We start from the raw sequence: 65,510 nt of genomic DNA, 5'->3' as shown, positions 1-65,510 counted from the left end.
TCGCCCTTGCGCCCCCGTGCATGACGTAAGGGCAACACAAACCATGATAAATATGGGCCTACATATATACAGGCTCTAACACACTGAAATAACAATCCACCCTTAAAGACTAGGTGGTCTTAAGAAATGCTTTTCACAATAAGAAATCAAGCCTATTGCCCCTGTTATAACTTTTCATTACAAACAGATCAGGCCTATGTCCTCCATCACTGACTTGTCACCATAACCAACTCATCCTTCTTTATTGAGCATAAGCTCTCCCACAGGGCAGAAAGTGCAACACAAGCATTCTTTCAGCTGAATGGCACAACCTCCTTCCATTCATATGCGGTACTGTAGATAATAAACACGTGGGGGGAGCCAAGGCACCCCCCTTCAACACTGCTTCATAAATCTTTTTTTGTTGATCACTTAAAATCAGTCAACAGCTTTGAGTGGTGTATTTTTTATTCCTAAAATTCGGTCTTGGAGGTTGGTTGAAGACTCCTCTCAAAATGTCATCCTCAGGATGGTTCATGGATTCTCCCTTTGCCCTAGAATAGCATCTTTGGGATGTGGCCCGGTATAAAGTTGCCTATAATGCCATAACCAGTAACACATATGCTGGGCAGTATTAGTGTTACTGTACTGAGTGATTCCCCATTTCCACATCTGGAAAGGCGAATAATACGGAGAGTGGGTTTACTGCACTGTTTTCCACATGTATTTTTCCAGTATTCCACCCCTTCTGTATATGAGACCTGAAATGCCAGCATACGTGTAATAGAGTTTTGGACGAAATCCAGGGTTTGGGGCCAAAAACATGATTACAGGCAAACTGTGAATAGGACACATTGTGGTTGGGTTTGCTCCCATAAAAGAGGTAAAAATGTACTGCCACTTTCCACTTTGCTGTGGCACTCTTTGATTGCTAATTATTGGTCTTTTAGGATGGTGGGCGAATCGCAATATTACGATGGCAGTGGGGACCCCGGCGGACGGAAAGACCGTCTGCCGGTTTTCCGCCGGTCAGAGAGGCGACTGGGCGGAGAAGGGCGTCAATATGGTGGCGGTGTCACCGCCATCCATATTAGGATGGGCGGCGGTGCAGGGCTTTCCATGGCGTAGACCCGGCCATGGAAAGCCAGGCAGGGTTCCCTGTTGGGGGCCCGTTGCGGGACCCCAGGGGTTGGGGGTGCACATTATTATTATTATTATTATTGTACAGTCTTATATAGCGCTCGACATACCCTGGAGCATCTCGGCGCTTTCCTTGGGAACCCGTCCTGGCTTTTTCCCTGTGAGATAACCCGCACTGGGCTTCCCCAAGGTGAAAGTCAGGCCTCCCGCCGCGGGGGGCTGTTGTGGAGATTAAGCAAGTTAATGCCCAGAGTTGCAGAGTGTAAACCCATGATTCGAGTGGGCACCGAAGCGAGAATTATCAAGTCCGTGGACATTTGGGCTCAAGACCCTGCCGCGTCGGAATTGAACCCTGGTCCCGGGTCTGACCTCTGCTTCTGGGTCTGCCTCCTCTAACCAGTGAGCCACATTTCTCCACAACCCATGGTACCCCTCTCCATTTGCATACGGTGCCTGCTATGTTGTGCATGCAAATGCACAACTTGCATATATTGAATTGTGGTGGGTGCTGCTTACAGCACCGCCTTCGTAATAGGCCCCTTAGTTTCTACCAGTTTTCCATTTTGATTGTCAAATCTCAGTGGCAGATTCTTCATATGCCATAGGTTGGAAGTGACGCCTACCTTGTATACTTGCATATGACTCTCAATATGTGAAGTTGTGATGTACCATGCATAGGAGAAAACTGTTTACCTTTTTGATACCTGTGAAGACCTGCTTTGAGTTCTCCTGAGCTCAACTAGGCCCATTTGTATTCTTTGTCAGAAGTCTGCTGTGTGATTGATACTGGAAAGCAGTGTGTGTAAAGAGTATAAATTTGAGTCTCATCTCTAAAGCTGGTTTGTGGGAATTTCCTTGGTCTGTGGACTCTGTGATTCACAGATTCGTATATATCTATTTTTGTCACTAAAGGCTTTTGAGGCACAACCAAAATAGTAAGTGAAGTTTTCTTCGACAGAATTTGGGGAATTGGCCGGGGACCATCAAGACATGGCCAGAAGCAATGTTGGCCGTTGACCGTTGACCAGACATCCACTCGACAACCACCCATGGTTTCTCCCTGCCGATATATTTAAAAGCCTCTAAATCTCTTCCTCGTCCCTTCTCGGGCCATATTATTGATGTAGTTGGCATTTCTAACATGTGCTCCTCGCTTTGAAACTAAACCTGGGTTTATTTCTTTTGGTCCAATTACTGATAAACAGGCCCTCCTTTTGAGACCCACCTTTCCGGCAAACCTGGCGGAAAGGGGTTTATTATGTGGCCTGAACTGCACTGTGTACTGATCAAACCATGATGTCTTTTGGATTTTCCTTTCAAAATGAAAATGCTACTTTAACAGTTTTATTTGAAGACTAACCTTCTCCTACCAATGATGATGGAGCAAAGGCTACCCCTGACAGTGACAGCCTCAAAGATTTAAGCACCATTGAAACACTGTAACGTTGAGAGCTCCATTGAAGACAATGGAGTGGCTCCGGGCTTATAATGGCTGGTATCAGCCCGGAGGTCCAACGTTCCAATGTTTCTGCTTATTTTGAATTTAAAACATTCTACCCTTAGTAGGTGGAATGTTCTAATAGCCTTATACTCCTTATGCCTTGGGCTATACCGGTTGTTAAAGGTCCTCTCCCTCGTTATATAGGCCCTCGTCTGCGGCTCGGGTCTATAACTCAGGTTCTCAGCTTTTAACAACTGGTATAGCCCTCGGCAACGGGCTAGAAGGCTATATTGATCACGCTGAAAATACTTTTTTGAGGAAGGAGCACTCTCCGAGATTTATATATGCTGGTGTGATGACCGATGTTTGACTTATGCATCTACATGTTGACTCAACTTGATTGGTGCAACATTAGGATACAGGATACCTCATTAACGACATTTGAGCCCTAATGAAGTCAAAGACTTATTGACCATACATTGAAACATGTGTTGGCTGTGTAAAGCGCACTATTGGTGTATGCAGATTGATTTACAAACATAACTGTGAAATAAAAAATTGGTCAACCGAAATAAAGACTATGAAACCTTACGATTTCAGAAAGTTTAGGGGCATATTACCAAGGGCCATTATCGCCGCCTTAGCGGGACTTTTTCCCGCTAAAGCAGCGATAATTTTCTCGCCCTATTACCTAGCTGTCGCTAACACCAGTTAGCGACAGCTAGTAGGAGATAGCGAGCATCTGGGGGCCCACTTTGCATGTCAGCGATATATATCGCTAATGACATGCAAAGTGGGCGTGCCAAGATGTTAGCGACTGGAAACAGTCGCTAATATCGCTATCTCCAATTATCAACACAGCCTTACTTTTGGAAATATTCGCACTAAGCGGGAATATCTCCAAAATCGAACGCCTGCCCAGAGCAGTTCTTAGCCATGTTATCCAATGGAAGGTGGATAACATGGCTAAGGGCATTGTCACGATAATGCATGAATATCGCAGATTTTCCAGCGATATTCATGCATTTGGCAGGATTTTTACCACTTTTGAGATAAACCTTGATAATATCAAGGTATCTCAGCGGTAAAAATCGTCAGAGCGCGGCGATATTATTTTAGCCGCTAACCATGCATAGCGATAATTATCGCTATTGCTTGGTAATATGCCCCTTAGTTTCTTGTGGAACTCTGAGTGCTTTAGAAATGTGTTTTGTATGTTGATGACAGCTTTAACAAGAGGATACATCTGTGGACAGGGTGGAGTTATCCTCCTGCTGTGGAGGGGCCTTAGGTGAGAAGTGATATCCCAAGTGGATAGTGGTGGGTTTGGAGCTCAGTAGACTCTTCATAGTGTGTCTGGGGAGGTTCCAGATACAATTTGGTGGACTGTCCAGATTCTGCCACATCCATGATGAAATCTCCCAAGGAGCAGAGTAGCTTATATTTGGCCGTCATCTGCGAGGAGCATATTAGAAAGTTCATCTATTTGACCTTTTACCCGGGGTTGTCCCTCAGGAAACCTAGAGTTGTTGACATTTGCAGTGGGTAGACACCTGCTTCAGCCATATGTCCTTTGTTTATAAAATCAACCATTTTTACTCCAAATTACAAGAGCTGTCTCCCTGGTAAGTTGCCTATCTTTGCTCAGAGTTTCGAAGTAGTTGTACTGAGTGCACAATTGGAGAGCAGGATGGCACAAGTTACATTTGTCACTTGGAGCTTTGCCGGTAGTGTGATTTTAAAAGTGCATGTATGTACAGCAGAGAATAAGCCAGGACAATGCAAAGAGGAGTACATTCAACCCCACCCTGAGATGCTCTCACCACTGATCTGGACCACCAAACGCACTGCTCTGGCGGACAGCAATGATTCCAGCTCTAACAGAATCAAAGACATTTTCACCATTGTAAAGGATTTCACCTCATCACCAGCGGCCTCCAACTCGATCACCATCTCTCAGGATTCCCGGCCAAGGTCTTGGAGAAAATCATCAACAGAGACCATCCTACATATTTCAAGATTCACCAACTCCTCAACACCCCTCAGTCTGATTTCAGACCCATCTACAACACGGAAACAGCCGTCATTGATGCCATGGATGAAATCCGCATGACAATGGATGGAGGAGACATGGCAGCCTCATGGACCTCTCTGCAGCATTTGTTATGGCTCACACGCCATCCTCCTCCAACGCCTACACAACATCGGAATCCAAAGACATGCACTCCGATATATCTGTTCCTCCCTGACTGGAAGGACCCAGTCAGTTAGCATGGCACCATACACCTTGGACACCCACAACTTTATCTGCGGCGGTTTGCAAGGATCCTCCCTGAGACCGACCCTCTTCAACACATACATGATCCCTCTATCCAGCATCACACTCTCTCCCGACATAAAAGCTCTCTCCTATGCTGATGACTGGCAACTCATTCTTTTCTTCAAGGACAAGACACACCAAGTTCAGTGCCTGCATGAATGAAAAAACAACAGTTGATGGACAGAATGCAGAACAATGTCATACATTCACCCCAGTACAGAGATCTGGGCCTAAATCCATCGTTTTTTTGCTCACCACACCACCCCAGTTCAGACATGGCCATATGCAAATCAGCCTTGACCCTGTGCCTCATGGGAACGGTCTAGCCCGAACTGCCAAGCCATGTCTTCCCTGGACCGGAATCAAGCATCCTAGGACTGCTTTCTGGCTATCAGCCGTCTTCAGCCAGGATAGCTTGACTCCAGTGGCGTGGAGAGCACGGGACTCACGTCTGAGCATACCCATCCCACTCGGGGTGACAAATGCAAAAACAACAGTTGATGGACAGAATGCAGAACAATATCATACATTCACCCCAGTACAGAGATCTGGGCCTAAATCCATCATTTATTTGCTCACTTTGCCACTGGATTCAAGATAGCCTGGCTGATGAGGGTTATGAACCCGAAACCGGTCCCAGGATGCTTGTTTCCTGTCCAGAGAAGACATGGCTTGGCACTTCGGGCTGGACTGTTCCCATAAGGCACAGGGTCAGACTGATTTGCATATGGCCATGTCTGAACTGGGGTGGCGGAGCGAGCTAAAAAATGGTGATGGATTAAACCCAGATCAGTTGACTGTATCGCTTTGCATGAATGAAATCACCCAATGGGTGAGGGCCAACTGTCTGAAGCTGAACACTGACAAAACCGAATTTGTGATCTTCGGGAAGAACACTACACAGAGGGACCCCAGCTTGTGGGATTGAACCAACACCCACCCCCACAACCCATGCCAAGAATCTCAGGGTCATCATTGACAGCAAACGTGACATGACCACCCAAGTCAATGCCGTCACCACCTCATGCTTTCATACCCTGAAGATGGTGAGGAAGATTTTCAAACGGCTCCCAATCAACACCAAGAAAACAATCCCACGTCCCCTTGTCAAAAAAAAGCTGGATTACGGGAACAACCTCTATGTCAGGATCAACAAAAAACTCACCAGAATGCTGTAGACCATTCAGAATGTGGTGGTCAGAATCACTCTTAATCCTCCACACAGCACTCACACCACACCTGAAGGATTGCATACACAAATGTGCATAATTCAAGCTTCTCGCCCACACGTTGAAGGTGCTACATAACACTGCTTCATCATAACGGACTGACGACCGCAGCTCCCAGGATTTTCTACACTTAGCCCGCAGGATATACGGCATTCATTTATTGTGCCCTGTTGGCTCTGCAATCTCCGGTGCCCATCAGCCCCATCGAGGACGGTGATAATTGTCTTAACCCTCCTCTATACCCCCAGCGTTGTTTAGATTGATTCAGTCTCGCTGTATCAAGACCTGTGCGTGATCTTAGGACCGACGAAGTCTTGGCCCCTCTACCCCCACCCCAGTCTTGAGGAAGAACCCTATTTTAAGGTTACACTTTACCTAACTATGTCGTGGGGTCGAAACGTCGACAGCGTTACTCATCGCCAGCTCCTGCCCAAAGCGTGATTTTCACTCTTTCTTCTTGTGGAAGCATGGCATTTCGATGATTTTGTGACATAAACTGTACAAGTGGTTGGCGCTGTTTGCTAGCCATTTTGAAACAGTACTGTAATTGAGGTCAACTGAACTTCACTGTATCACTCAATCCAGCACTTACTCCCCTTCACGCACTTCCCTCCCTCCCTTCCTCCCTTTGGGGCACGCCATTGTATGATGCTAAATTATGTTTATAATCATACTTTTTACTGGAGCACATTGTGATTAAACAACAATGTTGCTTTGACTTGTTCTCATTTGTCTTTCTATATTTTCCTTTTATATCTTTTGATACTTGTTTGTCTCCAGTGTTCTGGGACCATCTCCATACGTAAATTGTAAATTGATACTTGTATAGCGCACTACTCAAGGGTCTCAAGGCGCTTGTACGAATACCGCTGTGGAACCCATCCTGGCTTTCCCTGTGAGGCGTCCACTCCTGGGCACCCCCAAGGTGGAGGCCAGGCATCCTTAGCGTTGTGGGGTCCGTTGTGGAGATTAAGCAAGCTATTGCCCAGAGTTGCAGAGTGGGACTCCATGATTGGAATAGGCACCGAGGCGAGAATTATCCGGTCCGTGGAATTTTGAGCCCGAGACCCGCCGAGGCAGGAATTGAACCCTGGTCCCAGGCTAGACCTCTGCATCAGGGTCTGCCGCTCTAACCATTGAGCCACACTTCTCCCCTCTTACACATAACACTGATCCAGCATACCTCAACCATCACAACAGTGTCTCACAGTCCTTCCAGACACCTTTTGCTTGTCTGGACTCCTGCTTGCACACTTCCCCATACTTATGAAAAATCAGATCGGTAAGTTGAGCCTTCTCGTACATCACGACTCAAGCATGGTGCGGGCTGATGCTCCAAGTAGGAGCCTTCTCCTCACTTGAGTTCTGCATGAAGTTGAAGACCTGGCTTTTCAAGTAGTCCCACTTTGCCCAAGGTTCAGCTAGACTCACACCAGTTCAGCACCTGGATAACATCCTGGGTGATAGTGCTCTCTACACGTTTGCATAACATATGACATAACATAACAGCTGCAGAGCATATGCTAAATGCTTAACATGGATTGAAAACTTAATTGTGCAACTTTTGAAACAAAACAAAGTTAGCAGTGTTTAGATAAACTGATAGGAAAAGACCAGTGTTAAATTTAGACAGGCTTTACAATTGCATCTTCAAGTTTGTGAATAATACCTACATTCTGCCAAGGCTCAGCTGGGTGTTTAACAACAGGCATCCAGATCCTTGGCTGGGATGCATGTCACTTTTTAACCTGCTTCACATATCTGCCCACCTTAGGCCAGCAACTACCAAAACAAAAGCTAAAGCTGCAGGGAGGACATGATTAGGAGAGAAGACGAGCTGCGCAGTCGAGGTTAGACTTGCCTCCGAATAGTTCTTGCAGCACCATCTCCTTTCAATCTGCAGGGCAGGGACTGGACACAGGTGCCAGGGTCACATGAGGCTTGGAACAGAAGAGCACTTAGAGGTCAAGATTCCCTTTGAGGATTGAGAGTAGCTGGGCAGACTGAGGGTGGAGTCATGGGGTAAGGAGATCTATCCGCAGTGAAAGAAAGGATCCATCGCATTCGGGTGTGTGGTGCCGGAGACTGAGAATACCTTTTTGTCAGCATGCATATCCCTGGAATGAAAACTGGGCCAAAAATTTGATGGGGAAGGCTGGGAATTTTGATCTTTATGCCGATGGGTCAACACCAATAGCTGAATGGTTTTGACCTTCATTATGCCTTGTTTGTCTCACTCCACGGAGAGGAAAACTGCCCCTGACACGTGGAAATAAGATTATGCCTCCACCTGCTGCTTGAAAAATTCCATCTGTGAGAGAAGTCTGGAGCTCTGACTTAAATTTCCAGAATCAGGACCTTTCTCAGTTGTTAGTGTTGCTAGCCTCTTGGGGACTTAGATGTTGAGGGCTAGCAACAAGCTCTATCAGTAAGTCCATAAAAAGAAAAAGTTCTCATCTGCTAGGGAACAAAACTACTTGAGTTACAGCTTTTTATTCTATATATAAACAGTTTAGCCACTTATTTGATCTCTAACCCCGTGGATATCCTAAGGATCGCAAGCATGCAGGTGCCCGTGCTGATGACGCGGCCCTTGTAGCCCGTACTACTAATACTCTGAGATTACTGGTAGACCGTTTTGTGCTTTTTAGGAGTAATCTTGATTTCGTGACTAACTATGGTAAGTCACACATTATGGCATGTGGGCCCGGTAAATCTAGCTTAACCAGATTCAATGTCAATGACCAGGTTCTTACCAGTGTTAGAGATTTTTGCTGTTTAGGTGTTATTTTAAGATGTTGCATGCATCAAGGTAGGTTTTTGGGATTCCTTACTTGCGATTATTAAGGAATTGCAATTAAGGAATCACAAAAGCCTATGCATCTAGGAATCGCAAAAAAATAGCGATTCCTTTCTTGCGACTCACAATTAAGGAATGGCTTCCCATTCATTCCTATGGGCCTCTAGGCCCATGGGAATGAACGGGAATTGCATGGCCAATTTGCGAGTACCAAATAGGTACTCACAAATAGCGCTTGCAATTTCAAGTGTGCACGGGTGCTAAAAGGACACCCTGTTGCACCCCTGAAATTCTACTGTGCACCCATGTTGCGCACACACATGCTCCAAAGGCATGTGTGTGTGTAACATGAAACTTTGAAAAATGCACTTTAGCGCATTTTTCAAAGTTTTTGCAAATTACCGACCAGTTTATTTACTCGGTAATTTGCGGCCCCAAAAAGCAAAATCGCTATTTTAAAGTGCTTCTAGCGATTACCGCAATTGCACATCCCAAAAACGTTCATGCATCGAAAAATGCCATTTTGCGATTGCAAACGGACGATTTTTGCAAATCGCACTGTTTGCGATTGCAAAATCCCTTGATGCATGTGCCCCTTGGCCCTCTCAGCTTAACAGCTCCTGTCTCAAACTTAGGACATCAGCAGGCCCTGTGTTCAATTTGACCAGACAGGGAAGCAGAGGGACTATTTCTCCTTTGCAAGTGTACAAGTGCCTCTGTGTTTCTACAGCCATACATGGTGCAGGGAAATGGGGCCCTCACAATAGTTCCTCCCTGCAGGTGGAGGAAAATGATATTCTTCGCAGAATTCTGCAATTACCACTGACTACCCCAAGTTCCATCATCCATTCAGAGCTCGTACAGGGTTATATTGTAGATAAGGTCCATGTACTCCCGCTATTGCTGTGGGTCGCTATATGGACGAACCCGTCAGCATCTTTGTGCAGGGACATCATCTATAATTGTCTCAGCTTGGAGAAGGGGGCACTATTCTGTAGCTGAGTTATATCTGAAAGTTACTAAACACCCTAGGGCTGTCCCCTCTGATCAACAACCCCAGCAACATCAATAGTTCAGCCAAACTAAAGGTTAAAACTGCCTTTTTGGAGCACGGTGAAGAAACTAGAATGAAAGCCGAACTATCTAAACGCGCTGTGCAGACTTAATTTGGATTTTTTGCTACAGTGGAACCTGTTTTATATTTAACCTTAGATCTCTGTTGATGGAAGAGATTGCTTGTATTCATTTCTAGAACAGGAACCATACATTGGCTTTTGTGTTTTAAAAAGGTATTTAATACAGAGGCGAATGATGTATCATTATGCCCCAGCGATATCAAATCCGAACAATCACTACTGCACTTTACCTTTTTCTGTTGTCTGTGCAGACTTTCTGGAAAGCACTTTTTGAAGCCTCTACTAATAAAGTTAGGGCACCACCAGTGTAGAGAAGTCCTGTTTCATCTGCAATTACTAAGTTCTTTTGATGTATGTTGTAGTCTGACTTCTTTTTTAAAAATCTGCCATTAGAACTAGAAAATCCAGGGAGGAGTGATGTTAATAAGGGTAAACAACGATATGAACAATGAACTGTCTTAACATATGTGTTTTTACTGTCAAATAATTTTTCACAATGTTTATTTATATTGATTGTTTTATGTATTTAACTTGTATTTTCTTTCATGACCTTATTTAGGATTCTCTGAGATGAATTTAGTGCATCAGCCAACACCTGGCCTGTTAAACATTCCTGATCCACCTTGTTAACCCAGGTAACATTGAATAGAAATATATGGGAAGAAGTGACATAATGAAAAACACCAAGGGGCTGATTCCGATCTCGGTCGGAAGGGCACCGAATTGGGTTCGGCATTAGCGGATCGGATTCAGAGGCTGAATTTCCGTCCGGTTCGTAAACGGGTCCGGATGTCGCAGTACGATGCGAACAAGCGCGAAATCTCCGTCCCAATCGTTTCCGGGTCCGAACCGCTCTGTACGTCTCGGCCGTAAGCTAACCGCGGCGCGCAATGGAGGCGAATTCCGACCGAGCCAGTACGATGCTCGATTCGGACATCCGGATCGAGTCGGAGCTTCCGGCTCGCAATAGGTCACGGAGTTGGGCTTTGGGGGTCCGCATCGGACCCCCAGTTACCCGCAGCCTTACGACTCGGACACAGAGGGAGACCCATGGGTCTCCCCAACACAGGCATGTACGTTGCGGAAGGCACCTACGCGTACCCACAGTAGGGGGAGCACTTGTCTGCAATGTACCCATTCAGTCAATAGGAGCCCATGTATGCGTCGTACGATCTGCTCCCATTGATTCTATGGGAGTCCAACCGAACCAAGTCCGACAGCATCGTACTCGCTCGGTCGGACTGCAGGATTCCGGATCAGTCGGAAAACACCCCGGATCCGGCTCGGTCGGAGTGCTTTCCAACCGAGATCGGAATCGGCCCCTAAGTTGTATGAGGAAAGGGATGAAACATCTGAAATGTACTTTACTTCCTTTGATAAATAAAAATAAGAAAAAGACAGCCAAGACAAGAATAAAATAGTTATGAAATATATTAAATATGCACATTGTATTTCAAATGAGCTTCATATGCAAAGCAGAGAACCCAGCTTCAGAGCCTAGCTGTGTTGGGTCTCCTTATAACATTAAAAAGTCCTCCATCCCCAGTGAGTTATTAGCCCCTCACATTATACTTTACAAGCTTCCCATTTATAGTCATAACTATGAAACAACTCTAGTAGATTCCAGCAGTACTTCGTATGCAGTCCAGAAAAGGCCAGAGAGGACGGCAGGGCCCCTTAATGTTTCTAGTGCTGGTACAGAACAGAGTCTCACAGGATGAAGGGTGGATTGGTTTGAGGCTCCACTAAGAGAGGAAGCAAACAATTGTGTGTGGTACTTCTAAGACTCATGGAAGCCGCCGAACATCCAGTGAACCCGCAGAGGATGCTGATGGAGTCCTTCCAAGGAGGCAGGCACTGCTAAGCTTCATCTTATGTGGAAGGATTCAAAAATGTCAGAGTAGAAGATACTCCATTTGTGGTGGACGTTAAGGTCGTCTTGAACACTAGTTCGGTAGGCTCAATGTTAGCAATCAGCAGTGGATGCTGCTTGCTGGTCCTTCCTCAAACTGTTTGCATGTATTCTTCACCATTAGGGCTCCTCTGGTTTAGAAGGGGTCAGGGAGCGATCTAGTTCCTTCTCCAAAGCAGCAAAGTGGGACAGCCGCCGCTGTAAAGAAAAGAAAACAAAAACACTGTGAATTGGAAGAGAGGAATGCATTAATGTATGTATGTATATATGCTGAAGAGTGTTCGGACTTCAGCAATGGGAAACAGAGAGACACAGGTTAGTGGGTCCAAGGCATGGAGATGAGTTAGGGAAAAGGCACAGACAGAGTATGGAAGGGAGACAGTGGCCTACCATGAGCAGATGGACACAATACCAAAGAACACCTGAGGGGACAGATACAGTCCTTTATGGGATACAGACACTCAGGCCTCCACAGGGGACAGACACTCAGTCCACTGCAGGAGGCAGATAATAATCAGTCCCTTTAGAATACAGACACTCAGTCTTCTGTAGGGAACAGACACTCGGACCTTAACAGGAGATAGACATGCAGCCTTCTATTGGAGACAGGCACTCAGGCATCCACAGGAGACAGACACCCTGCCCTTTTTAAGATACAGAAATACAGCCCTCTGTAGAAGCCAAACACTCCGGCCTCCCCAGAAGACAGACAGACACTCAGCATTCTGCAGGGGACAGACACGCAGGCATCTGGAGACAGAATCTGTATTCTGTTTAGGACCAACACTCAAGCCATGGTGCAAGGGTACCTGCGTTATAAGCAGGATTCTTTTTGTGCAGGAAGGTAGACCTTCCTGCACAAAAACTGTCCCATAAGGAATGTTCTTCTTTCTATGTGTAGTGCAGAAGGAAGCACACATAGAAAGAGGAAAAAACAAAGAGAAATAAAGACATTTCTCCTCCTTATGCCTCACCTGGGGAGGGGCAGCATTTGACACCTTCCTAGATTTACCACTAATGGTAAAACTGGGACATACCAAAATCCATGGGTGAATGAGTGGGAACACCCACGCTCCACCCATAGAACGCCTCCCCGGGGCGGAGAAACGCAACGCAGCGATTCGAGCTGCCTTGAGTCACTCCAGATTTATCAAGCCATGCAGGGCCACGCAAAGCCTGGTAAAGGTCTAAATCTGACTTTACTGTTAGTGCAAGGGGGATGCAACGCTGTGGTAAATGTGGCCCAAAGTCTCCCGTCCCCAGAAAGGCAGACACTCACCCACCTAGGGAGAGTCAACACTCACCTCTCAACAGCGAGATACACACTCTTCCAGAGTGAGAGAGAAAGAACAGGACACTCACCCTTCCAGGGTGAGAGAGAAAGAACAGGACACTCACCCTTCCAGAGTGAGTGAGAACAAGACACTCACCCTTCTAGAGTGAAAGAGAAAGAACAGGACATTCACCATTCCAGACTGAGGGAAAGGACAGGACACTCACCCTTCCAGAGTGAGAGAGAAAGAACAGGACACTCACCCTTTCAGACTGAGGGGAAGAACATGACACTCACCCTTCCAGAGTGAGAGAGAAAGAACAGGACACTCACCCTTCCAGAGTGAGAGAGAAAGAACAGGACACTCACCCTTCCAGAGTGAGTGAGAACAAGACACTCACCCTTCTAGAGTGAAAGAGAAAGAACAGGACACTCACCATTCCAGACTGAGGGAAAGGACAGGACACTCACCCTTCCAGGGTGAGAGAGAAAGAACAGGACACTCACCCTTCCAGAGTGAAAGAGAAAGAACAGGACACTCACCATTCCAGACTGAGGGAAAGGACAGGACACTCACCCTTCCAGGGTGAGAGAGAAAGAACAGGACACTCACCCTTCCAGAGTGAGTGAGAACAAGACACTCACCCTTCTAGAGTGAAAGAGAAAGAACAGGACACTCACCATTCCAGACTGAGGGAAAGGACAGGACACTCACCCTTCCAGAGTGAGAGAGAAAGAACAGGACACTCACCCTTTCAGACTGAGGGAAAGAACATGACACTCACCCTTCCAGAGTGAGAGAGAAAGAACAGGACACTCACCCTTCCAGAGTGAGAGAGAAAGAACAGGACACTCACCCTTCCAGAGTGAGTGAGAACAAGACACTCACCCTTCTAGAGTGAAAGAGAAAGAACAGGACACTCACCATTCCAGACTGAGGGAAAGGACAGGACACTCACCCTTCCAGAGTGAGAGAGAAAGAACAGGACACTCGCCCTTCCAGAGTGAGAGAGAAAGAACAGGACACTCGCCCTTCCAGAGTGAGAGAGAAAGAACAGGACACTCACCCTTCCAGAGTGACAGAGAAAGAACAGGACACTCGCCCTTCCAGAGTGAGAGAGAACAAGATCTGCACCCTTCCATAGGGAGAGAGAAGGAACAGGACACTCACCCTTCCAAACGGAGAGGGAAAGAACAGGACACTCACCCTTCCAGAGTGAGAGAGAAAGAACAGGACACTCACCCTTCCAGAGTGAGTGAGAACAAGACACTCACCCTTCTAGAGTGATAGAGAAAGAACAGGACACTCACCCTTCCAGACGGAGGGAAAGAACAGGACACTCGCCCTTCCAGACGGAGGGAAAGAACAGGACACTCTCTCTTCTAGAGTGAGAGAGAAAGAACAGGACACTCACCCTTCCAGACTGAATGAAAGAACAAGACACTCACCCTTCCAGAAGGAGGGAAAGAACAGGATGGTATACAACCTTTACAACAAAACTTTTACCACGCACTACCATTACAACGCAGTCATTACAACGCAAACCATTACAACGCATTGCGCTGGGGGGCGCTCTGGGATAGGGAATACGTTTAATTTACTATCCAACACCTTCCCTAGTGTCCACGGGGACTGGAGTTAGAATAGTAAATTAAACTATTCACTATCCAGCACCCCAAAGCGCTATGCGTTGTAAAGGCATGCGTTGTAAAAACCGCGTTGTAAAGGTATGCGTGGTAAAAGTATGCGTTGTAACGTCATACATCCGAACAGGACACTCACCCTTCCCGACTGAATGAAAGAACAGGACACTAGCCCTTCCAGAGTGAGAGAGAACAAGATTGGCACCCTTCCATAGTGAGAGAGAAGGAACAGGACACTCACCCTTCCCGACTGAGGGAAAGAACAGGACACTCACCCTTCCCGACTGAGGGAAAGAACAGGACACTCACATTTACAGAGTGAGAGAGAACAAGACACTCACCCTTCCAGAGTGAGAGAGAACACGATCTGCACCCTTCCATAGGGAGAGAGAAGGAACAGGACACTCACCCTTCCAGACGGAGAGGGAAAGAACAGGACACTCGCCCTTCCAGACGGAGAGGGAAAGAACAGGACACTCACCCTTCCAGACGGAGGAAAAGAACAGGACACTCACCTTTCCAGACGGAGGAAAAGAACAGGACACTCACCCTTACAGACAGAGAGGAAAAGAACAGGACACTCACCCTTCCAGACGGAGAGGGAAAGAACAGGACACTCACCCTTCCAGACGGAGGAAAAGAACAGGACACTCACCCTTCCAGACAGAGAGGAAAAGAACAGGACACTCACCCTTCCAGATGGAGAGGGAAAGAACAGGACACTCACCCTTCTAGACGGAGAGGGAAAGAACAGGACACTCGCCCTTCCAGAGTGAGAGAGAAAGAACAGGACACTCGCCCTTCCAGAGTGAGAGAGAACAAGACACTCACCCTTCCAGAGTGAGAGAGAACAAGACACTCACCCTTCTAGAGAGAGAGAGAAAGAACAGGACACTCACCCTTTCAGAGTGAGAGAGAACAAGACACTCTCCCTTCTAGAGAGAGAGAGAAAGAACAGGACACTCACCCTTTCAGAGTGAGAGAGAACAAGACACTCTCCCTTCTAGAGAGAGAGAGAAAGAACAGGACACTCACCCTTTCAGAGTGAGAGAGAACAAGACACTCACCCTTCGGTTGCGCAGTGCGAGGATGGTGAGGGCGATGAGCACAAGCAGGATCAGTATAAGAAGGGCAACTGCGAAGGAGATCTTCCCGCCGAGTGCAAAGACGGGTCCCGCGTACTGAGCACCTGAGAGTGGGAGAGGAGGGAGAAGAGGTGGAGAAAGGGCAAGATTGGGCAGGGTAGAAAGAATAGATGTGTGGAGGGAGAAGGAAAGGAGAATGCGAAAGACAGAGTGTGAGAGAGACAGTGAGATAGGGAAGGCGGGAAGGGAGAAAGAAAGAGACAGGGAGGAACAGAGAGAGAGAGAGAGATAGGGGAAGAGAGAGAGAGACTGTTATATATCTCAATGCTCCATAAATGTAAACAGTGAAAAATAAAAACAAACACAAGCTACAGTGGTTATTTGAGCTACGTCCTGTAACAAAGAGTTACATCTTCAAAGTGAGGAGAGCAACACACTGTGTGCAGTGGCAAATGGAAGGTGAGAGAGAAAGTACAGCCACAGGTGGCCCTTCTGCGCAGAGGCAGGGGCCAGATGTGCAAAAACACTGGTCAAAAACTGCGCACCGACTTTGCGCAAGCACTCGTTCATATTGCAATGAGACCTCTGCACCTATAGGCTGGTAGCTGAAGGTCACAGAATGACCTGCCTCATAAATATTAATTAGGCGGGTGGCTAGTTGCAACCCCTGTGATTGGCTACAAACAATGGAGTAGTTACCTCATAGAACTGCGGACCATCATGCCTGTGCTTTATTTCCAAATGGGAATGTGTTTTTTCTTTAAACATCCCGTGTACATAAAGGAACCGGCGCTGCTTTAAAAAACAACTTGGGGGCATATCATCAAGGGCAGTATCGCCGCTTTAACTGCACTTTTGCCGCTAAAGTGGCGATAATTTTAACGCCCTATCAGCATGGACACGTTAGCGCTTGTTTCAATGCCTTTTCTCAATTTCGCTGAATGCCCAGCTTTGCATTTCTTATGAGATGCAAAGTGGGCGTTGCTCCCCATAATAACGTGAGAAATGCCGCTAATTGACATTTCTCCAATCAACTAGCTGCCCACTAACCCACACAGCGATAAGAAAAGTAGCACTAACTGCACTTATCGCTACTTTTCTTACGCCTGCTTTCAGTCTGACTTAGCCATTTTATCCCATGAAAGGTGGATATTATGGCTAAGTCTGCCCTGCCCTATCATCAAGCTATCGCCTCCGCATGTGCGATTATTGCTGGATTTCCAGCGATAATTGCACATTTAGCAGCTATCGCTTGGATTTTTATCGCTTTGGAGGTAAGTGTCGCTGATAGCGCGCTATCTCAGCGATAAAATCCAGCGAGAGCCGGCGATAATTATCCTCGCGGTAAGCACGCTTAGCGATATTTATCGCTGGCTGTTGCTGATATGCCCCTTGTTTGGGACAATATCAGGGGGAGTAGGCAGTAGTCCAGCCGACCGCTGCCTGGTTCCTGACTTGCCATGTGGAACGATTACCAGAGGGGGAGCTGTCCCACAAGGGCAGCGTCCCCATTTGAATATTCGACCCCGTCATTTGAGCAGCTGGTAACATTTGAGTGGTATGTGGCCACAATTTCATATCCATCTTATTTCGATTCGCAAATAGGAGGGTATGCCCCAATCACAGCCTCTCCTGTTTGCAATTAGGAATGGGTTGTTAGAACCATTATGTGATTCAGAAAGGCTTTACCAGATTGCAAAATGGGTCTAGTGCATGGCAGACTCCACTATGAGGTTGCAAAACCTGTGATTTTGGGAATCCTAGATTTGTTTTCTCTTTAAAATGGTTTCATACATCTCTCCCAGGGTCCAGTAGGTCCAAAGCATAGGGCCAAATGTTTTGAGAGATGTGCATTTTCAATACAAAATTAGATAACTGTAACATTAAATGAAATACAAAAAACATATTTTACCGGCACTCCATTTTTTGGGGTAGTAACTTATGAGCAGCCTTTGAGCCACAGCGCCAGAGAGAGAGGCAAAAAAAGAAGATAAAGGATGTAAAAATAAGAAAACAGTAATAGATGTAGAAAGCAGGGATGTAAAATAAACTACTAGGGTGATGTAAAGTAAAGGAAGTATAGGTTGGTGGAGGAGAGAGTTTTTAGATGGAATCAAGCTTAGTCAGACTTGGTAGTTGGCAGTGCTCTTAAGAAAAACTTTGGCCAGATGCACCTAATTATTATTAATTTGTTTTTGCTCTATTTTTAATGTCTAAACTTTGACGTTAGAGAACACCCAACTTTTCCTTTGGGTTTTGGGCCTCATCTGGATAGCCGCAAGATGCCCACGGGCTTATTTTATCAACACACAACAAGCCTGGCCACTATTGTCTAAAGTCATGACGCATCTGAGAGGTTTGCTGCCATGGATTAGGGCCTCCATAATTTTATCCAAGAAGTTTGTGTCTTTCTGTCTGTCTTTTTTGCCACATCCCACCAACAAAGAATCCACAATTTTAATCATATGTCAATAAGATAGCAGACCTGAGATAGGCATATGGGTTGAGATTGTGTGTGTCTACTCTCCGATCAAGTCTCATGTTATGCAAGATTCATAGGTCCCTAGACATCAACCCCAATATACTAAAATCTCTAAGACCTAGGGCCTGTATATGAGTGGCAAATAGGCTCTCTGTCGTAAACGTCTCTGATATCCTGTCTGCCGGATTACAATCCCATTATATCCTATGAAACTTGTAATTCGGTGGATGGAATATCCTTTATGTTTGTGAAGGAGTATCCCATCTGCCAAACTCATAATCAGGGCCTTAATTAGGCGACAGGGTTTCAGTAGAAGATAGGATCTTATACAAATCATTTTCCTAGGCCAGAGTACAGATAACTGGATTGAAAGACAAGGTCCCTGGCAGCACAGAAGAAGATGCTAAACCTGTATGGATGAACACTAGTTACCTGTGACCTGTAGCTCATATGCGGCCTCTTCAACTGATGTGTTTACGCCATAAATGGTGCAGATCCAGGTGCCAGCATCCTCTGTTGACACAGGTGAGAGCTCCAGTAGGTGGCCAGTCTGCAGTTTCCTTTGTGTAGACCTCTCAATGTGGCCAGTTTTGGATTCCTCACCATTGTCAATGGGAGTCAGGTGAGTCCAGCTGTACTGTTCGTTCCCAAATACCTCACTAAGGACACAGTTCAACCGCACTATGGTGCCTTCCCGGGCCAATCCTGGTGTCTCTGAGGTGACTTTAGAGAGAGTAGAAAAACACATATTAGAAAATATTCCACCTGTCATTTCACTTGCAATCTGTTTTTCCCATTATTTTCCATTTTGTTTTATCCACCAAATTCAAACCCTTATTTTATCATGGTATGTCCCTCTTTCTAGTCACCCTTCTAAGTATCTCTGTATTTCTTCATCTAGACGCCCCACCCCTAAGTCTTTTCTGTCTTACACTTGGGTTTCGCATTATTCCTGACACCAACAACCAATCATTTCAAAAATTCCACCAATACCATCTCATTGGTTGTATGTCATGACAACGAATGGTATTACCACGCGTGCCATTACAACGCGGGGATTACAACGAAAGTCGTTACAACAACTTTTGCTGGAGGGCGCTGGATATTGGAATAGTTTAATTTTCTATTCCAACTCCAGCCCACGTTGACAGTAGGGAAGGTGTTGGATAGAAAATTAAACTATGCCCTATCCAAGAGCGCCCTCCAGCGAAAGTTGTTGTAACGACTTTCGTTGTAATCCCTGCGTTGTAATGGCAGTGCGGGGTAATCCCCGCGTTGTCATGACTGTTCCCCATCTCATTGCCTGTCTTCCCCTTATCCCATTACTGGTGCAATCATTCTATATGCTGTCAACTGTTGCCCCAAATAACTCCAAATCCCGTCTCCCATCGCACTAACACTGCTACAACTTTCTGTCTTCTTTCCCACTCCTAGCACAACTTCAACATCCTGGCAGATGTGCCACTCCTAACACTGCTGCAACATCCTGGCCTATCCCACGTCTGACACCACTTCAGCACCCTGGATTCTCAACCACTACTTGCACGACTTCAACATCTGGCCTTGTATTACACTTCTGAAGCAACTTCAACACCTTTGCTCCTCTCCCACTCCTAAACTACTTCCACATACTGGCACGGTAAACATCGGTTACATCGCAGTGTTTACATCGCAATACCTTTACAACGCGGGTATTACAACGAAAGTCATTTAAAATGACTTGCAGTAGATGGCGCTCTAACCTAAGGAATAGTATGATTTACTATTCCAACACCTTCCCCACTGTACGTAGACTGGAGTTGGAATAGTAAATCATACTATTCCTAAATCCAGCGCCCTCCAACGCAAGTTGTTGTAACGACTTGCATTGTAATACCTGCGTTGTAAAGGTATCGCGGTGTAAACACTGCGATGTAACGTCATATATTCTACTGGCACACATGCCACTCAACATCTTGGCCGCTAACCCACTTCTATTACCACTTATACATCCTGGCTCCTAACCCACTTCTAATACCACTTATACATCCTGGCTCCTTACCCACTTCTAATACCACTTATACATCCTGGCTCCTTACCCACTTCTAATACCACTTATACATCCTGGCTCCTTACCCACTTCTAATACCACTTATACATCCTGGCTCCTAACCCACTTCTAATACCACTTATACATCCTGGCTCCTAACACACTTCTAATACCACTTATACATCCTGGCTCCTAACCCACTTCTAATACCACTTATACATCCTGGCTCCTAACCCCCTTCTAATACCACTTAACCCACTTCTAATGCCACTTATACATCCTGGCTCCTAACCCACTTCTAATACCACTTATACATCCTGGTACATCCTGGCTCCTAACCCACTTCTAATACCACTTATACATCCTGGCTCCTAACCCACTTCTAATACCACTTATACATCCTGGCTCCTAACCCACTTCTAATACCACTTATACATCCTTACCCACTTCTAATACCACTTATACATCCTGGCTCTTAACCCACTTCTAATACCACTTAACCCACTTCTAATACCACTTATACATCCTGGCTCCTAACCCACTTCTAATACCACTTATACATCCTGGCTCCTAACCCACTTCTAATACCACTTATACTTCCTGGCTCCTTACCCACTTCTAATACCACTTATACATCCTGGCTCCTAACACACTTCTAATACCACTTATACATCCTGGCTCCTAACCCACTTCTAATACCACTTATACATCCTGGCTCCTAACCCCCTTCTAATACCACTTAACCCACTTCTAATACCACTTATACATCCTGCCTCCTAACCCACTTCTAATACCACTTATACATCCTGGCTCCTAACCCACTTCTAATACCACTTATACATCCTGGTACATCCTGGCTCCTAACCCACTTCTAATACCACTTATACATCCTGGCTCCTAACCCACTTCTAATACCACTTATACATCCTGGCTCCTAACCCACTTCTAATACCACTTATACATCCTTACCCACTTCTAATACCACTTATACATCCTGGCTCTTAACCCACTTCTAATACCACTTAACCCACTTCTAATACCACTTATACATCCTGGCTCCTAACCCACTTCTAATACCACTTATACATCCTGGCTCCTAACCCACTTCTAATACCACGTATACATCCTGGCTCCTTACCCACTTCTAATACCACTTATACATCCTGGCTCCTTACCCACTTCTAATACCACTTATACATCCTGGCTCCTTACCCACTTCTAATACCACTTATACATCCTGGCTCCTTACCCACTTCTAATACCACTTATACATCCTGGCTCCTAACCCACTTCTAATACCACTTATACATCCTGCCTCCTTACCCACTTCTAATACCACTTATACATCCTGGCTCCTAACCTCCTTCTAATACCACTTAACCCACTTCTAATACCACTTATACATCCTGCCTCCTAACCCACTTCTAATACCACTTAACCCACTTCTAATACCACTTATACATCCTGGCTCCTAACCCACTTCTAATACCACTTATACATCCTGCCTCCTTACCCACTTCTAATACCACTTATACATCCTGGCTCCTAACCCCCTTCTAATACCACTTAACCCACTTCTAATACCACTTATACATCCTGCCTCCTAACCCACTTCTAATACCACTTATGGGTGTATGACGTTACAACGCAGTCTTTTACCCTGCATGCCGTTGCATTACAATTTTTTACCCTGACATGCTGTTGGGGTGAGCTGGATGTTGGAATAGTATAATTTACTATTCCAACTCCAGTCTGTGCAACAGTAGGGAAGGTGTTGGGAGTTAAACTCCACACCTTATACCCCCTCCAGCAAGTAACTTGTGTTGCAATGGCATGTGGGGTAAAAGCATGTGTTGTAATGCATGCAGTGTGATGGTTGTTTCCCACCACTTATACATCCTGGCTTGTATCCCACTTCTCACCCCAGTTGGTCATCTTAACTCCAATCTACCCCTGGCTCCAACCTACCCCTGCCACCCATCCTTTCATTCTAACTCACCTTTTACCAGCACCAGCCTAATGTTTCTAGTGAGCTGCCACCTGTGGAAGGTGAGTCCGCATTGGTAAAGCCCGGCATCGGACTCCCACGCGGGAGAGATGAACAGCGAGTAGTTCCGCCGCTGATGCGCCTCAAGGACGATACGACTGGAGGAGATTTCCTGCCTCTGTCTGGCCTTATCCAACGTAACAATGGTCCTGCTGCTTCCCTGGGGTGTTATGTGAGTCCAGTGCACCCTTACATCTCCACTGGGGTCATGCTTGAGGATACAGGGGAGCTCAACGTAGGAGCCCACAGAGGAGTAGATGGTCAGAGGGTCGGAGGTGGGCGCGGCGAAGCCTGAGGGAATCAACAGGTGAGAGACTGGGTCACTAGTGGTCTGGTATATGAGGTAAGAAGAGCAGGATTTAGTGGAGAGATAAATAGGGAGACAATAGAAACATATTTAAGGAAAAATATTGGACTATTACAGACAGCAGAAATGATGGACTGCAGAAGTGCAAGACAAGGGTCTCGATTTTGAGTTTGCAGACAGGGTGCTCTGTCACAAATGTACAGGAATTTATATAGCGCAAATCACCAAGCTGTTTCTAAGCACTTGCTTAGGGAACCCATCCTGGTATTCCCCTGTGAGATAACCCCGGCAGGGTATCCGCAAGGTGAAAGCCAGGCATCCTGCCGCAAGGGGCCGTTGTGGAGATTAAGCAAGCTATTGCGCAGAGTGTGAACCGTGAATTGAGTAGGCACCGGAGCGAGAATTGTCGAGTCCATGGACATTTTAGGACTCAAGACCCCGCCGAGCCAGGAATTGAACCCTGGTCCCGGGCTGACCTCTGCTTCCAGGTCTGCCTCCTCTAACCAGTGAGCCACACTTCTCCACAAACACAACAGCACACCCTGTCCATCTAACCAGGTACACGTAACACCTGTCTCATTTATACATCGGCACGCACCCTGTCCACCAAGCTACAGGTCCACCTGTCTCATTTATAAATCATCGTACCTTATGTCTTCGATTGACGGTGCCTCCTTTGGCTCTGTCGACAGAAAACTTTCTCTGACAGCCCAAAAGAGTATGGGCCTTCAGAGGAGGGGTGGTACACCGCCTGCTCTATTTAGGGTGCACAGTATAATGTCTTTTCTTCTGTATGTCGCTGCCAGGAAAAACATGGCTGTAAGGACCAAAAAAAAATAATGACCTCCACGCCCTGGGAGGAAACGTCCAGGTTGTGAGCATCTTTAGTTTTTAGTTGTTCAGAAATAAACTCTTACTTCGGGTTGTTTTTTAAATATTAAAAGTTTGGCACTTCCTTTTAATGTGCAGGCCCAAAGTGAGAAAGAGTAATGGTAAAGTGAGCAGGCAGACACCACAGAGACATAAAAGAAAGAGAAGAGGGCGTCGGTCGCAGGAGGGAAGAGGCTGAATCGATAGAGAGAAAGAAATAAACATGAATTAAAAGAGAGGGAAAGAGGAAGATAGCACTAGAGAGAAATGTACAAAAAGAGCAGATGTATACAATCTGCCCAAACACATGAACTGGGGCTATGGGGAATTTTAGAAAAACAAAGCCAAAATGTTTCCTACAAGTTACTGCCATCTAGTGAAATATGTGAAAATTACAGTTTTCAATCTTCATTTCTTTTCCAGTGATATTTTTAAAGCGTGAAAAAATGGTTTATTTGCAACAAATAAATGAGGGAAGATTTTGCATTAGATATTACTTCATCAGGAGCTTGTGCTGTGCAGAGCTATGGGGCACCTCTATCCTAGAATGCCATGCACTAGCACTAAGGCATCCTCAGGGCTGTCACGATGGACCTTCATCTTGACCTGCATCATGCCGCACACCCCCAAGTACTGAGATGTCTATCAATCAACCAGGAGTTTGTGAAGCGCGCTACACACCTGTGAGGGTCTCAAGGTGCTGAGGGAGGGAGGGCAGCTCCAGATCTATCGAACTCTCACAATGCCTCTCTCTTCTGCCTCCGTTCTGCACTCATCCTCCAGCTCAAGAACATTCAAGGAGCTCCCTGAATGCACGTCTGTCCGAAATTGCACCAGGTTGTGGTATCCCAGTAAAAAGAGATACACAATGTTCTGTCAAAGACACTTCTCAGTAGCCCAGGGCTACCTGTCTCTTGAGCTGCGGTATCCACTCGCGACTCTGGAAGAGGATATCAACAGGAGTCTCAAAACACCTCTCTGTACTTAGTACTCACAACTCCCCTCTACCCCGACCTGCTGTTGATGCCATGTTTGGAACAGCCACAGAACTCTCGCTCACCAACACCATCCAATCACAAGAGATCACTGTCATCTCCTACACTGATGACATCAAACTCCTCCTCCCCCTGGCAGATAAGCACCACCAGAACCAACTGCATGACCATGGTAGCAAACTAGATGTGAACCAACTGCATGAAGCTCAACTCCGACAAGTCCGACAAGTCGGAAGCACTGGCTTTCGGCACCAAGACCTCCCCATGGGATTCTACCTTGTGGCCATCGGAGCTAGGACCAACCCCCACACACCACGCAAGAAATCTTGGAATCATCCTAGACAACAAGCTCAAAATGATGGCTCAAGTCAACGTGGTGTGCATCTCCTGCCCCCGCATCCTATGCATGCTGTGAAAGATCCTCAAATGTTTGCCTCAGCACACCAGAACGGTCACAGAAGCACTCATCACCAGTAGGCTGGACTACAGCAACACTCTTTACGCTGCAATGTCCAACCAACTCCTCCATAGACTCCAGACCATCCAAAACGCAGCTGCAAGACTGATACTCAACCTTCTACGCCACACACACATCACACCGCACCTCAGGAAGCTTCACTGGCTCTCCATTCACAAGCGCAGTTAATTCACTTATCGTGCACACATACAAAGCCTTACACAACACAAGACCAGAATACCTGAACAGCCGCATACAGTTTCACCAACCCACTAGACAACTACGCTCTGCCTCACTCTCAATTGCACACCCTCCCTGCATCAGCAAAAGCAAAACTGGAGGTCGCTCATTCTCCTACATCACACCCAATATAGGGAACAACCTTCCTCAACACATCAGAGCCTCCTCCTCGCTTCTTGATTTTCACAAGAAACTGATGACACGGCTCTTCATATAAGCACCTTAGGACCACACACATACACACCTTGCCCAAGTGGGCACCCTCTTGGGTGATCAGTGCACTTTGCAAATCAAAATATCATAACAACACGACAATACACCTCTACCTTAAGTGCTAGTATTTACTTGTATCCCAGGATTGAGGTAAACAACGCAGCCCTCATGCACGCTACTGTTTTTATGATCGAGACATTCAAGGGGCTCTCCCACTCACCTCTATCCTGGAATGCATGTAACATGAGATAAAGGCAGAGCTCTCAAAAGGCAACTCTGCCCCTCCTCAGTGAACCACCTGTAAGTCAACTGCAGGAGACACTTCCCTGCGATTCCAATGCGAGGCTTGGCTTGAAAACCCAACGCTTAGAAATGTGATGCATTTCTCCTTCAAAAGTAAGGGCTTGTCCTCAAAAGGCAGGGTCATTGCCCTCAAGAATTGGAAAATGCCCTGCCCTCTTCTAGTCCTGGACCTATCAATGCATACCCACACCGTGCACCACTATCTCAATATGCTTATGTTCATGTATGCTCTACAGCTATAAACTTCATTTTTATTGCCGCTCAGCACCAGATTGCTCCATTCGGAGCGACAGTTGCACTTTACAAATGCAAGATTCATTCATTCATTCAAACTCCTTTAGTATACTTTTTATCTGTTACTACCCCTGTACACAGGATTTCACATAGATCTTACAAAGCACCTCTATCTATCTATCTATCTATCTATCTATCTATCTATCTATCTATCTATCTATCTATCTATCTATCTATCTATCTATCTATCTATCTATCTATCTATCTATCTATCTATCTATCTATATCTAACTATCTATCTATCTATCTATCTATCTATCTATCTATCTATCTATCTATCTATCTATCTATCTATCTATCTATCTATCTATCTCTCTCTGTATGTCACTATGTCTGTCTATTACATATGCAAAAACAACAGTTGGTGGACAGAATGCAGAACAATGTCATACATTCACCCCAGTACAGAGATCTGGGCCTAAATCCATCGTTTTTTTGCTCACCACAGCAACCCAGTTCGACATGGCCATATGCAAATCAGCCTTGACCCTGTGCCACATGGGAACAGTGAGCATGGGACCCACGTCTGGGCATACCCTTCCCACATTGGGTGAACAGCAAAACACACAAGATGATGGACGGAATGTTGCACAATGGCAAAACGTTCACCCCCAGTCACAGATCTGGGCTTAATCCATCGTTATTTTGCTCACCAAGCCACCCCAGTTCAGACATGGCCATATGCAAATCCGTCTTGACCCTGTGCCTCATGGGAACAGTCCTGACCGAACTGCTAAGCCATATCTTCCCTGGACCGGAATAATGCAACCTAGGACCGGTTTCTGTCTATCAGCCGTCTTCAGCCAGGATAGCTTGACTTTAGTGGCTTAGTGAGCACGGGACCCACCTCTGGGCATACCCTTCCCACATAGGGTGAACAGAAAAACACACAAGAGTCACAGATCTGGGTTTAATCCTTCATTATTTTGGTCACCAAGCCACCCCAGTTCAAACATGGCCATATGCAAATCATTCTTGACCCTGTGCCTCATGGGAACAGTCCAAACCGAACTGCCAAGCCATGTCTTACCTGGACCGGAATCAAGCATCCTAGGACCGGTTTCTGTCAACCCAGATGTCCGAACAAAGGCCTCCAGTGCTCTTTGGAACGCAGAGAGAGCCTGCTCCATCCAATCCTGGCACTGCTCTAATACTGGTTAACAGTTTGAGAGATGTGCCAGGATGGTTAGCAGAGTTGCTGGGCTCGAGAAGAGAACAACACTGGGACGTAGCAAGGATGTGCAGCAAGGTAAGTGTGTTTTGTTTCATTTTTAAAATATATTTAATGTTTATGATGTACTAAATCGCATGTCGGCATGAATTTAGTTAATATATTTTTACCCCATTTGCCTTCCTCACCCCTCTCCATAGCTGGCAGCCACCACTGTTCGCTCGAATCCCAGGAGATGTACTGATGGGTTGAGCACCTGCTGCTGAGATCTATGTATACCCTGTAGGTCACAGTAAGACTTTGACGTGAGCCACAGGTTTAAGCCCAGTTAGATAGATCATAGGGTTAGTGTGCCTTTGAGATATATGTGTGAACTACAGAAACTTCTTTAAATCCCAGCCGGGTGGAATCAACATTTCATCCTTCCAGTGTTGATGATGAAAGACAAGAAGGGAAATATTTATCACTGTGCTAACTGTTAAAAGAGGTTCAGAGGCAAGCACAGCTAAATAAACCGAGGCTTCCCTGCTAAAACAAGCAGCAAAACAGCATAAGTACCTTAAAATCCTGACCTATTTTTACATAAAGTACAGAAAACTACCCTGATTATTCTCTTACTCCATCAGATTTTGTTGTAGCAATTGTATAGTCTTCATATCCCTTCTGAGGTCCCAAAGCACTTTTTGGACGGTTAAGTAAGTACTTATTAGTATTTAATTTTCAGGGGTAGGTTTAAGAAATTGCCACGCAGTGCAGCGCTTGACAGGGAAAGCGCAGGAATGATCCATATTTAAGTCAATAAGGCGCATCCCTACCTTTTCCCCTGCGATGGCGCCTTTTTGGAATCCTAGTGCCAACGAAGGCACCCTTGGACCATGGTGCAAGGGGGCCTGCGTTGCATGCTGGATTGTTTTTGTGCGGGCGCCTTCCTGCACAAAATCAATCCCAAGAGGCATTTCCCTCTTTGTACGTGCGCTGCAGAATGCAGTAGACATAGAAAGAGGATGCAACGAGGAGAAATACAGATATTTCTTCTTTTTTACGCCTCTCCTGGGAGGGGTTATCTTTTTGGAGCATTCCCAGGGTTACCAATGCAGGTAAATACGGGACTGCATCAAAATCCATAGGAGTTGGGTGGAAACACCCACACACACCCTGGGACTGCTTCCCAGGGGAGTGTCACGCAATGCAGTGATTTGTGCTCCGTTGCTTCACTCCAGACTTATGGAGCCCCTCAGGGCTACGCAAAGTGGCCTTGCATGGCTACATAAATCTCACTTCAGATTTGCGTCATGCATGTCCTATGTTGCGTGGTGCAAAAGCGACACAAACTGGGTCATAAATATGCTACATATTATGATCAGGGGGGGAAGTATCACTTGTCCTGCATAACTTTGGGTATGCCGTAACTGTTCTGAGCAGTCCCAATAAAAACCCTCATGCACGTGCTGGTAAGTATTGCGGTGTTAAGCGGTATATCTTGTTTCTCCGCCGTCCCTCGCACGTGTGTGCATAATCATAGGGTTAGTTTTTTTATGCAACCTCCATCCAGGAGGCATTACCCATTGTTAAAAACAGTAATGATCAGTGATTGTGATTGTGACGTGAAATAGTGAAAAGATAAAATTGTCTCTCTTAATCAGAAAAATTATTTTTATTAGTTCTGTTTTGGAGGCAAAGAATTTAGAAATTAAATCGGTGAACTAGAGTGTTTATGACTCGTTCACACTCAATAAGTGGTATAGGTCGACATGTTTCAGCCCTTATTATGCCAGGTGGGTCATATGGGCTTTCTTCAAGACCACAGTGCAAAACAAAGACCTCTCACGTCTCTGTTAGTGAAAAAGAAAAGTACTAATGGAACATATCGTTATGTTGCTCCTTCAGGTTCCCATCAGTTGCTTGTGCTGACTCTGCCACCTCTCATCCCGGAAAGTGTTTTCCGGGATGAGAGGTGGCAGAGTCAACACAAGCAACTGATGGAGAGCCAGAGAGTGCCTCCCTGACCTACCCTGATCCCAAAGAGGCTTAATATAGCCAAAAACGGAGGTACTATTTGACCTCACAAGGAGCAACATAACGATAGAAACGGAGAAACAAGATATACCGCTTAACACCGCAATACTTACCAGCACGTGCATGAGGGTTTTTATTGGGACTACTCAGAACAGTTACGGCATACCCAAAGTTATGCAGGACAAGTGATCCTTCCCCCCCTGATCATAATATATAACCTTAGGAAATTGGTTGGATCACAAATTCCTCTTTCCCTCCATACTGATTCTCATAAATATGCGCCTTCATTTCCATGGCGTGTGAACTCCTCTGCCTAACCACCACCAGCGTTTATTACCTACTCATACAGTATAAATAAATGAATGAAATCTTACCTCATGACAGAAAGAATGAAAGAAAAACAGAACTGCTTCAACAATGCAAAGAATTCCAAAAACCAACCCATAACTGATAAGGAAGCTATTAGAGCCTGTAAACAAATCTCATTACAAGTTCAGGGTTCAATTCCAAACCCCGTGCCAACAAGAGTTTGCACAGGACCTAAATTTCTCATAAGCGGGAAACACCTCACCCTGGTCTAATGGCATTTACCATGTGTGGTAAATAGCCCGACATGTTTCGACCAACTCCCAATGAGGGCCTTTGTGTTTTACTGGCCTACCAAGTCAGAGGTCAAAAGGTTAAATGGAAGAGAACCAAATGGGACACTTCAAAGAGCAGATTTACAAGCCCCTTGCGCCACTTTTGCGGCTCTTTTAACATGGGAAAAGTGATGCAAAAGTGGCGCAAGGGGCTTGTGAATCTGCCCCAAATGTTTAAATGTACACCTTCCCCCCAACTTCCACTGAGCCTGCGCGAATGGAGGATGTGGGAGAATGTGGGGTTTTGGCCTTCAACCCATTGTGGGTTATGGTCAGCGGGTTTGTTTAGTCACGCGGAGGAAGGGCTGCGAGCTCATACAGAGATGGAGAAGTACAGAGAGAAGGTTGAGACAGATATTTCCTTACCCTGCACCTGCAGCGTGTACCGGGCCTCCGCATGGCTACCGTCGGTGTATCTGTACTCGCACCGCCACTCTCCGCTGTAGGCGTCAGTGACGGTGTGAAGTATGAGATCCCGCCAACCGGGCTGAAGCCTCCGGGAGCAGGACCGCCGAACTTGGCCTTGGTACCAGCACACTTCTGCGGGGGGCAAGGGGTCTGTGCTGGTGCAGATCAGGGTGACGGAGGCCCCTGGAGCTAGCAGGCTGGAGGGATTCGCCATCACTGTGGAGGAGAGACATAAACATCTTACCATCCATGGAGAACTCCAAGGAAAAACCCAGACTTATATAGGAAACACTCAAAAGGTGATGGGAGGAATGCTTGCAATATGTATAACCTATGGCAATCGATTTAGGGTTGGAATGCCAACATGCCACCCAGCCTTATGCAAATCAGTCTTGACTATGCTGAATTAGCAACAGTCCAGCATGAACCGCCAGGCCAGGATCTCCCTGAACCGGCACACAAGTAACCCGAGACAGGTATTGCCCTGATTGGGGCTCATCAGTCCGGTGTAGCTTGGTTCCAGTGGCACAGCGAGCCCGGGAGCCACATCTGGGCATACCCTTGCCACTTAGGACAGAACATCAAACATTTGAAAGGTGATGGGTGGATGTTTGCAGTAAATCTAACCACTGGCAATCGCTTGGGGTACCATAACACCCATCATTCTTTTGCCTACACCCCCCCGTCCCCCCCCCCCACCTCGGTTTGGACCCAGCCGTATGCAAATCAATCTTGACCCTGCTCCAATAGTAACAGTCCAAAGCATTTAGAGTTGCAAAATTGTTGTCGGTTACTAGGTGCTATGTAGATAAGGTTTAAAGGCCAGGTAGAAGTTCAAACTCAGGCAATATAATAAGCAAAATGCTCACAGCTGCGAGGACGGAAAGCACTTTTTTGTGGATGCACACAACTTTAGCCCAATCAAAACAGGTACTCCTGTCTCCCAACACGTGGGCAGAGCAGACTCAAAATTTCCACGTTGCAACATTTTCCTAATTGGTAAAACAAGACGAACGGAAAGAGTTCTGATTGAATTTTTCGATGTTTGCGACAATTATTACAATTGCAAACGGATGTATGACGTTACCACGCATACCATTACCACGCATACCATTACAACGCGGTATTTACAACGAATACCATTACAACGCATAGCGCTTTGAGGTGCTGGATAGTGGTAAGTATAATTTTATATTCCAACTCCAGTCCCCGTGGATACTAGGGAAGGTGTTGGATATAAAATTAAACTTATTCCCTATCCTAGAGCGCCCCCCAGCGCAATGCGTTGTAATGGTATGCGTGGTAATGCCTGCGTTGTAAGTGTAGTGCGTGGTAAAAAATGCGTGGTAACAGTTGTACACCATTGCAAACCATTGACATAATGCTAATACCGCAAAGGGGAAGGTGTCTATTCGCCAAGTCAATGACACCTCTGAGCTTGATAGGGACAGCCGCAAGCATCAGGCAGAGTAAGCAGCCGACCAGGGAACCGCTGCATGTGCAGCCTCCCATAGTCATTTGTTATTTAAACTGCAGCTCACTATTCTGTTTATTACACCCTGCCTCGTCTTTCTCTTAACAATGTTGATTTATGACTAGGTTGAATGTTTGTCCCAATGTATTTATTTAATTATCAGTCCATTTTTTTTTAGCTATTTTATTACCTGATAGCCTGGTTTTATTATTGTGGTTATCTCTGTTGATAGTTCCTATTTTGTACTAAGAATTACATTTCTGGTTCACGGAGCAGAAATTGTTTTATAGTAACCTGAAAACTGCATACTTGACCTGCTGGACACATCTTGATTTTTGAAGCAGGTGCATTAACCCACCAAGCTGTTGCATAAAGATTGGAATCTCTCACCTGCAGGTTGAATAAACACTTTGCCTCCTGAGCAGTCTTTCTAGAAATGCATGCCATCCAGGTTAGCTAAAGGTGTCTGCAGCAGATGCTTTAACCTACCAAGCTATGAGAAATGGTGTGGAATCTGCCGAATTCAGATTCCACGCTAGTTTCCAGCGGCGGCTCCTCCGCTAAGGCGGAGAAGTGTCGCACCACCGAGTGCAAAAGGAAAAATAAAATGATAATAACGCAACGTTAATAACGTTACTCTATGGAGCCAGAGCCAGATTAGGGCAGGGCGGGGCTGGGCTTTGTCACAGGGAGAGGGAGAAAGAGTGGTATAATGTGCACTTAAGTACGCATGACAGTTTGGCCGGCTGTCTTGGGCCGGACAAACCACCATGCGCACTTAGCAGGTTCGGCATCTGGCTGTGTTGCACAGCTGAGTGGAGGACATGCACAGGCTTCCACTCTCTGTCTGAGAGCCGAGCCAGCCCGCTCAGACCAATCACAACACTGTTGTCATGCTGGTGACAGCACCATCGTGATTGGCTTAGGGGAGTCCGGGAGCCTGTGTGCTTCCTGTTTCCTGCATCGGACAGAGGAGAGGCGGTACTCTTCAGGTAAGTGAACTTTTATTAAAAACATTTTTTATCAAGCCCCCTCCCTCTACCCGCCCTACCACTACTTTTCAAAAGCGGCCGCCACTGGTTTCGACAGGAGGGAGCTCCTTCTCAAAATGCTATCTTACTGAAATTCTTACCGTGACGCTATAAGGTACCTAATTCACAATGAGTCATTGATGGACTATGCCATTGTGAAGGACTGTGGAGTACGTTCATGACCCAGCCCCACCCCTAACTACCTTTTCTGTCTAGACATAGGCCAAGTCGCATGTTTGCGGTCATTTATTTGGTCTATGCTAGATGAAAGTATTATTTAGACATGTCTTGTGTATGACTGACTCTGCCCCAGGCATACTAGCTTTTAAGTAACAGTCACCGGTGATGAATTCAAAACCAAACTGCATTAAGGGGAGACTGAAAGATTTCTCCGCAGGTCTTTAGCTCCAAAAGGCTGGCAGAGCTGGGGCAGAGTCAGCTGTGTCAGAAAGTAAGCTCCCTCTGACTCATGTCCCCCTCTAATACTCCATCAGTTTATTTATGTAGTCAATCCTGTCATCAATGCGATTGTCAACACTTCACTACGCTCAGGAGTGGCCCCCCTAGAGTGGAAAAAGGCAATTGTTAAGCCTCTTATGAAAAAACACAACAAATCGACTACCGACCTGTCCAATCTCCGCCCAATATCACTTCTCCCAGTTTTGGGTAAAATAACCGAGCAGTTGGTACTTCAAGAGTTAAAAAACGTTGTTGACACTCACAATATCCTTCATTCCCAACAGTCAGGTTTTCGAAACTGCCTTTATTGAGCTTACTGACTCTATAAATTTTTTACAAGATGAGGGCAGAAATGCTGTCTTGATCCTGTTGGACCTCACAGCAGCATTTGACATCATCTCTCATGAAATCCTGATTGGCAGGTTGAGAGATATAGGTGTAACTGATGTTGCTCTGGCCTGGATAGTGTCCTTTCTGACCAATAGAAGTCAAAGGGTCTCCCTGGGTCCTTTTTTATCTAATGAAAAAAAGGTCTTATCTGGGCTCCCACAGGGCTCCATATTAAGCCCTTTGCTATTCAATGTTTATATGGTCCCCCTCATTACATTGTTAGAGTCACATGGGATACTGGTAACACCTTACGCTGACGACACGCAACTTGTCATCTCCATGGATAAAAATTCCACAGATGCGGAACAAAAGTTCAAGAGCTGCTTGACGGAAGTTTTCAGTTGGATGGACAATAACCACCTAAAATGTAACACTAACAAAACTGAAATTTTACCTCTGGGTAAAGATGTCCATTTCTGCCCTAAGGATTGGTGGCCCGAGGACTCACCTGCTCCTCCCCGCTCATTGGAAACAGCAAGAAATCTAGGTGTACTATTTGATTCTGCCCTTTCCTTCGACCAGCATGTAAGGAATACGGCAGGGAGCTGCTTCAGTATTATTAAATCACTAAAAAAGTTTTTTGACTTCCTGCCTACTGACTCTAGAAAGTCGGTAGCGGTCGCGGTGATATTATCGCGTTTAGACTACTGTAATGGCCTGATGGCTGGAGTAAAAAAAGCCACGCTAAAAAAACTGCAGAGTGTACAACACGCAGCGTCGAGATTGGTACTTAAATTACCAAGAAGATCTTCCGCCACGGCTGCACTCCAGACCTTACACTGGCTAACCTTACATAAGAGGATCTTGTACAAGATCTTGCTGACCTCTTTCAGAGCCCTTAAAAACATAGGCCCGAAGTACTTGGCGAGACGTTTTGTACGCTATGATCCTTCCCGTTGCCTGAGGTCATCTGGCGGTAATCTAATTAATACCCCTAGATTCAAGTATAAAACCAAGGGAGGTAGGACCCTCACGGTCTTGGCTTCCAAAGCATGGAATGCCATGCCTAAGGGCCTTAGACTCCTAGCCCAGGAGAGTGTCTTCAGAAAGCACCTAAAAACCTGGATATACAGTTTGTCAGACAGTTTGGTAATGGCTGCTATCTAAGTTTCCATCCTTGTAGTACACACTAGCTCAGCGCCAGGATGCTACTTCCGGAGCGACAGTCAGCGCTTTAGAAATGCCTTATACAATACAATACAATACAATACAATCTATTGAACAATCTTCCACTTTCCCTACCGGCCATTGGATGGCCTTCACTTTTTCAAGTACCCACTTTAAAGAGCCTCTTTTAATCCATTTTTGAATTATGAAAGTCACATTTGTCACAGTCTGATCTCAAATCTAAGGCTTGCAGGTTTTTGCACAGATCTCTGCAGGAGGAGCATCAACCCACTGAGCCCACCTTACTGCACAGCTGCATGTGCTAAAACTGTCTTATCTGACAATTGTGACGAAACCCAGGCCCACCCTCATCCTCCACCATGGTGTTTGGACAAAATATCAGAGAAAAATATTGTGTGGACAAAAATTATGGTGTCAAGAATAGCAAGGACAGAAAATATTGTGAAGGTAAGTTTCTATGGGTAAGCAAAGTTTTACTATACCTAACGTCACATATATGTACCATGACACTATATAATTTTTTTTTTACACCATTTGCCAATTGTTATATGACTTAGCCGAAGTTGCCTCTGAGGATACCTAGATAGCTAGATACTTGTTTCGATATTGAAAGATGGTTCTGAGTTAAACGCTTGCTGCTGCATCTGCATGATCTCATGGTTATGAATTTGAATCCCAGCAAGTGCAAGTCAACTTTTCGGGCATCTGAAGTTGACAAATCGATCGTCATTCAGTTGGATAGTACCTGCCGTGTGCAACGTTAAACAGAAAACACCTGGTAGCAAGGGATAAAAACAAGTCGTTATTTGAACCCATAGCGGTGTCATGTTTTCCCACTCACCCCTGATGACGTGCAGCAGCACGCAGCACTTCTGCCGCACTTCCCCGTATTGCACCTCCCCGGTGTAATGGCCGGCGTCTTCATACTGTATGGGACTGAGGCGGAGAGAAAAGTCCCCGCTTGGAAAGAGAGATCTCTGGATGCTGGCACGAGGCTGGATCCAACGCCCTTGGAGCAGGAGCCCACCGGAACCGACCGAGAGGACGCGCTTACCCTGCCTGAGGGGGAAGAAAGCAGAGAGAGCGGGTCACGGAACCGTGAAACTTAGAGGAGAGGAGACACAAAAGAAGGACAAATTAGCAGGAATGAGAAAAGATGCCGGTCACCGTCCGTAAATTTCACAGACCGTCCGTAATTTGGACCTCATGTCCGTTGTCCGTGAGGATCCCTTTTATGGACACCTTGTGTCCGTAATTTGGGGCCTTGCAGGGAGCAGAGCTGTTCCCCTGTGAGAGACCTCAGCTCCCTGATGGGGCTGCCTTGCACTCATCCTCGGAGCACAAGAGCTGCCCCACCCGCCCATTGCCATTCTATACCCCGGCTGATTGCCACATAGAGAATGACAATGGGCCAGTTTGAGCTGTTACAGCATGTGGTGGGCCTCCTCCTGCTGCGGTCTAGGGCAGGGCATTCTGTTAGGGTTAGATGGAAGAAATGTACAAAACAAATATACAAAGTTAAAAAGAAGAGGTTATAGTTCTTACACAGTCTCATCATTTCAGTGCTGAATCATTTTTATCTATACTAATATAATAAAGAGAGAGCCCAAACCTTTGAGGCGGGTAATCTCAGGAACCACAGCACCAATCACAACACCCAATACAGCGTTGGAAAGGGCAGTTGCAGCAGAGGGACATAGGTTATGCAGACGCCCACCATATACATTCAAAAGGGAAAAAAACTGTGCCAGCAAAGTAGTCCCTTGTGGGCGTGTCTGCGTTGTGCTGGGGGCGTGACAAACGCTGGGGCCGTGTGGTACGTTCCGCCCTTCATGCCATGTCTCATATTGTATGCTAATCCCACCCTGCTCCCTTTAAATATCCCTGCACCCCATAATCATAACCCACCCTTATTCCTTAAAATACCCCAACACCCTTAAACACTAACCCATCTTAACCCTATAAATATACCCTATACCTCAAAACTATCCCTAAACCCTAAAAATACCCCTGTACCTCAAAACCCAAACCTAGCCCTGAACCCTAAAAATACCACTGTACCCCAAAACCCAAACCAACCCCTGAACCCTAAAATACCTCTATACCCCAAAGCCCAAACCTACCCCTGAACCCTAAAATACCCCTGTACACCAAAACCCAAACCTAGCATTGAACCCTAAAAATACCCCTGTACCCCAAAACCCAAACCTAGCCCTGAACCCTTAAAATACCTCTGTACGCCAAAACCCACACCTACCCCTGAACCCTAAAAATACCCCTATACCCCAAAACCCAAACCTAGCCCTGAACCCTAAAAATACCCCTGTACCCCAAAACCCATACCTATCCCTAACCCCTAAAACTACCCCTGTACCCCATAACCCAAAACTATATCTGAACCCTTAAAATACCCAAACACCCCAAAACATATATATCAGTACCCCAAAACATATACCCCTATACCCATACTTACCTTATCCAAACATTTAAAAAAAAACATGCTTTTACCATTCATGCATTTACAACGAATTTCGTTGTAAATGTATACGTGGTAAAAGCATATAAAATGTAATGCTATGCGTTACAATGGCATTGCGGAGTCATGGTACTTTCGTAATGAAAGTATGCGAAGTGATGGTATGCGGAAAGAAAGTTGCGGAATAATGGGTGTTTACCCTCCCCCGGTAAGTACATTGGTGGCACGGCGGCCCAAATCTCCAGCAACATACTCATATTTTTTCACCACCCATTTGAAAAATGCACAGGTCTCTCTCATTGATGGCCAGCACAGACATACACTTTTAGACACACCTCCCACCACAAGTTCTAGAATTGCAAACTTTAGAGCTGGGGAGCTACGCTCGAATCTCTGCATCAGCTCAACATCCTGTGATTCCAGGCAAATCGCTTTGTCTCCCCATGCCCACCACAAATTAAATTGTGCTCATGCCATGTTGTCGAGTTCGCGCTATATAATATTGCAAGGGAAATAAAGTAGGGAAACTCGAGTTCACACACTACTGAACGCGCACTCTTAAGTGCATCAACAGTGCACTGTGAATCGGAGCGTTTCACAGGCCTGTCACAGATAAGAAATGCTATCAAAACGAAATCCTACAAAACAATATACTACTGGCCGGCAGCAATTCATACCCGGACAACGCCGGGACGGGCTGCTAGTTATTATATAAAACGAAGCTATAGTTGATGTTTTTTTTAATTTATTTTATGCAACTAACATCCATTGACAAAGCCAATAGTCATGGCTTGCTGTAGGTCTAATGTTACTGGATGAAATGATAGAAACAGAAAAATACCAGTCGTGCAGCACATTATGCTCAGCACATATTTTTAGCTAAGGTGTTTTAAGCCACACCCTTAATTACATCTGACACGCCCCTTGGAGAGACCCCCAGTTTTTTCAGCCCACTTAAAGCCCTGGAAACAACACCATGTCACAGTCACCTCAGATCATGGCACTCTGCATCATGCATGACTCATGACCTCCAAGTTTCCAGATTGCCTTCGTGCAGGGGCATAGTGAACCCTCCACCCACCACCCCTTGCCTTAGGAACTACAGAGAGGGTGAAGTTCTTGAAGGGCCTCTTCTGTCTGCAACTGGATTGGTGGGTGGATGGGCAAAGGTGGATGGAAGGATGGGTGGCTAAGGTAAAGGGAAATTTAGAGAGCAAGGGAGGATGGATGGATAAGTGAAAGCATGGATGAATGATTAACAGAATGGATGGGCGAATGGTGCATGGATGAGTGAAAAGAAGAATGTAAAGATTGATGAGTGAAAGAATGCATACATGAGTGAAAGGGAGGGTGGCGAGATGGAAAAAAGGATAGAAGGGTGAATGGGTGTATGGATGAGTGACTGGGTGGATGGATGAGTAGGTGAAAGCATGGCTGGATGAGTGAAAGGGTGAATGTTTGGATGGATGAGTGAATGGATGGATGGGTGGAAGAGAGGATGGATGAGTGAAAGGATAGCTTGGGTGAAAGGGTAAATTGTTGGATGGATGAGTGGCTGGATGGAGGGGTGGAGGAGTGGGTGGATGAGTGAAATGATGGATTGGGTGAAAGGGTTGATGGATGGATGTAGGGATGGATGAGTGAAATGATGGATGGAAGGATAGATAATGGATAGGTTTGTAAATGGTTGAAATGGTTTGGATATGGATGAGCACATAGATGGAAGCGCAGAATGAATGGTGAAAGACAGAATGATGGATGAAAGAATTAGTAGATGACAGAATGTAAATTTTAATTGGGGGATATCAGGGGTTTGATGGAAGGAGGAATGGCTAGATCCTTGGACTAGAGAGTTCTTCTTGGGAGGGTTACCTTTCTTGGTGCCATAAGAGCTTTAGTTCAAAGTGGGAGGTATTTATGTTTTCTTGCTACTCCCTTACCTATGTGTTACTATTCTGTATTTGCTGTGTGCTTATGTGTGGGATCTATACATCATGCATATGACATCTTGAGAGACACCCAACTGCTACCTGAAAGTTACACTAGTAATCGTAAATGTTTGCATGTTTTGTTTTAGGTGTAAGGTTTTAGGGAGAGCCTCAGAGTGCCATGAGCCGTGCTTGAGATGCATATTCTGTGTATAGCAATAGGCAAGGCGTCAAAAATAAACTATGTAATAGTGTATCAACAATGTATTCTTTAAGAAAGCAGCAGGGAAAAGCACCTTTGTGACTTCCGTCAGCTTGTGCAACTCTTTGCGAAGCCCCCATAAGCAAAGACAGATTCCATATGCTAAGTACCACTTGCTGACACACCCATAATGCGTTCTCTACAGTGGGTTCATCACAGCAAACCTCCCTTTAGTTCACCCATGCGTGCCGCTTTACATCTCAAAATGGCACTCAGATATGAGATGCTAGTAACAAAGTGTATCCGAGCAGATCTTTCTGACCACTTCTCTCACCAAACATGCCTGCTCAGGACCATGAGTTGTAAACAAAATATCAGACTGGACAACCCAGTGCAGTAACCATATAAATAGATTATTATCATATGAAGTACCACAAAAAGCCCTGCACAGTTGCTCAAAGCTGCACGCATATCGAAAAACTGTGAAGTGCACGATTGCCTCAACCAAATATAAACTTATTTTGACTTTTACTTAAGTGGTTGTCTATCCACTTACTTTTATACTATCACATAACTTCCTCTGGTGTGTCTGTAAAACTTACCTTTTGTCCCAAAGTTTTGTCCTGAACTTTGATCTTCTGTCCTGAATTTTTGTCCTAAATTTTGACCCTCTGAATTTTTACACTTACCGAACTGAATTTGCACCCCTGCCAGTTGGACACCCTAGTTATTCCTCCTGTTGCGATTTACTCATGTTTACACATTCAGCCTCAAGCGATTATATCATGTATTAAATGCTCATTAAATATGCGTGCTTCAAGAAAGCAAGAAATTTGGCCCCAGGTCGTGCTGCGAGTCCTGGGAATTTGATCGTGTCCCACCGAAATAATGTGTCTGTCATATAGAACAATCCCCATTTACTACACAAGATACAACTACACACCACCACATGGAATCCATTACAGCTAAAAACCACTGCTGGGAATAGCAAAACCACTGCTGAGAATAGCAATACAGAAAATACTACTACAATTTAGTCCAAACATAAGTGTACTAGCCCTAATCCTAACTACTATTGTTACCCAAACCATAACTGTAGCACTAGTCCTAGATCTAACTAGAGGCTTAAGTCTTAAAAATATCCACTTATGTAACTAGTGGAAAATGATTGTTTTTGGTTTCACTTTGTGAAGTGGAAAGAGAAGAAAGACATATTTCTCATGAAGTTATGACAGGCGAGCTTGTAAATGGCTAAAGAGTTCCTCTTTCAGCTAGATAATGAATGCTGAAAAACATTTTTCCTTCCACATATTTTCCATGTTGTGTTTTACACCAGGGTGAAAATTGAATACTGTGCAATGAGGAAAAACAGGAGTAAATCTTTCTGTGTGATTCTTTGATCCTGCCATGGAATGTACTTTTGTGGGCGTAGACCTTCATCTGCGTCACATGCCACTCATGACACTCACCTGAGGATGCTCACTTTTTATCTATTTAAGAGTAAATAAATTAAACATGAGTAGTCCATGATTACTCATTGAATTTGCACTTCATTCTTGTTATTTGTGAATCAATTACATTTTAGGGACCATTATTTATTTTTCAGAGTCAGGCTCATAATTAAAAAAGAGCATGACTTCTGTAATCCCCCCCTCCCCCACACACCCATAGCAAATAAGTAAATAAATCCATAAATAAATGGAAAAGGCCTTAGAGGGGGAACAATGCTGGAAATGTATCATGAGACCATGATTGAAAAGAGAAAAAAACAAAAGGAAAAGGAAGTGTAAACAGAATACAAGCTAAATGAAGAGAAATGCAGCACAGAGAAAGAAAAAGTTGAAGAGTTGAGAGAAGGAAATGAGGGGAAATAATAGCATGAGAAACAACAAAAGGAGATTAAAAATCTAAAGGGAAAGTTGAAAGTTAAAGAGTTGAGCAAAGAGAGAAACTTTAATGGGAGACAACCATAAGGAAAATAATGAGAGACTGAAAAATCAGAAAAAGTGAAAAAAGAGAAAACGGTAAAATAGAGAAATAAACAAAGGCGAGGAATAAGAGCGAAAGTAGAAATCAAATGTAAGGAAAGTAAATACCATAGAAACATTCAGAAAGATAACAGGGAAAGGAACACATTTAGCCAAGTAGAGAAGTGATAGAAGAAAGGAGAGGACAATGCGCAGCTAGAAGAGACTAAGGACAAGAATGTAGTGCATCCTCACATTGACCAAATGTCCCAGCACCACATGCCCTGTATCCCTCCGCTCATCCATGTAGCATCCCCAGCTCCCTGTGCCCTCTTACCCTTCCTCCTTGGACCAGCCTGCAGAGACCCTGGCATACTTCCCACTCCTCCCGACTTCAAGCTGCCGGGCAGTCAGGGTGCAGGGGAGGAGGGCAGTCGTTCCTTCTTCAGCAAACACCTTTATCCATGGAGATGTCCCAGTGTCCACTAGGAGAGAGAGTCACACATCACTCACTGCCTTCATCAGGAGCCAGATCGTAAGCCAAACATCAAAACATGAACAAGGACTCAGGACATCTTAAGGATTTTAGGGGCCCTGGGCCAAACGTATTTTGGGGGCCCCTGTGCGGATAAGCTTTGAATTTATGATCCCGTTTCTGCTTTCTCGTGCCCTTTTTGGCCAGATCACAAACAGTGCACAGACACACTGGTTCAGATTCTAAATGTGTTAATAGTTATTATTCAGGAATAGTGATGCATGTTTTCAATATCGTGACTCAGCTCCAGCTCACTAATATTACTGCAAATAATCACTATGACATCCTCCCATCTCTCATATCTGAGATCCTGTTTAGATCTAAGAGAAACATTTTTTATGGATGTTGCAAGAAACAAAAAACACATTTGTCTGCAAAATGTCTGTAATAGACTCTCACACATTACTAAAATTAAATAAAAGGAAAATGCTATTTGCAACAATCTGTTTAAGAATTACTCAAGGTCATCAGTGCAAGACTCTCTGCAGAACAGAGTTGGCTCTATCTAGGGGCCCACTGAAAGATAGGGGCCCAGAGCCCAGTTTGCCCATGCCTTAAAACTTCTCAGGACAGGCTGGAGACGTCATGGATGCATCCTTGAAAAGCATCATACTGGTATGTACTTGAATTATTTTTAATGTAGGAATCAAAGTGCTGAACATAATGCGGCAATAGGAGCCTGGCACAAGATCACATACGTCTTTGACATACAAACCTACAATACAATTTATAATTGCATATCACATATGTACATTTTAGGCACGATGAGATGAAGCAATTTGCTCAGAATCACACAATTTGTTTGTGAAAAATAGAGGTTAAGATTCAAACTAGATGCCCAGGTTTCAAACTTGGTAGCTTAGGCCCACATGCATCAAAGCAAAAACCGGTCGCAAACGGGCAGATTCTCAGAATCTGCCCCTTTGCGACAGGTATTTTTGCATTTGGGATGCATCATCCCAAATGCAAAAATCGCAATTTAAGTAATCTCTAAATTGCGATTACTTAAATTGCAATTGCGTTTAAGGAATATCAAATTGAGATTCCTTAAATGCAATGCATTAAAGTAAACAAATTAGCGGTTTCGCTAATAGGGGGAGCAAATTACCATGAAGTTGAACTTCATGGTAATTTGCAAAAACTTTCAAAAAATGCACTAAAATGCATTTTTCAAAGTTCCATTTTACACACACACATGCCCTTGGGGCATGTGTGTGTGCAAGATGTACTCATATGCAGATTTAAGGGGGGCAACAACAGGGTGTCCTTTTGACACCCTGGCACCCTTGAAATTGCATTCTCAATTTGCGATTCTTTAATTGAGAATGGCAAATTGAGAATGTCTTTCCATTCATTCCTATGGGCCTCTAGGCCCATAGGAATGAATGGCGAGGTATTCCTTAATTGCGCCTCACAATTTTTGAGTAGCAAATAAGGAATGTTTAGAAATCGCTATTTTTTAAGCGTTTTTTAAATGCATAGCCTTTTGCTATTCATTATTAGCGAATCCTTATGTTTCGCTAATAAGGAATCGCAAAAGGCATTGTTGATGCATGTGCCAGTTGGTTATTAAACTAGATTAAATCCTTAAAAGACGTGATGGTTGAGATATAAAAACTAAAAAATACAACAAATTGCCTTTTGTGTTATTGTTACAGTTGACATCACTAGCTCAACAAGCACTAGCAAAGCCAAAACATTGCACCTGTATGCAGTGGGTGGGAGGGTTACAAGGAACGCAGACAAAAGGTGGTGGGAGGGTTACATACCACAAGGGGGTGTGGGAGGAAAGAAGCAATATGGACAACAGGGGGTGGGAGTTTGGGAAGAGACAAGAGGAAGAAGAGAAAGAAAAAAAGAAAAACAGTACCTCAATCACAGGGTGAGCAACTGAAGGACACTAATCAAAAGGAAAGCCAACAGTAATTGGTCCATGCTCCCCACGAAAAAAAGAGGAAGTGAAACTGCCACATGCTGGTCAATTAAGAGGCAGAAAATAAGAGTGACAGTCAAGCCAATGAATGGTAACTAGGGTGCGAACTCCAAGCCCCTTGTAATATACAATATCTCTCGAAGTGACCACGCATGTGTGCTGTTTTAGGCGAGATCTTAAAAACTACTGAAAAGGTTTGCTTTAACATGCAAAAAAATATATCTTCTGTCATGGCTCCTTCTTCATATGCCAGTGTTTTTATTGTTGCAGAGAACAAAAATGAACATGGGAATTTCGTGATACCAACCCTATAAACAGATTTCACATAATACATATTTATATCAACTGGACACTGGGTTAGAATCCTCGCCCGAACGAAGTCCTGCCCAGGAGCCTTTGGATGAACGTTTGGGTAAGAGGGATAGAACATTGACTGGGAAAGAATGAGCTGATGGATGGCGAAGTGGGTGGACTGAGGATGATTTACCGGTGGATGAAGAGAGTGGTTATCAATGGCTGGGGCAGGTGGTGCATGGGTGGGGGAGTAGGCAGAGGGTGGATGCAGGGATGGATGGATGCTTGGAGCAATAGTGGAGTAAGTAGAGGGTGGGTGTGTCAGTGGTTGGAGGAGCTGGATGGGTGGAGGAGTAAGCAAAGGGTGGATGTGTTGATGGATTGAGCAGTTAGTGGATGGGTGGATGAGTAAATAAAGGATGGAGGATTGTATTGATGGGGCAGTTGGTGGTGGAGTGGAATACTAGGTGGGGAATGGATGGATGGAGGCGCGAATGATGATCCTTACCTGCACCGGAGGGGCCCAGGGTTATTGCAGAGAGAAGGAGCATCACATCTGGAAGCCTGAGATGTCTCCCCAAGGGCAGCATGTCTCCCCTCTGCATCCTTCTTCTGTTCTCCATCCGCTTTCTTCTCTTCCTAACACCCCTCCAGACTTCCCCACACCTCTCTTCTGCTCTCTCTCTCTTTTTTTAGTGCTCACTCTCTGTTCCTTCCCTCACCTTCTAACACCTCCCCTCTCTCCTTCTCCCTCTTTCCACTTATCGGATCTCCTTTGCGCTCCTCTTTCCCAAATAGTCTGTATCGTTTTCACACCCTCTCTTTAAATGTTCTGATCTCCGGCTTTTCCTTGTTAGTGTCTTATATTCCCTCTTCTGCTCTTTTTGCACAGTGTCTCGAAGTGCTCTCTTTATCCCCTGCGTTCCTTCTTGTCTTCCTTTCACACCTTCTTTTGCACTCTTTTGTCTTCCTTTCTTTTTTCTTCCTCTTCCTTCCTTCCTTCCTTCCTTTCTTTCTTTCTTTCTTTCTTTCTTTCTTTCTTTCTTTCTTTCTTTCTTTCTTTCTTTCTTTCTTTCTTTCTTTCTTTCTTTCTTTCTTTCTTTCTTTCTTTCTTCCTCTTTTTTCTTTCTTTCTTTTTCTTTCTTTTTCTCTCCCTCTATCCTCTATCTCTAAGTGCTGCTGTCTGTCTTTCTCTTCTAAATCTGACCCTTGCTTCCGTACGCTCTGGGTTCTTAAGCCTGTTTTTTGCTGCTCTCTGTTTCGGTAAGTGGGCAGCCCTCCCTCCTCGTGCTGAAGGGTGACGTCAGAGCCAGGCTGGTTCCCGCCAATGGGGCGGCAGCGAGGAGCGTGTCGGGTCCCTGTCACAGGCGCACGTGCGCGCACCCAATAACCCACTCCTGGAAAAGTCTCTGAGCTGGCGAGGCATCCCTCTGCGGCTGTGGAAAGAGTGAGGCCGCGCCTGCGCATGCGCCCTCTTACTGGACTGCCGCTTCCCACACGCCTGCCCACACTTCTCAGCGCTAGAAGCACAAGCACAAGTCTCACCAAGTGAAATGCAGCTTGTGGGGGTCATGCCTGGAAAGCTTAGGTGCAGGCATGGTAAAGGGTCTGTTTCGAATGTGTAGACAGAGGACAAATCATAACATTGATAAAATGATTTACAGTGCCTTACCTTTTAATTCAATATGTAAATAAAAACATGCACATTAGAAACGTTGATATAAACAGGCACATTTACAGTAGATCAGAAATAAAAAAAAAAAGAACAGTGAATTAGCTGCTGCCTGCCTCAGGTAGCATCAAAGGGGCAGATTTACAAGAAACTGACGCATCTCTAGAGATGCGTCACTTTCCCAGCGCCACCCTGAGAAACCCTTGCAACACCATGGATGTGCCGTATTTTCAATATGGCGCACCATGGAGCAAGGAATAACATAAGCGTCAGAAATTCTGAGGCAACTGCCGCATCTGTTGGCGCAAAAGTCACGCATTGCTGGAGTTGTGGTGCAAGCACGACGTGACTCCAGCGATGCATGGGGAGGCCACCCTCATTGTGCTGCGTCACTCCTTACGCCTGCTGCAAGCAGGCATAAGCTTTTGACGCAGTGGCGTCCTAGAAGTGGCGCAGTGAAATCTTGTAGATTTCCCTGCGTGACTTCTGAAAGGCTTTTTTGCGTGGGAACGCACATCCTGCATACATTATACCTGACGCATAATGTGACGCAACAGAGGTGCAAAATGACTCAAGGGGCTTGTAAATCTGCCCCAAAGTGTTTGCTCTCTGAATATTCATATGAAATTAGATGCATCGCGGATTGCTGGCAGAATAAATGCCTGACACATTCTTGAGTTCTGTACAGACACCCAGGGTGTGTGGGAAACGCTCATTGCTGTTTAGTCCTTAGTGGTAGACCAGGAAATGCGTAAAAATACTGCCCCTCCCCAGAGGAGGTGTAACAACGAGAAATATCTTAATTTCTCTTCGTTTTTTCCTCTTTCTGTGTGCACTGCATCCTCAGCACACATAGAAAGAGGAAAATGCCCCTCGGATTTTTTGTGTGCAAGAATGTGCCCCTTCCTGCACAAAAACAATCCTGCAAGAACCGCAGGCCCCCTTGCACCATGACTCAAGGGTGCCTGCGTCGACGCTAGGCAGCCAAAAGTCTGCCAGCTCAAGGACAGGACAGGAATGCGCTGTACAACACAATCCTGCCCTTTCCCTTTACCTTTCACAGAGCGCAGGTGGATTGCTGTGTTGCATTGTTGAATTTTTGGTAAATATGGATGATTGTGTGTTTAATCTATAAATTCACAAGACATTTTTACTGTTCAGTAATCTTGAAATTCTCAGTAAAAATCTGATCCTCTCCTAAAGAAAAGTATTTTTTATTGGAAGCTCAATTAAGGTTTTTAAAATGAGAACAAAGTGCTTTCCATTTTTAGTTAATGTTGTCCTTTACTGCCAGAACATTAACACTTATTTTATTTTTATTTTATTTGCAGATTTTTATATAGCGCTGGCTAGACCCAGAGGTATCAGAGCGCTTTACATGAGGATCAGCATGTTCCAAGTTACAAAATTACATCAGTGACAGGAGCTTATTAACAAAAAGCATAGCAGAACAAGGACAACATAATAAACAGTGTGACACAGTAACATGAGTAACTAGAGCATAGGATAACAAAGACACATGTCCTATGGGGCAAAGAAGGTAGAGGGGGAAAAGTAGAAAGGTGAAAGGAACGCAGAATCGGGTCATGCAGTAACCACACCGTGCATCGGCCGCGCTAAAATTGGCTCCGCCGTCAGCAGATCTTCAGAGATTCGTCAGGAAGGCGGGGTTGGAAGGAGACACAACGGAGAGACGAGGAAAACTGTGCCCAATGTCCGGCTGGGTAGGTGATGGCCGAGGGGCTAAACCAGAGCCAATCTCGTCTATAGCTATCTGGTAGCTCCACCAGGCATCGGCCATGTTGCTCGGGCTCCGCGGTCAGCACACTATTAACGGTGCATCAGAAGATTTCAAAACTCAAACATGGAGTTAGAGAGTCGAAAGACCGCAATCCTAGTAATTCCAGGTGAGTAAAAAGGTCTGAGGAGGGGGTAGATTCTAGGGGATAAGAGCCAAAAGGCAATCCCTAGCCATCTTTGGATCCACTGATGCCTCACTTCAGGCATACTCATTTCATAGTGAATTGAAAACCTTTTTCTAATTTATTTCTACAGTATGTGTTCACTAAATTTACGTTTCACCAAAACAACTTCGAAAAGGTATTTTGGGTAATAACCACTTCTGCTTGAATCTTTTTGGCTGTAGTTTTATAATGTGCTGCAATTTTTTTATATAACTTTTTATCAAAGTTGTTTGAAATTAGTATGTAAGTAGTGCTCCTGTAGAGTCTTTTACGTACTCGTACATGTAGAGTCTTTCATGTACTCTTACACGCCGTTGTGAACTGGCCCCAAAACATGGAAAATGGTAATAAAATGGGATTGTTCAGGGAATATTCATATACAAGTAATTTTACTGTAAGGGAGTTAGATGTTTTGGGGTTAATTGAAAAGGCATATAAGTGTTGTAAAAGTGTACTTCTGTCAATGGTGGGTAGTAATTTGAGTGGGGGTGGGGCGGCAAGGCTACACACGCACACTTGCACACTCATTGACTCACACACATGCGTTCACACGCACACTCACACACCCATTCACAGCAGGCACTCACAAATATACAAACATTCATACATACACACATGCACGCATGCATACACCAAACATTTTTAAAAAATAACACTTACCGGGCCGCAGTGGTGATCTCAGGTATGGGAAGGAAGCCTCTGTGGTTCCTGATGATGGGGTCTGCCATCTCCTCTCATTGGCTGACCTTGCTATGGGGGGTGGCGGCAGTCCCTTACTCGTCAGAGTGTTGGGTGGGGTCAACGAGGCTGCTGACTCTACCCACTCTGTAACACGCGTCACTGATAGACGCTCAGCCCTGGGAACTTCAGGGCTTAAAGCTGAAGCACCCAGGTCTGAGGCTATCGGTGACACTCCCACTCGTCATGAGGAGAAGGTCCACTTAGCGCTTTGCTGGGCTGAGGAGGCCACGCACACAGGGCTGTGACATCCTCAGCCCAGCAAAGTTCAGGTCAGGCAGCCATGGGCCTGTGCATTTAGTGCAAATACGGTGCCTGGCTGCCTGACCTGAACAAGCAGAGTGTCTGTCAAGCTGACCTTTGCTCAACCTGACACACACTCTTCGACCCCGATTCACAAAGGTAAGACCTGAATTATAACTTTAGACCTGAAGTCTAACTTTGCACCCGAAGTATAACTTTAGACTTCAGGTCAACACTTAGTTGTCAGGTATAAGTTTACCTTTGTGAATCTGGCCCTTCATGTTTGGAAACAGATGGGAGGTGTGGGGGGGCGGGGGGCAGGGCCTCTTCACCATTAAGGACGGGCTATCGCTGACTTTTGTACAACTTCTCACACTGGTAAATAATTTTGTGAAACAGCCCATTGTGATTGACATATGCAATGTTATATTGGATAATCGGCTGAGCCTGAAGCACATCTTTGAAAAGGCGTTCATAGGAGCAAATTTTTACTTGCAGCTAGAATCAACTATATATGCGGTCACAAATATATATATTTTTAATCGGGAGTTTGGCGCATACAAAATTATCTTGAAATTTGGCTAAATCTTTTGATGCTTTTGAAAGTAAGAAAGAGTTTTTTTTCTACAGTGCATGCTGGGAATACAAAATTCCATGTCTAATCAGCCCTTGGAAAAAGAGGTGAAGGGGAACCAAAGGATGGTCATCGCAGAAGGAAAATAATAAACCTCTGCATACATTTTCCTTTAAAAAAATCTCAGAACAGTTGGAAACCTTGGGGATGAGATAGCTTGTGAACAAGGACAGAACTCTGGGCACAGTTTAAGTCTTGAGCGCGAGTGGAAAGGGTTGGCAGCATCTGATAAGCATTCTTCAAAGTCATTCTTGGGCATGATCGGTTTGTATCTGCGACCCTTATGTTAAGAGATGCGAGGACCTGGATCGTGGATGTGCTGCACAATCGAGGTGATGTGTCAGTTCAGAGCACTAAGAAAGTGATGCAGGTCTTTGCGACGAGTCCAATCCACGCAGCAGCAGTGATGCATTGATTCTGCTCAGAGAAGCACTCCTCAGCAGAGAACATGCACCAGTTCTGTTCAGAGAGGTGCTGCTCAGCAGAGAGAATGGGTCAGTTCCGCTGCCGAGCACCTTAGGCCCACTTCCAAGGGTCCAGGACGGGGTGGCATTACTTGACAGGGTAGACTCCCAGATGGCAGAGTCCAGGGGCAGGTGCAATGCTGTTGGAATCCTGTTATGTCCCTGAGGCTTCATATGAGGAGGCCAGCCAACTAGCCCTTACAGTCACTCTAGGTTCCGGGTTCTAGAGATGCATGCCCATTTCTTCTCACCCAGGCAAGAGGGCAGCATGCCACAGTGCAGCACAGCAAGGCAGCAGTTCCTTCAGAGCAGTAGTCCAGCAAAGTGGCAGCCCTTCAGTAGCACAGCAGTCCTTCTTTCTGGCAGAGTATCCCCAGGCCCAGAAGTGCACTGAAGTGGTGGTGTCTGAGGTACTTCCTTTATACACCTTTGTGCCTTTGAAGTTGGGAGACGTTTCTAGAGGCATGTCATTGAGGTACACAGATGCTCTGCCTTCCCTGCCCTGGCTCCAGACTAACTACAGGGTGTATGCAGCCCCCTTGTGTGAAGAGAGGACACAGCCTATTCAAGTGTAAGTGAGGTTGGGCCCAGCTCCTCCTTCCCATCCTACCAGTGATGGCCCATCTAGTCACTCCTAAATTCCCATTGTGTGTGGCTGTCTAGGAGGAATACACAAAGCCCAACTGCAAACTACACCTAGTCATGTGACTAGGCCTGAGCGGTGAACTCCGCTCGCGGAGTTTGCGGAGTTTCCCGCACTCCGTGTTACGCGGAGTTCCGAAAAACTCAGCTTTGCTCAGAAGAGCGGAATTTTTTCCCTCGCTCGCGTTCACCAACGTCAAGTTGGAGGAAAACCAACCTCTTGGCGAGATTTTTCCTTGTTCACGATCGTCAACATCAAGTTGGCGAGCGCAATCGTGGAAAATAAACATCCCAGCGAGATTTCTCAACGCAGGTGGTCAGGTTTCTCATTGCGATGAGAAACTGCTTGTTCGCGTTAGAAAGCTGCCGCTCGAGTAAAAATCTACTCAAGCGGCAGAAAAGAGAAAGAAGGGACCACTTGCGCTGTGCAAGGTGCCGTTCGCAATGATTGCACAGTGCTGACAAGCATCCGCACTGTGCAATCACCGTGAACAGCATTTTTCTATGGAACTCCGCCGCTTGCGGAGCTCCGCGTAGTGCGACTGAGTTTTATTTGCAGGGTTACATGTGACCAGAGACAGGCTGCAGGTACCAAATAGCTAAGGCAAGAAAATGTAAACTTTCTAAAAGTTGTATACACAAAACAAAATCAGGTGGTTGTGAGACTTAAACACATCTTTACTTATGCATGAGGTACATTTTAACTCAATAATCATGACCTCAAATTTTTTTTAGTAATGATTGAACCCAAACGTTTTTTAAACTTTCACGTTTGGTGCGATAGAAGAAAGGACACTCCACAACTCGATGGATATACAGTGAAAAATATTAGAAAAACATTTCTAAAATACGGAAAGATAAATCAAATATACATTGTGATAACGCAAACCTATTGCATGAACTAGGCTAAAATTACATCTTCATCAATCCAAGATTTTACAAGACCAGAGAATTACATTCACCGAAAGTGCTCTTAGTACTGGAAGATTTAAAGGGTCCAGAGGTATCTAATATGGGCTTCCAATAGTTTCTTTGGACAAATGAATTTATACTTCCATATTGATAGTGGTTGAACTAGCATCCCCTATTGATCCCGGTCTACACGTTTCAAACCCACACTTTCTTTGGGGATTCTCTTCAGGACAAGGGTTTGGTGAATTCTGCAAGGGTGAAGGAAAAATACTTTTGAGTTGAGTGATCCGCAAACTCCAATATACTTTCTAAAAGTGACATTTTCAGAATTGTAATTTAAAATCCGACTTTTCCTTAAGTTAGGATTTTAAATTAGGATTCCAGAGACACCAAACATGGACCAGGTATCTCTTCCCATTTGGAAACTACACTTCTAAAATGTAATAATGCAAATCTAATGTTAACCTATGGGAGAGCTAAGCCTTGCAGTAGTGGAAAACGAATTTAAAAGTTTTAGATTTTCACTACCAGGATATGTAAAACTTATAAGTACATGTCCAAATTTTAAATATACTACCCTCTTCCCTTGGGGCTGTTTCGGGCCTACCATACAGGTGACTTATATGTACTAAAAAGGAATGTTTGGGCCTGCCAAAAGGTTCATTTTGTGAGGTCGAAATGGCAGTTTTACCTGCACACATAGACTCTTCAATTGCAGGCCTGAGCCATGTTTAAAAGGGCTACCTAATTGGGTGCACAATGAGGGCTGTAAGCCCACTAGTAGCATTTAATTTACAGTCCCTGGGCACATGTAGTGCAATTTACTAGGGACTTATAAGTAAATTTAATATACCAAGTGAGTTTAAGCCAATGAGACCATGTTTTGGGCAGGGAGCACAAGCACTTTTGCACTGGTTTGCAGTGAATAAGGGCACAAAGTCCTAGAGCCCACAAAAAAGAATTCAGCAAAAATGGAGGAGAGAAGGCAAAAACTTTGGGTATTTCCCTAGAGAACGGGCCAGGTCTATCAAACGGGTACAGCACAAGGAGCAATAATTGAAACATCTGTATAACACATATCAGATGCAGGACAAACTCGAGTTCAACAAGCTCCCCTCAACATATATATCACATACAACAGCAGTGCAAGCTTCCCTCACACACAGAGCAGATGCAACAGAGGTGGTAATAGGTCAAGTTTCCCTGACATATATACCAGATTTACAAATGGCAGCTGTAGCTCCACCTTCCTATAAGAGATCCATCACATAAAGCCGTAGTCAAAGCTTCCCCACACGTAGAGTATGTAACGTATAGGCAATAATATGTCAAGCTTCCCTGGCACACATTCCATTGTCAATGCTGGCAGGTTTGGTGCAAGCTTCCCTTAGCAGACACATCACATGCAGGATTCCCAAACATCCTGAACAGGTCCAGATACGAAAGGGCGCAGGATAGTTTAGGAACGGGGAGAAATTATTATAGTGTCATCATATTCTAGTGAAATGTTAATATTAGAAAACTTATTCAAGAGGAACAAGTGAGACCTGTGGAGGGGCTGCTGATATGTTTTTGAAGTTGAGCAGGCAAAGGGCTCTTCCACTAGCTCAGCAAAGCCAGTTCTTCGAAAAGCATATAGCGGGGGCGTTAAAAAGGGCCCGCAGCAGCCTCGGTAGGTAGTCCTAAGTCTGAAATGAGTAACAAGGAAAAAAGATGACAGGCTGTTATTCAGAAAACAAACCGCCATATGAAGTATGATGGAAACCCGGTGAGGCAAGCGGGCTGTGCGTGCGGAAGACTCTGTTCTTTTTGATTCATTGTGATACCCAACTGATTAATATCTCTCCTCTGTGGTCACCTCTGGTCATATGGATTGGAATTGTATTGTTATTGCATTTATATAGCGCTTACTACCCCATACAAGCCATTCAAGCACTTTACATCAGAGCCACATGCTGCTCTGGAATGAAGGTTAGTGATTAGTCCAGTTGTATTGGTTATGGTTAGTTATTGGGATTAATCCTGTGCACGCAAGCAAACCATTCCATGCATTATTCACCCTCTCTTTGTGGTATATTAAATTAATGGGGTTACGAGTTATCTTTAGTGGGGGATGGGATTCATGCAGATGGTTGGTGGGGTTAGTAAATGAGCTTGAGGAGATTATGTATTGTTAGGTTGCAGGGTCCTCACTTTCAAAGAGAAACAGGTTGTGGCAACCATAGAGATTAAGGCAAACATGTATGTGCCTTTGAGAAGGTTGTGGTTAGGGAACGGAGCTAAGTGGCCACATAAAAATAAAAAAGGAGCGGTGACCTTCAGAACTTTTCAGTAAAGGACGTTTTTCATGCTATATTTAGAAATATAGGGCCCGATTCACAGATCTAACTTAAGACAAAATCCTAAACTTACTACTTTTGGTATTCACAGAAGTTAGGATTTTGTCTTAAATTTGTCTTAAGACAGACTTAAGACACACTTAAGTTAGGATTTTGTCTTAAGTCTGTCTTAAGACAAACTTAAGACAAAATCCTAACTTCTGTGAATACCAAAAGTAGTAAGTTTAGGATTTTGTCTTAAGTTAGTTCTGTGAATCGGGCCCATAGAGAGTACTTTTTGAGATCGCCTGTAATTTGAGGATGCAAAACTAGAGAAAGAAACAGCATACTCTTCATGCTAATATAATTCTATATCAGCTACTTTTGATAGGCACTAGAGTGAGATGAACAGTCTGTCCACTGCTAAGCTGTCACTAGACCACCGCTTCAGAAAATGCAGGTGACAATCTCAGGGGCTGAAAGCATAAAGTAATGGCTGGACTCATAACCTGGGAAATCTCAAAAGCTTTAGGCTGTGCTTAAAGTAGCAGTAACATCAAGATCACATCAATATGAGAACATAGATGGGTAAATGCTGAAAACATTGAGAAGGAGATTATGCTAATGCCGAATTAGTTTTCTGGTGACATGCAGGCTGAAGTTTGTCTCACAGTATTAATTATAGAAGTAAGATGGATCATTTTTGGATGGCCAGGGTTGTGGCACAGCACAAGATGGAAGGCGAGAACAGCTTCCCCAGACAGTGGTAGTGTAAAGCCCTCATTCCTGTGGCTGGAGAGTGGAGATCCAAACATTGACTTGAGTAGTATGGTGACTGGGCGTCCTTTAGGAATTAAATTAAATTAAATTACAAGAGGCTGAGAATAAAAAGGAACTGGACAGTGGATCAATTATTTGGAAGAACAGAAGGGGACTGTATGAAATATTGGAATCGCTGTGCCTTTGAAGAAGACACAAATCAAAGCAACGTATATGAGCGCGCCTGCAATTACAAATACTATATGCCCTGAAGAAGTTCTGTTTCAGAACGAAACGCGTTGGCTGTGATACATCAAATAATAAAAGAAGAATAGAGAAAACCAGAAAGAAGGATTTGTACTCATTGAATGGACTCCATCTGTGCTTAAATATATACATGTTGGGGTGCTGCAACTTTAATACATGGTTGCAATAAATTACAAGAGGCGGCTGATTGAACTTCCTGAATCACTTCCCCTTGTGTCTACACAAAGTCTGAGTCTGGAGAAGAGCCATTAAGGAGCATTTACATTCTAATACCAACACCTACAATGTACACATTTTCAAGACTTATGCACACTTTTAAAGATTTTAATAAACTTGAAAAGCACCTTAGTCTCTTCTTTAAGAATTATAGTTGCATTTTCTTCTTCTGAACAGCCTCATCCACTCTTTCAAAGAAACTTGGACACCTTTTAGAGAAATCGAGAGCACTATTCTAAAGAATTCCAAGAAGACTACACGTTTTCTCAAAGAGCCCCCCAGTGCCTTTTCAATTTATTTCAAGCACTCTTTCAAAGACTTGTCTATTTACACTTTTCTCTGAACCCAAATATAACTAAACATCTGTGTAGGTCTTTGCACAAAAAAAATTTACTCGTGAATTAGACAAATTCATGTATTTTGTTTTAGAGCTTTTCATCTCGGTTTCATCTTGTTTCGTAAAGAAACTAATTCTGCATTTCTGTTACAGTGAAATACACATGATGCCAAATTCCAGTCCCGATACGATGAGGTGGATCAGGTCACACCCTGTGCTGTGTTGCATCACTAGGTGGCCCCTCAGGTGTGCGGACTGACCTCAAGGCTCCCCTTACCCTTGCTGGATAAGAGGCATGTCCAAGGCCAGAGGTCACACTGTTGTAATGGAAGGAAGTCCAATGGTCATAGTCTTGGTTGTAAGAAGGTTTATTAGATATTTGTTACAAGTAGGTAAGTAGATAGCTAAGCCCCACCAGGAGCAGCATCCTTCTGCCAAGCCCATAACTCCATCTGGCACTACAACCCACCAACACTCTCTACTTCTAGATGACCTCACACACTGACTGAGCAGCAGGAGCCTGGAACTCTGGGGAGGATGTATAAAAGATACAACACTCACTTGATGGTATTCCCTGGCCTCAGGTGGGAGTTGTGTGAGGCAGGTGGGGGGACACTGTTTGGGTTCTCTGTATCCCATCTCCAGGAAGTTGATCTCCGTTGCCCCCCAAGAGCCACTCTTTGGGGGCTACACTTCAAATGATGATGCTGCAGAAAGGATGTACTAATGACAGAGGCCCCACCAACGTTACAAGAGTTTTACACTTTTATGCAGGGCTTTAAGTGGGCCGGGTCCTGCCGGTGCTTAGCTTTAGCAGTTCTAAAAAGCAGGGGCCTCATTTATGAGGCTGTATGTCACTTTTACGCCGCTTTTGTGACGCACCAGTGGCATAAAAAAAGCACCTTGTTGCGCCATATTTACAAAGTGACGCATCTAGTTAGATGCATCACTTTGTAAACCCCTGAGCCACATTATACCTGCACCAGGTATAATGTATGCAAGGGGGCGTTTTGACGCAAGAAAGGGTCATGGAAGTGACGCAGTGAAATCTATAAGATTTCACTGCGCCATTTCTTGGCCGCTAATGCGTCAAAAACTTATGCCTGCTTCATGGCAGGCGTAAGACTGACGCAGTCACTAACAACATGGGACTTGCCCATGTGAAAGTACACATTGCTGGAGTTGCGTCACTTTTGTGACACACTCCAGCAATGCGTCACTTTTGCACCTACAGATACGTCAGAAATACTGACGTATCTGTAACTCCTTGCGACATGATGCGTCATATTATAAATATGACGCATCAATCAGGTCCCAAGGAATGCGCACTGAGAAGTGACGCATCGCTACTTTCACGCAGCGATGCGTCATTTCTCATAAATGAGGCCCCCGGTGCTTGGACTGGTCCCTAGCGGGCTCTCCATTTTTGCCCTCACCCTCAGGGTGAAAAACTCTGCAGCGGGCCACCCTTCACTGCCTTTGATGTAACGTCAAAGAGACTCGTTTTCGTTCTATCACTGATTTTAGAACTGAAGCATTTTCAATATTATATACAACGAAGCCATAGCTGTTGCTTATTTAGCTTATGCAGCTAACAACCATTGGAAAAGCCAATAGTCCTGGCTTGAAGGTGTACTGTTACTTGTTGTTATATAACTGGATGCACAGACAGGAGCAGCAAAATACCAGTCGCTGGGCACACCATGCCAAGCACAGATTTTCAGCTCACGTGATTCTAAGACACGCCCTTTAATTACATCGGCCACGCCCTTTTGAGAGACCCCATCAGTTTTTTTTTTATCCCACTGAAAGCTCTGCTTTTATGTAGACATATATGGGTATTTGTGTAGCACCCTCCTAGTTTGGAAGCACTATAGCGCTGAACAACAGAGATGACGAGTTCAAGGACATTGCAACCGGACTGGTGACGAGTTACTTGTGATATTTATATGTTCTTGTATTTTTATAGCAGACTCCTGGCTAGGAAACAATAAAGAACCTCACATTTTTGTGCATTGGGGTGATTACCCCTTCAAGTGCTGGTCCTTCATGCATCTTTCCTCTCTCTGTCTTCTCTCTGTTTCATTCTATGTCTCCATCTACCCTAATGTCTGCTCTGTTCCTTGCCTTTCAATTAGTTTCTCTCTCCTTCTTCTCATCTCTAGTTCCCCTAGTGTCTCTTCACCTCCTCTCCCTTCTTCTCCTTGTATGTCCTTTCCCTACTCCATCTTTGCCTTCTCCCTTTCCTCTTTTTTCTCCCTCCTCAATGTTGTGTCACTTTCTCATCCATCTCTTTTATCCCTCTCTCCCCCTCTTCTCTACTCTCCAGTTTCTCCTTTTTAGGGTCTAACACCAGTCAAGACCTATTCATTTTACTAAAAGCATATGCATAGTTTGCTTACTGGGGCTTTCGGACATCCCTCTTCATCCCATTGGTCTGTTGTTGTGTCATTCACATGCTTCTACTAAACACTAGGGCAACCAGCACGGGGGAGTGGGTCAGCCCACCTCAGCCATTGGTCTGTTGTTGTGTCAGTCACCTGCTCCTACCACCCACTATGGCAGCCGGCATGGGGGAGTGGGTCAGCTCACTTCAGCCACTGGTCTGTCGTTGTGCCCTTCACATGCTTCTACCACCCACTAGGGCAACCAGCAAGGGGGGAGTGGGTCAGCCCACCTCAGCCATTGGTCTGTTGTTGTGTCAGTCACCTGCTCCTACCACCCACTATGGCAGTCGGCATGGGGGAGTGGGTCAGCCCACCTCAGCCACTGGTCTGTCGTTGTGTCCTTCACATGCTTCTACCACCCACTAGGGCAACCAGCAAGGGGGGAGTGGGTCAGCCCACCTCAGCCATTGGTCTGTCGTTGGGTCCTTCACATGCTTCTACCACCCACTATGGCAGCCAGCATAGGGGAGTGGGTCAGCCCACCGCAGCCATTGGTCTGTTGGTGTGTCAGTCACAGGCTCGTACCACTCACTATGGCAACCAGAATGGGGGAGTGGGTCAGCCCTCTTCAGCCATTGGTCTGTTGTTGTGTCATTCACATGCTTCTACCGCTCACTGTGGCAACCAGCATGTGGGAGTGGGTCAGCCCTCTTCAGCCATTGGTCTGTTGTTGTGTCATTCACATGCTTCTACCGCTCACTGTGGCAACCAGCATGTGGGAGTGGGTCAGCCCTCTTCAGCCATTGGTCTGTTGGTGTGTCAGTCACATGCTTCTACCACCCACTATGGAAACCAGCATGGGGAGTGGGTAAGACCTCTTAAGCCATCAGCTGAGCTCATTGTAAATTACTGCATTCTGCTCATTCAGATGGAGCGTGTATACATACAACGTAGTTCTCATGAGTGCAGGAGACTATTGAAGGCAAGGTGTGATTTTTTTTACAACAAAAAATATATGAGCTTTTGGCCAATTCGATTTATGAGGGCCTGGCAGCTCCCCCAACAATTAGATTTCGCAAAAACCACAAGAAAACAGAAAAAACATTGACAAAACAAAAAGCCTGGCTGGCAACACATGACCTATTGGCTTTGCCAAAGCTTGTTGGAGTTCTTTCCTTGTTCTCTGTCCGTCGCGTCTTCCCGGCACCCGTCACGCTTCTTTCTTCTGCTCTTCCTTGTTTAGTTTTCCTGTTCTCTCCCCTAGCTCTCCAGTCTTTCTTCACTTCCCCTCTTGATTATCTTCGTGCCTTCCCTGTCCTTTTCCTCTTTCGTGCTCTATCTCTCTACAGTGCACCCTCCCCCTCCATCTCACCCTCTCCTCTGTCTCTTTCCGTTTCTCTTCCCCTCTCATCCTTTCACCTGGTCCCATCTCTCCCGTCTCTCGTCTCACCTGTTCCCCCTCAGCCCCCCTCTTCTGCATCTCGTGCCCCCAGCTGTGCAGCAGATGTTTTCACCGCTCTTCCTTCGGTGGTGATGCATCTCTACCACCCTGTCATCTCAGCCGTGCCCTTTGGGGGTCTCTCCCGGGCAGGCACCATCACAGGGCGCCCCCCTCCCCCGCAGCTATTCACAGCCCCCAAGTGACGCGAGATGGAAAACGACGAAAACACACGAGAGGGAAATGAAAGTTTAATCATCCAGAGTGTGGAGGTCTGAGACTGACACACGGCTCCGCCTCCTTTTTTTATCTCATCTCCAGTCGTGGCACCCTAGTAGGGCTCTGCCAGTGCACCTCCATCTTGATCTCTAGCCTTGGTACCCACGCACGGCTCTGCCAGTGCACCTCCATCGTGATATCCAGCCTTGGTACCCACACACCGATCTGTCCGTGCATCTCCATCACTATCTCCAGTCTTGGTACCCACGCTCGGCTCTGCCAGTGCACCTCTATCTTGATCTCTAACCTTGATACCCACACACGGCTCCGCCAGTGCACCTCCCTCTTGATCTCCAGTCTTGGTACTCTGCATGGTTCTGCCAGTGCACCTCCATCTTGATCTCTAGCCTTGGTATTCTGCACGGCTCTGCCAGTGCACATCTATCCTCTATCTCTGGTCTTGGTACCCACACACAGCTCTGTCAGTGCACCTCCATCTTGATCTCCAGGCTTGGCACCCATTCACGGCTCTGCACCTCAATGCACTTCAATCGTGAGCAGCAGCAGCCGTACTCAGGCGGTGAGACTCACGAACACCTCTGACAGGCCTCTTAAATCCTAACCTGCACTCTCCTCCCCCTTAGTGCTCCAATGCAGAGCCCTGATGAAGCTCGCTCAGTGCACCTTAATCCTGACCTGGGCCCCCCCTGCTTTCATGCCCAAAGGCAACTCACATTTCTGCCCATGCAACTCATATGTCACTTCAGCATCCCTGCCACACCAGTCCTGAGCCCTGCACTCAGATGTGCTGAGGCACTAAAACCCTGTCTGCAGCACTCCCAACGGCTGCAGTGCTGGGACCATTGCACAGCAATGCTTCATAGCTTACTCCTCAATGAACGAAAAGTCTTTTAAATCACAAAATGTACACCAAAAAGTCACTTCGATGCTACACCAGTGAGAGAAAAGACCACCACATCCACCATCACCTCCACATCCACCATGAAATCCACCGCCACATCCACCACCACATCCACCACCACCACATCCACCACCACCACATCCACCACCACATCCACCACCACTTCCACCGCAACCACCACCACCACATCCACCACCACATCCACCACCACCACCACATCCACCAGCACATCCACCACCTCATCCGCCACCTCATCCACCACCGCATCCACCACCACCACATCCACCACACCCACCACCATCACTTCCACCACCACATCCACTACCACTTTCACCACATCCACAACCACCACATCCACCACATCACCACCACATCCACTACCTCCACCACATCCACCCCCACCACCACATCCACCCCCACATCCACCACCATCACCACCACCACCACATCCACCACCACCATATCCCCCAGATCCACCACCACCACATCTATATGTGTGGGGCTCTGTGTGTGTGTAGGTGCAAATGCAATGTTCTTGGATTTTCGTCACAATAAAATACACTGAACATAATCTTCACAAGTTATTTACAAACGTTTAAGCTATTGCCATTATAAATTACAATAACTTTTCTTTAAGTATTAATTATTTACAAAATTAAAAGCCATTTTTATTTGTAATATCAAGACATCTAAGTCACGTAAATACAACACACATTGCATTCCAAATGCTATAGGTGTCACATTTGCAAAAGTTAAAACTATTGACATTGTAACTGACAAAGCTATTAATTTTGCTACTTTCAAAACCAACACATAAATAAAAAAAGTGTCATTTACAATACCAATAGCTCAAACTTTCCTAATGCGAGACCTATTGCATTTCCAATGCTTGTTCTTTGTGTCACGTTGCTTCTTCCCTCCCACCCCTGTTGTCTGTGTTGTTTTAAAAGATTTGGCTGTTAGTTTGCTTTTTCTCACTCACTCTCATGGACAGAGTGACAACACCTTTAAAAACAACCAAAAATCAACCTTTGTCTGATTGGAATTTTTTCCTGAAGGAATACGAGAAACCAATCTTGCCCTGACAACTTCAATCAGGAGCTCTGCAGCCAGAGTGCTATGCTAAGGGAGCCCCCTGGAGCTTGTCTCCCCCCCCCCCCCCCGCACCGCGGGGGCTGCAGGGGCCTGTGTGACACCCCTGGAGCCTGTCCTTTCTTTTAATCAACAGCATGTTGCATGACGTTAACAGATAGATCCACTCTCAGAAACGTGAAGGAAAGAAGTACAAGTCCCAGAACACATTTTTGCTCTTCAATCGCACAACATAGCATTGGAGGTTGATGGGAATATGTAATAATGGCAAATCTGTTTACCATTGCTGACAATACAGTGCTAGGATAGTAGACATCTTTGATTGCAGCCCTGCAGTTTTAATTTTGTAATTGCTTTGACAAAGCTACTTCGAGCGTAGCCGTATCATGTGCAGTTTCACACCAGTAGCTTTTCTTCTACCGGTTTGAAATCCCAGTGTTCGATGCACCATGGCGCATGTGGACCATGAACTATGATAAACGTGTAAATGCCAGGGCTGCGTGGTTGTGTGTCCACTCACAGGGGGTCGCAAGATATGTGTGGCCGGAACAGATAACCTTCTTGACTATTTTCAAAATCGCATTCACTAAAGTTAAGTACACTTTTTTAATCTTCTATGTGGCACCCGTAGTCCAACAAAACATAAAAAGTTTAGCGCCAGTACAGGGGGAAACGCAAGGATGCACCGTATTCTTGTAAATATGGAACAGCCCTGCATTTCTGAAGTGCTGGACTGTAGCGTTAAGCCATGAAGGTTAAAGCTGCACTCCGTCATTTTATTGTAAATATGCCCCAAAGTAACATTATATTTCACCGTAATGGTGTGACAGCTAGGTTCTTGTCCTGCCACTTTCTTTTCCCGTCCATCATCTCTTTGGTATCGCTTTGTTCGCTCTAAGTTGGCAGGGTATGCTCAGACGTCGGTCTCTTGCTCACTTTGCCATCGGATGCAAGCTAGCCTGGCTGATGACGGCTGATTAGACAGAAACCGGTCCCAGGATGCTTGTTTCCGGTCCAGGGAAGACATGGCTTGACAATTCGGGTTGGACTGTTCCCATGAGGCACAGGGTCAGACTGATTTGCATATGGCCATGTCTGAACTGGGGTGGCAGAGTGAGCTAAAGAATGATGATGGATTAAACCCAGATCAGTTGACTGGGGTTGAGTGTTTGATTTGCTCAAACGCTCCGTCCATCATCCCCTTTGATATCACTTTGTTTTCCCAACACAAAGCTTAGCTTCATTTGAACACAACATTATCCACAGCCTCTTTACCTTCCTGCTGGTTGGACTGTGTTACTTCACAGACCATGCCTCCAGATCCTGTTTCTGCAAAACAATTCACGGTGAACCACACAGCCAGCAAAATAATCCTACACACAGTCAACATAGTCAACCGAAAACCAAAATCCAGCGCATCTATAATGCATCCAACTCTGTCGGTACGACAGGTTTTCAGCTGGCTGCAGGGTACGGGATGAGTGGGTTCTACCTCGTTTTGGGCATATGCGACTTCGAGACAGGTCTCTTCTCTCCCCCAAATTGCCAAGTCTCGTGGGAAGTGCAATGTCTCAGAAGAATCCCTCGCCCTATTCCTCTGACAAGCAGCCTCACATTGAGACAGAAGCAACAGAGCAGCACAAAATGGCGGGCCTCCTTGGAGAAGTGTGGCTCACTGGTTAGAGCGGCAGACCCTGAAGCAGAGATCAGGCCCGGGAGCAGGGTTCAATTACCGACGCAGCAGGGTCTTGGGCTCAATGTCCGCCGACTCGATAATTCTCGCCTCGGCGCCTACTCTAATCATGGGCCCCACGCTGCAACTCTGGGCAATAGCTTGCTTAATCTCCACAACGGCCCCAACAACACTGGGATGCCTGGCTTCACCTTGGGGGTGCCCAGGAGGGGCATCTCACAGGGAGAGCCAGGAAGAGTTCCACAGCGTTATACAGCGCCGGGACGACCCGTTGCTGGGGCAGCTGTGCGCTTTACAAGTATACTACATTTACTACATTCCCCACACAGCTGATGCAGGCGCTCAGCGTTCAAACCCAAACATAAGAAAGGGAACTACAAATCCCAGGTACACATAGGTGTTACTGTGCACGAACGACAGCCATGCCGTATCAAGTTCTTGCAAAAAGCAAGCAGTCTTTCATGGGTGCTGTTAATAAAAGCCAGACTGAAATCTTTGTTCTAGTTGAGGTGATCTCTTATTCATGGCTGTCAGTCTTTCATCTCTAAATCTTCCATACTAAGGGCAGGTCTGGCCTAAGCATGAGCGAATTTTGCGGATCTCGTGTTCGCGAATTTTGCGGATTTGCGGATTCGCAATCCGCAAAATCCGCGAATTCCCGCGAATTTGCGGATTTTTTTTTTTTGTGTTCGCCCGTGTTTCTGCCAGTTCGCGAGGGTTTTGTACACTTTCGCAAATTGCGAACTTACCTGTCGGGTCGCAAGTTTCGCGAACTTGTTGTTTCTGCGTGTCCAGCCTGTTTGGGACACTCTTCTTCATCACTGCCACTCTCTGTCACCACTGCCACTCTCTGACTACTCATGCCACCCTCTGGCCCACCCATGCCACCCTCTGTTTCATCACCACACCCTCTGGTTGTCCAGTGTACATTATTTTCGGCAAAGCAAAGCACACCTTCCCTGCCTCAAGTGACCTGAATTAATTTGGGGCTAATTAATGTGTCACAGAATATTTTTTTAGCTGGCACCTGCTTCCTTAGTGCGCCCTGATTAGTGATCTTTTGCACTTGCTAAGTGCTTTCATTGTTGCAAAATTAGTTACAACACCTGCCCTGCCCCAACTGACAATAATGAATTAGGGGCTGATTAATGGATTTTAACTTCCAGCCTGGCTCCTGCTTGTCTCCCTTAGCTGTAATTCAGGACCTTTGTGGCATATGTGTAACTATTCTGAGGTTCAGAGCAGGGTTACATAATAGTTTCAACTGGCAACTGAACTCTGGAGGGGCCCCTCAGGAAGCACTACAGGAAATGGCTACTAATGATGAGCCTGAACTTTTGAACCTGGTAAGTAGTTACTTTCAGTTTTGCTAAAATCGTATTTCTGCAATTTTGCACTTATTCGCGGGGCGCGAACTCACGCGAACTCACGCGAACAGTGCGAGCAGTGCGAGCAAAATCCGCTGCTCGCGGATTTGCGGATTTTGCGGGAGATTCGCGAATCTCGCGGATTGCGGATTTCCCGAAAATCCGCAAAATCCGCGAGCGGAACGGATTTTCCGCCCATGCCTAGTCTGGCCATGCTGCCACTCTGGGCTGCAGGCTTATGCAGGGTGAAAAGCCACATGGCTCCTTTATAGTTGTGGTCTCTTTCCATGTCAGACTTGTCTGAACATTTTAGCCAGGGCTGGTTTTGATTTCCAGTCTGACCTTGTCCATACTCTGCTCTCATCACCTTAATAAATTGGTTGCATGAACTAATCGTTTCTTTATGAATCTATCTCACTTGTATTTTATTGGATTCACTGTGAACTCTCTGGAATCTGGCTCTGTTTAGTCTTGGATGTCTTTACTCGGTTTTTCTTGATTTTCCTCCTTAGTCCTGCCAACCTTAATAACATTCTCCAGCTTGTCCAGCCCTTTGATGCAACACTTTGAGGTCAAGGGAGTAACGCAGCCAGCTGCAGCCCCTGGGGTGCAGAGGGGCCCCATTCAGCCTCAGGGCGATGAATATCTGTGACACACTCTACAGGGGGGCAGTATCATTGTGTGTTACGCCACTGATTTAGGCACACACTGATTTCTGTATAAGGCATTTCATATGTTTATTAGGTCGAAGCCTACCAGACAGCTCAACTCTCTGGTTTGCATAGGCATCTTGGGGACATTCTGAAAGCTTCCCTGGGAATTCATTCCATCCACTGCTTACCATTGGCTTTGTGGTTTGTAACTCACATGTGCTTACTTTCTATTTGCTGGCTTTATTTGGTTTAGGTTGTCCAGCATGCCTTTGTCCCTCCCATGGAGCATTGCCTCCTCACCATTGCTCCTTGTATTCTTCCACT

The 65,510-nt window shown here is 45.5% G+C and overlaps 1 protein-coding gene across 1 annotated transcript; it reads right to left on the bottom strand.

The window, feature by feature from the left end:
• Nucleotides 1-11,459: 11,459 nt before the first annotated feature.
• Nucleotides 11,460-44,993, bottom strand: LAG3 (lymphocyte activating 3). Its single transcript, XM_086929078.1, has 8 exons — nucleotides 44,758-44,993; nucleotides 41,825-41,972; nucleotides 35,756-35,973; nucleotides 30,391-30,648; nucleotides 22,470-22,808; nucleotides 18,874-19,164; nucleotides 15,942-16,063; nucleotides 11,460-12,155 (listed from the first exon to the last, which is right to left on the bottom strand). The coding sequence occupies exons 1-8, from the start codon at nucleotides 44,870-44,872 to the stop codon at nucleotides 12,078-12,080; spliced, it is 1,569 nt and encodes a 522-aa protein (XP_086785204.1). The 5' UTR covers nucleotides 44,873-44,993; the 3' UTR covers nucleotides 11,460-12,077.
• Nucleotides 44,994-65,510: the final 20,517 nt, after the last annotated feature.

This window comes from Lissotriton vulgaris, chromosome 7 (genome assembly GCF_964263255.1).
Source record: "Lissotriton vulgaris chromosome 7, aLisVul1.2, whole genome shotgun sequence".
Lineage (NCBI taxonomy): Eukaryota > Metazoa > Chordata > Amphibia > Caudata > Salamandridae > Lissotriton > Lissotriton vulgaris.
The sequence above is the reverse complement of the archived record's forward strand: the minus strand, read 5'-3'. Positions and strand labels throughout refer to the sequence as shown.

Bases quoted from the DNA above. Each gene is read 5' to 3' on its own strand.
- LAG3 (XM_086929078.1), bottom strand. From the start codon at position 44,872: ATGGAGAACAGAAGAAGGATGCAGAGGGGAGACATGCTGCCCTTGGGG. The intron at 41,973-44,757 runs GTAAGGATCATC...TCTCTCTCCTAG, and splicing joins CCTGGGCCCCTCCGGTGCAG to TGGACACTGGGACATCTCCA. The intron at 22,809-30,390 runs GTAAGGAAATAT...TGATTCCCTCAG, and splicing joins GTACACGCTGCAGGTGCAGG to GCTTCGCCGCGCCCACCTCC.